The sequence below is a fragment of the Lolium perenne genome, chromosome 7, assembly GCF_019359855.2.
Source record: "Lolium perenne isolate Kyuss_39 chromosome 7, Kyuss_2.0, whole genome shotgun sequence".
NCBI classification, from domain to species: Eukaryota; Viridiplantae; Streptophyta; class Magnoliopsida; order Poales; family Poaceae; genus Lolium; species Lolium perenne.
Genome location: NC_067250.2, coordinates 22,034,807 through 22,106,895, shown reverse-complemented (window position 1 = coordinate 22,106,895; position 72,089 = coordinate 22,034,807). Strand labels below are relative to the sequence as shown.

General features: G+C 45.4%; 1 protein-coding gene and 3 long non-coding RNA genes across 4 annotated transcripts; 3 read left to right on the top strand and 1 right to left on the bottom strand.

The window, feature by feature from the left end:
• The first annotated feature begins 12,815 nt into the window (after positions 1–12,815).
• Positions 12,816–15,077, top strand: LOC127318125 (uncharacterized). The gene is made up of 3 exons (XR_007861680.2): positions 12,816–13,116; positions 14,411–14,472; positions 14,574–15,077. It is a non-coding gene; the product is annotated as an uncharacterized lncRNA (long non-coding RNA).
• Positions 15,078–32,101: 17,024 nt separating this feature from the next.
• On the top strand, positions 32,102–34,526 carry LOC139833200 (uncharacterized). Its single transcript, XR_011748529.1, has 3 exons — positions 32,102–32,360; positions 32,467–32,699; positions 33,357–34,526. It is a non-coding gene; the product is annotated as an uncharacterized lncRNA (long non-coding RNA).
• Positions 34,527–36,966: 2,440 nt separating this feature from the next.
• LOC127318126 (uncharacterized) lies at positions 36,967–39,397 on the top strand. Its single transcript, XR_007861681.2, has 3 exons — positions 36,967–37,225; positions 37,332–37,564; positions 38,222–39,397. It is a non-coding gene; the product is annotated as an uncharacterized lncRNA (long non-coding RNA).
• A 583-nt stretch (positions 39,398–39,980) lies between these two features.
• LOC139833529 (uncharacterized) lies at positions 39,981–64,240 on the bottom strand. The gene is made up of 4 exons (XM_071823824.1): positions 64,009–64,240; positions 63,837–63,909; positions 63,473–63,736; positions 39,981–40,000 (listed from the first exon to the last, which is right to left on the bottom strand). The coding sequence occupies exons 2-4, from the start codon at positions 63,904–63,906 to the stop codon at positions 39,981–39,983; spliced, it is 354 nt and encodes a 117-aa protein (XP_071679925.1). The 5' UTR covers positions 63,907–63,909; positions 64,009–64,240.
• Between the last annotated feature and the right edge of the window lie 7,849 nt (positions 64,241–72,089).

The following is a 72,089-nucleotide window of genomic DNA, read 5'->3' as shown; positions in this document are numbered from 1 at the left end:
CCGCCATGAACTTGGTCAGGGCCGGCCTGCCCAGGAGCGCGTGGTAGGGACTCACGAGGTCCACCACCTCGAACTCGATTCTCTCGGTGCGGAAGTGGTCCGGCTTCCCGAACATCACCTCCAGCGTGATCCGGCCGATCGGCTAGCAGCAGTGGCCTGGCACGATGCCATGGAAGACGGTGGGGGTGGGGCGCAACTCGGCCTCCTGGATGCCCAGCTTGCGGGCGGTGTCGCGGTAGAGGATGTTGATGCTGCTGCCGCCGTCGATGAGGACGCGCGAAAAACGCACGCTGCGCCGGGTTGTGCCGATGGTGGGGTCGAGGACCATGGCGTAGCTGCCCGGCTTCGGCAAGACAGCCGGTGTGTCGCGGCGGTCAAAAGTGATGGCCTGCTCTGACCAGTTTAGGTACTGGGGGACCGGCGGTATGACCGCGTTGACCTCGAGGGAACGGCTCTGCTGGCTCGTCTTGTCCTCGGGCTCGGAGGTGAAGATGATGTAGGTAGCATCTTCGGCCAGATATCGGCCGCCATGGTGCACTTGGTTAGCCTCGTGGTGCTCGAGGTTGGCGTTCTCTGCGCCGGCTTGGCCACCCGGCCCGCCGGCTGGTGGAGGCGGGGGTGGAGGCGGGAGAGGTTCACCGCTTGTCAGCCGCTTCATGAAGTGGCAGTCGCGGGTGGTGTGGTTGGAGGGGTTCTTGCCGCTGTGGTACTTGCACGGCGAGTCGAGCATCTGCTCGAAGGTGTACTTCGGCTTCCACTGCCGGTCTTGCTTCTGGCGGCGGCTGCCCCCTGCCGCGTTGTCTGCCACGGCGGCTACGTGGGTGGAGCCGTACCGGCGGTCCGGCTGGTCGCTGTGACGCTTGCCGCGGTAGTTGTCCCGCCGGCTGCCATGAGAGGCGCCGTCTGCCGGCTTGTGCTCAGCCGACTTGTTGTTGTCCCTTCTTGCTGGGGCCGGTGAAATATCAGCCGACGCCTTGCCGGCTTCCTCAGCCAGCGCGTACTTGTCCGCGATGGCCATCAAGGCGGCCATCGACTTGGGCTCGCTGCGGCGCAGCTTGTGCCACAGCATGGTGTTTGGCCGGCAGCCTCCCATGAAGAAGCTGATGGCTGGGATCTCGTGCACACCCTCGCAGGAGTTGCGCATCTCGCACCAGCGCGTCAGGTATGCGCGGTCCGTCTCGTCCGGGCCCTGCTTGCACATCTCAAGCTGTTGGGGGCGACCCGGCCGGCGGTAGCAGCCGGTGAAGTTGCTCATGAAGGCCGCTTCGAAGTCCAGCCAGCCGTTTATGCTGCCGGCTGGTAAGTTATTGAGCCATGTGCGGGCGGAGCCGAGCAGCATGAGGGGGGAGTAGCGCACAGCCCAGCGCTTGTTGCCTTTGGCGATGCCGACTGCGGTGGAGTAGTCCTGCAGCCAGTCCTCCGGCTTGGCAGTGCCGTCGTACTTGGGGGTGTCGCGCGGGAGTTGGAAGCCGTCGATCATGGGCTCGTTGATGATGCGTGGCCCAAAGCACTTTGGGCCGGCTAGCGCTTCTTCTTCCGCAATGCGGGATTCGACCAGCCGATCGAGGCGGTCTCTGACGTCGGCGGGCTCGATGCGGGGGCCCAGCCGGGAACGTGCCGGCTGGCGTGTGCCGGCTGCTTCTGGAGCCGGCCGGTGCTGGCGGCGGGGCTCGGAGTCTTGCTCCTGCTTCCGGCTTGGGGGAGGCCGGCTGCGGCTGCTGCCGCTCGGCTGGTGGCTCGGCCGGCCCGAGCTTGCGTGCGTGGCCCGGGAGTCACGGTGCCGGCTTGGCCGGGGAGGCGGACTCGGCCGTGTCCACGGCGCCTTCCCCGTCGTTACTGCGCAGCGCCACGAGCGTGAGAAGCTGCGGGGGCATTGACATACACAGGGTCGGCCGCCTGCTTGTTGGCTGCGTTGAGCAACTCAGTCACCCGCATGGTTTGGCGGCGTAACTCTTCGCCTTCAAGGCGGTTCAGCTCTTCTGCGGCGGCTTGTGCCGCGCGCATGTTCTTGTCGGGGGTGTTGTAGACGGGTAGCTCCGCGGACGGAGCCGGCGAAGGAGCGCCGTCGCGGGCGATCTCGGCGCCAAGGTCGCGGCCCCTGCGGCGGATCTGGCCGGTTCGGCTGGGACCGTCGCCGCCTGGAGTGAGGCCGTGGGCGCGGTTGTACTCGCGCTGGGTGATCTCCATCTGGCGCTTAGCGGCAGCCAGTTCTTCGGTTTGCTTGAGGAGGAGCTGGCGGTGCGCCTCCAAATCCGCCTCGATGGTGGTGGGGTCGGCGCCAGGCGTGAGCGGGGTGCTCAGCTTCGCCCGGACTTCGTCCAGCCGGGACGGTGGTGGTGGCGCCTTTGGGCCCGAGCCGGAGGCGTTGGGGTCGACATTGCGCTCCAGGTTGGGGCCACGTGGGCGCGGGTTCTTGGTGGGGAGCTCGTCGCCAGCCATCATGACTTGCACGACGGCGGGGCTGGCGTGAGCGCTGCTGCCGGCTCGCGGAGGAGGGCTAGCGCAGCGCAGCACCTGCCGCGGGTAGCACGGCGGTGCGACGGTGGCGACGTAGACGTCGTGGCTGCCGAAGGAGATGACGCTGCCGCCGGCTGGGAAGGGCCGGTCGGCGAAGCAGCCAGCGTTGTCGCTGACGCAGTCGAGGGAGCCGAATCTCCGGATCAAGCCTGAAGCGACTCGCTCGCCGGTGGTGATGGTGAGGCCCGTCCGGATGAAGACACCGGCCGAGGATGCTGAAGGCCCCACGGTGGGCGCCAAATGTCGTGGTATCGTCACGGCATATGCCATAGGGTGGCTAATCGAAGTGGTTCCTGAGAGATCTCACGGCGGTATCCGGATGCGGGTATGGGGACGAGCAACACGGCGACGTACCCAGGTTCGAGGCCCTCCGATGGAGGTAACACCTCTACTCATGCTATGAATGTATATGATGATCACACAATACAATGGCGCTCCTAGAGCTGTGTCCGGCTGCTCCTGGGAGGCTAAGGGAGACGATGGTCTCTCTCTCTGGGCAGCGCTAAGGGTGGAGTAAGAATGATTGATCGATCGATCCCCTGCACGAGAGGGGGTAGTGCGGCTTATATAGGCGCCGGCACTTTACATATAAGACCCTATAGTCTACTGGCCGGCTTGGCCGGCTTCGGCTTCCGCTCCTTCCCGAGGCGGTGACGTCAGGAGCCGTTGAGGCATCGTGGCCTGTCCCATCCGGCTGCCAAGGTCAGCGGTATGGAGAGGAGGTGTCCCTGTCGCCGTCAGCCACTGTAGCCAGTACGGCTCGACGTAGACCATGATGGCCTGTCCGGCGCGTGGCACTATTGCTCCACAGTGCCCCGCGCTTTACGGAAGATGCAGTCAGCGTGGACTTTGGGAACCCGGATCACCAACCCGGTTCCTTCCAGTGCAAGACTCGCCAGCCTCGAGTCGGTCTGAGGTACAAACCCCCAGTCGGATATGGCTTGTAGAAGCCGGCCCAGCTACAGCATTAGTGGCCGTAGCCAGGCCGACTAGGACCTAGAGCCAGCCAGCTTCCGGACCAGCCGGCCACGGCGCCAGCCGGCTGCTCCTCAGCCGGCCTTTGCCGCGAGCCGGCCAGTGGCCAGCCGGCTGCTCCGCGTCCATTGCCCTACCCGGGGTCTTCCCCCCGACAATGTTGACCACTTTTCCATCCTAGTTCATCTTGACCGTCTCATTAAGGTCGCAATAAAATATATCAATTCTGACATTTTCGTCTCTTCTCCAATTTGGCTCGCGCCTTACCCTAGAGGCCTCTATGGTCGGGCGCCCTACCTCGGGTAATTCGAGTTCCAGCAGTATTTTAGCTCCAAAAATTGCATACTAACTCGGATCGCGTTGACTTAAAAATCAAAGTTGCTTGTTTCGATGAGACGCACAACTTTCGTTTATATCACTTCTTCATTTGAGGTCATCTTAAAGGAGCTCTAGTGGAAGACTTCATATATCGATCCTCGAGATCACCTCTGACTGCTAGCATAATCGGCTATCAAGCCGGATCATGGCACAACTTGAAATGGTGGACATGGTGTCTTCTAATTGAGCAATATATCTGTCACACCGAACACCGAATTATGTTCTTGATTAGCCATCGGCCCAAAACGAGTATCAACAGGAGGGGGCTGCCCACTCTTGGCCACACCACCTAGGGCTGCCCATGGCCGGCGCCCTAGCCACCCCCTCTCCCCAAACCCTAGCCTCTCCTCCTCCACATAATACTCTCGCAGCGCATAGGCGAAGCCCTGCCGGAGTTCTCCACCACCACCGCCACCACGCCGTCGTGCTGCCGGGATTCCGAGGAGGATCTACTACTTCCGCTGCCCGCTGGAACGGGGAGAAGGATGTCGTCATCAACACCGTACGTGTGACCGAGTACGGAGGTGCTGCCCGATTGTGGCACCGTCAAGATCTTCTACGCGCTTTTGAAAGCGGCAAGTGATCGTCTACAGCAGCAACGAGAGCCTCCTCTCCTAGGCTTTGGAAATCTTCAAGGGTTAGTCTCGTTCATCCCCTTGTTGCCCCCATCTTCTAGATTGCATCTTGGCTTGGATTGCGTTTTTGCGGTAGGAATTTTTTTGTTTTCTATGCAACGAATCCCTACACAGTAAGAATATCCCTGTGTGCTTTAGAAGAACCAAGGATACATATATAGTTTTATATGGGGTAATGACAAACAAATCGCTATAAGGTGTTGCACCGATATTTGTTTGGTCACATATAAAAATGAATTTCAAATCTCAATTAGGCTAAGTGTTGTTTAAAAGGTAGCACAATGCTAGATTTAGAAGAGTTCTAAATATTGTGACGGATTCTACAAAAGAAGGCAGAGTATGTCATTGTTTTGACAATGATTGAGGATGTTAAGTCAAGAAGTTCTTTGAGAATTTGGTGTAGTTCCGATAGTGTCAGAACTTTGAAGCTATATTGTGTGTGACAATATTAGTGACATATTTCAGACCGCGGAATTAAGGTTCCACCAGAAGACCAAACATATTTAATGCCGACTCATTTGGAAAATGAGTGATGCGTGAAGACGCAAATGAATTTCAAAATACATATGTTTTTGAGTGTGTCAGAACCGTTGACTAAAACCTCTCCCGTGAGCAAAACATGATAAAGCACCAGAAGGCCAAGGTGTTATATCTTTACAAATGTAAACTAGATTATTGACTCTAGTGCAAGTGGGAGACTGTTGGAGATATGCCCAAGAGGCAATAATAAAATGGTTATTATAATATATCTTTGTGTTTATGATAATGTTTGCATACCATGCTATAATTGTATTAACCGAAACATTGATACATGTGCGTTATGTAAACAACAAGGAGTCCCTAGTAAGCCTCTTGTATAACTAGCTTGTTGATTAATAGATGATCATGGTTTCGTGATCATGAACATTGGATGTTATTAATAACAAGGTTATGTCATTAAGTGAATGATGTAATGGACACACCCAATTAAGCGTAGCATAATATCACGTCATTAAGTTCATTTGCTATAAGCTTTCGATACATAGTTACCTAGTCCTTTCGACCATGAGATCATATAAATCACTTATGCCAGAAGGGTACTTTGATTACATCAAACGCCACTGCGTAAATGGGTGGTTATAAAGGTGGGATTAGGTATTCGAAAAGTATGAGTTGAGGCATATGGATCAACAGTGGGATTTGTCCATATAGTCTGGACCCTCTCGGTGGAATGTCGTCTAATTAGCTTGGAAGCATATGAATGGTTCATAAGAGAAGACATATCACGGTACGAGTAAAGAGTACTTGTCGGAGACGAGGTTGAACGAGGTATAGAGATACCGATGATCAAACCTCGGACAAGTAAAATATCGCGTGACAAAGGGAATCGGTATCATATGTGAATGGTTCAATCGATCACTAAGTCATCGTTGAATATGTGGGAGCCATTATGGATCTCCAGGTCCCTCTATTGGTTCTTGGTCGGAGAGAAGTCTCAACCATGTCTGCATAGTTCGCGAACCGTAGGGTGACACACTTAAGGTTTGATGTCGTTTAAGTAGATATGGAATATGGAATGGAGTTCGAAGTTTTGTTCGGAGTCTCGGATGGGATCCAGGATATCACGAGGAGGTCCGAAATGGTCTGGAGAATAAGATTCATATATAGGAAGTCATATTCCAAGTTTGGAAATGATCCGGTGCATTTATGGAAGGTTCTAGAAGGTTCTAGAAAAGTCCGGAAGAAATCACCATGGAAAGTGGAGTCCCGGAGGGAATCCACCTTGCATGGCTGGCCAACCCTAAGGGGGAGGAGTCCCAGGTGGGCTCCACCTTGCTGGCCGGCCAACCCCCCCAAGGAAGGGGTGGGAGTCCCACCTTCAGTAGGATTCCCCCCTTGGGTAGGTTTTGTCCCTATGGAAGGTTTTGGTTTCGGGTCTTATTCGAAGACTTGGATACCAACACTTGGGGATTTCCACCTATATAATGAGGAGCAAGGGGAGGGGGGCGGCCACAACCTAGCCCTAGTTGGCCGCACCCCTTGATGGTGGCGCCCAAGTCCCCCCTCTCCCCAAACCCTAGCCTCTCCTCCTCCACATAATACTCCCGCAGCGCATAGGCGAAGCCCTGCCGAAGTTCTCCACCACCACCGCCGCCACGCCGTCATGCTGCCGGGATTCCGAGGAGGATCTACTACTTCCGCTGCCCGCTGGAACGGGGTGGAGGACGTCGTCTTCATCAACACCGAACGTGTGACCGAGTACGGAGGTGCTGCCCGTTTGTGGCACCGTCAAGATCTTCTACGCGCATTTGCAAGCGGCAAGTGATCGACTACATCCACCACGAGATATAATCTCGTTAGGCTTTGGAAATCTTTGAGGGTTAGTCTCATGATCTTCTCGTTGCTACCGTCTACTAGATTAGATCTTGGCTTGGTTTTCGTTCTTGCGGTAGGAAATTTTTTGTTTTCTATGCTACGAATCCCTTCAGAAAGAGGGGTTAGAATGGAAGAAGATGAAGAAGGGGATGATATCGATGACAACTATCCTGATCATTTCGGTGATACTTTCATGGAGGATGCTAAAGGTGGGGAAGGTGAAGGGGAAGGTGAAGAAGAGGCACGTGATGAGCCCGCTGATGATCTTGGTCGGACCATTGCTGATGCACGGAGATGCTACGAAACTGAAAAGGAGAGGGAGAATTTGGATCGCATGTTAGAGGATCACAAAAAGTCGATGTACCCAGGATGCGATAATGGTCTGAAAAAGCTGGGCTGCACATTGGATTTGCTGAAATGGATGGCACATGAAGGTGTAGCTGACTCAGGATTTGAAAATTTGATGAAAATGTTGAAGAATATGTTTCCAAAGAATAACGAGTTGCTCGTCAGTACGTACGAAGCAAAAAAGGTTGTCTGCCCTCTAGGTTTAGAGGTTCAGAAGATACATGCATGCATTAACGACTGCATCCTCTACCGCGGTGAATACGAGAATTTGAATGAATGCCCGGTATGCACTGCATTGCGTTATAAGATCAGAGGCGATGACCCTGGTGACGATGTGGGCGAGAAACCCAGGAAGAGGGTTCCCGCCAAGGTGATGTGGTGTGCTCCTATAATATCACGGTTGAAACGTCTGTTCAAGAACAAAGAGCATGCCAAGTTGTTGCGATGGGAAAAAGATGACCGTAAGTCGGACGGGGAGTTGAGACACCCCGCTGATGGAACGCAATGGAGAAAGATCGACAGAGAGTTCAAAGATTTTGCAACTGACGCAAGGAACATAAGATTTGGTCTAAGTACAGATGGCATGAATCCTTTTGGCGAGCAGAGCTCCAGCCATAGCACCTGGCCCGTGACTCTATGCATCTACAACCTTTCTCCTTGGTTGTGCATGAAGCGGAAGTTCATTATGATGACAGTGCTCATCCAAGCCCCGAAGCAACCCGGCAACGACATCAACGATTCAATAATGGGGATTGAAACATTGATTCAATTCTCTATGAAAGTTTTTATCAAACTTGTGAGGTTGACCAAGTGTTAGAATGTGAGATTCAATAAATCAATTACGGAGTAATGATTTGGGTGCATGATGGATTGATCACCATTCCTACTACTCTTATTATTCGCTTTCGTAATGTTGACTTGCGAATCTAGAGAGACATACCTACAAAAGAGATGTCGGCGAATAAGCCTAAACCCTCGGGCGGATAAATATTATACCCTTATAGTAGGAAAGTGCTGCCAATCGTAGGACTACATTTAGTTTTAAGATCTAGGCACTAGATGATGAGTGGTGGAAAGCTGTCGAAGACACCAAGAAGTAAAAGATGGAGGATGTCATGAAGTTTACACATGTTGGTTTTCCGTTTGACCCCAAGAGTGACCCTCATTGTCAAAATTAATTCAACTGCCATCCCATATGGTTTAGAAACCCAACCATGAGAAAAAGCCTACTCAAGTCATTTTCACGAGATGAGTTGTTCACTATATGTGAATAATCAGTCGCCTATTGGATATCAACTCAAAAGTCATAAGCCATAGGTGTTTTCAAAAGATGACCTGGGGTCAAGTCATATCCTCGGATGTGCCAAGTCATATCCAAGACGAGATTAGACTAAACCCAAGACCTAAGACTACCTACAAAAATTCCTTTTAAGGGTGGTAGAAACCATACCCCTGGATTATATATGTAGTTACACCAGATGCCGCATGAGATGGTATTTGGATAAGGTATCATAAGGAGTTCCCATGATCGAGTATACTCAAGTACATGATAATACCCATGGGATGAGTACCCTCATAAGAATGGATACCTTTGATGGTATAACCACATATGGTCTAGTGTAACGTTTTCAAAGCTCAAGGTTAACTCCAAAATCTCCTCGGAGATGTTCGAAAGAAAAACAATAGTGAGTATGAACCTATTAGAAGACCTGAACCCAAACCTTTTCTTTGTAGCCTCTTCAAATCTCGGGGACGAGATTTATTTTAAGGGTGGTAGTCTGTCACATCCCGGAATTTTTTAAATTCCGGAATGTAAAATAAAAATAAATTAATTGTTTGATTGTTTGATCTTGATTGAAAATTCACAAAGAATTAAAACTTTATGGAGTTATTTAAAAGTATTTTGCAAAATGTTGGTTTCCAAATAAATTTTTTTCAAAGTATTTTCAAAACATAAAATGTTCATTCATTCATATCATCCGTGCATTTAAGTGCATCACATGAAATAACAAACACAAGTGGTCAAACCCCAAAAACCCTAAATCATCTATGTGTTGGCCTATGTGCTATTTTATTTTATTTAACCTTAAAATTTGTTCAAAACATTTCTACTCTAGTACCAAAGCAACCCTCTTATTTTTACAAAATTTTAGAAACAAATTTGAGCAAATTCGGAGCTACTGTTCAAAAATTAGAAATTTTACCAAAAGAGACCACCCTGCCCAATTCATTGACAAAAAGGACCACTTGTGAGTGCAATTGACAAAAGAGACCACCTCGGCTGTGGCGGCAGCGCCCCCAGGCGACACGTGGCACATGCCGCCGGAGGCTGTGGCGGCACGTTAGACGCCACGCCACGCCGTCAACCGCCGTCTACACCTGCGGGCCATGCCGCCGGAGGCTCGGGCGGTAGGCTGCAGTTTCTGCTAGTTAATTTTCGCTAAGAGCATCTCTTGTTCGGAATATTGAGTTATCCGGTAAGAGCATCTCCACCGGTAGCTCCCAAATAGGCGCCGGCAGGGACGCCGGCAGGGGCGCCGGCACCTTCGTTTTTGTCAAGCGCGACCAACAAGCTCAGCCAACGCGCCTACGAGGACTCGGAGGAGAGCTGGCAGTGTCGGGCCGGAGCTCAATCGAGAGCGAGCCATTTTCACGTGCGCCTCAATAGACCTCCTACATCGCAGAAACACCACCGGAAGTCGACCACCACCGGGGACCAAGCCAAGATGCTCACAAATCGAACAGAACCGCCAAGAAAGCTCGACAAGGGAAGAGCACGGAGCAAGCCTTGACGAAGATCGCCGAAGAATCACCTACGTCACGACCATCGGTGAGCCTCCAGCACCAGAGTCATTGGCTCGCCCGTCGACCAACATGACTCCCACCTTCTCTATTTGGGGATGCTGCTCCCACACCGGCGCCCCCAAAACGGCGACCTCGATAGATTTAGAATTTTAAAATGATATTTAAAAACTGAAATTCATAGAAATTCATACGAAGTTCATATAAAGGTAACTCGAATTTAAACGTAAACTAAAACTTAATCCTATCTACTGGCCGCCGTCGGTTGGGCCGCTCGACGGCCCTGCCTAGTCGTCGTTCTTCGCCATTGGCGCCTGTGATCGTGCCCGCTTCTCCTCCCTTGCTTCGCGCATCTGGCGGTGCAGCATGGCGGCCGGCATCGCAGGGGCTTGCCGGCGGCGCTCTCCCGCGCTTCCATCCTTTCCCGAGAGTGGCGATCTCGGTGCGCCTCGCCACCTGGCGGGCGAAGGCCTCGTAGTGCCGATGGGCGTTGAGTTCTGCGAGCCTCTGTCGCTCCGCCTCCATGAGGCGGCGTCCCGCCTCCTCCATCGACACCCCAACACCTCAACGCGATAAGGCGGAGGCAAAAGACCGAAGCCGCCGCTCCGACATCCACGCCGGCCCCGAGGCCGTGCCCCCATGCGAGCCGACGACCAAGTCACCCAAGCAACCAAAGCCGACACCCTGACGCCTCGACGCAACACGGCGGAGGCGATATCCCGGAGCCGCCGCTCCGGCATCCACGCCAGCCCCAGGGCCGCGCACCGCCCAGCCGAAGATGAGAAGCTCGCTGACACCAACCACCAAAGCGCTCCACTAGTCCCTTCGACCGGCGGCACATCCAAAGCGAGGCCCCAACAGGAAAGTGACGCAAGAGCGTCACCCTCGCCCGATCCCATGCTGGACCTAGAGTTTCCTCCGGAGAATCCCGAGTGGAGGAGCAAGAACACTGGCACGATGACGCCTCCAAGAAAGACACGGCACCCAAGGGCGTCGCCGTCATGGGTGGAGCAAGCAAACTTTATGTCAATGCAGTACGGACTCGGGCGAGCAAAATAAATGGCCTCCTCCAATGGTATTCCCCATACAGTATTACAGTATATTGGTTTTCACTTGTAGTCAGCGCTCTGCCAAAACAACCTTCGCTGTCCACGGCCTGGAATCTTGTTTGTGCTGTACAGTCTACCGTGATGCACACATACAGAACAGAATAGAACAAAACGAAACAAAACAGCGACAAGGACCGGCGCGAGGCGGTCGGCTGGTGGAGGCAGGCAGGCCTGCCGCCAGTCCTTGCGGCGGCAGCCACCATGACCCGCAGCTGTAGACGGCGGTTGACGGCGTGGCGTGGCGTAACGTGCCGCCACAGCCTCCGACGGCATGTGCCACGTGTCGCCTGGGGGCGCTGCTGCCACAGCCGAGGTGGTCTCTTTTGTCAATTGCATTCACAGGTGGTCCTTTTTATCAATGAATTGGGCAGGGTGGTCTCTTTTGCCAAAATTTCGAAAAATTATGTGAGAAACAAAACAAGAGAAATAGAATAGGATAAAAAAAAGGGAAAACCGACCGAGTTGGGCCGGCCCGAGCCGCACCAGCCCAACCTGGCCGGGAGACAGCCCGCGTGCGGCAGCAGCCTCACCGCCGCTCGGCCCATTCTGGCCCATTTGGCCGACCGAGACGGCCGCTGCTCGTTCCTCTCCTTCCTCCTGCTCTTTTCACGTACACTGGGAGTCTGGGACGTTACAACCATGTACATGCTACCTTTTCCTCTCCTTTCTATGACATTCAAGATCACCAAATGGCTCTGATATAAATACGAAAGTTACTCCAAATGTTATGAGGCATCCGTTCAGGTAATTAGTTCTTCATTTTACGGTCTTAATCTCCCAATTCAAACCGGCGCTCCCAACGCCAACCGTCGGCATTCATCGCCCGATCTCCCTCCTCAGATCATACCAATGCAAACCGAGATGTCCTTCGTGTGCCCCTTTCTTCCTCCACCACTTCTTTTCAGAAAGTTCGTACTGAGATGCCCTGTACAACACACACCGACCATGCCAACATCAGCCACAAACTCGAGTTCATCACTAGGTTACGTCGCTCTCGGTGATCATCTCGTCAAATCCTTGCACCACAAGCCGTTCGTCGTCGAGGGCTACCTTCAGGACATGGTCATGCATGATCTTGTCGCTGTTGGCTGCGATGTTATCGGAGTTCATCGGACCGGTACGTCGCGTACGTTGATCCCTAGCTCTATTCCATTATTTTCGTGAACTCCTCTCACCGTCACCTACCTCCAGGACATGATTTTCCTCCGTTTCGGTTTTGTTTCTGCATCGCCACGAAGCCATGCCCGTCGTCGTGTTGAGAGACGAACGTCATAGTCTTCTGGAGCGCGCCAAGGACACCCCCGAGATTACCGTCGCCTACCACGCCATCGTCCGCAGCATCTCGTACGCGTCCTTACCGAGCCAGGAGACCACCGGGATGATGCAAAGGACCATGCCCCGATCACGGCCACGGATCTCCTTCGTCGACGTCGACCACGCTGCCACGGTAAAGCCACCACCGCACTTCGTTAGCTGGAACGTTTGTGAGCAGTTTAGATTGGATCAAGACGAATCACCTTAAGACGTTAGACCGTAATTCAAAGGTCCACGTTGATCCAATTAACTGAACCTTTTAGGTAAACACTCCAAATCAGAGTCCGATGGGAAGGAAATCGTCGGACCACTCCAACGTCGTTAATTTTCTTTCCATCCAACGGCTGGCTCTTCTTCAAAAGAAAAAAAAAGAAAGAAACCCCTTAACCCCGCACGTTGACCACCCAAATCCCCAAATTTCCGGCCAGTTATGCCTCCACCAAATTGGGAAATTGATCTGCTGCTCGGCGCCTTCTCTCCGCCGCGATTCTCTGGTATACCATGGCGCCTTGCCTCTCGCCGCCTCACTGCACCCTCACATCCAGGCATAGATCCGCGCCTCCACTTGGATCGACTCTGGCGCCGGCGGGCATGTCGCTCCCCCGTGGGGAATCATGGTGGAGCCTCGCTGACCGCCGTCGGCCGATGCAAAAATTGGAGGCAGCCTTGCCGGGACAACCAAGGTACACTCCAGCAAATCAGAAACTCACGCAACCACTACACCCGTATAATTCATGTTCATTGACATACTTTTATTGTATCTAGTATATCTTGAACGAAGGAATCTGCTACTGGAAATGATCTGTTTAGGCTGCATGTGTTTCCCTATTCTTGTTATGTAAGCTCACATGCTCTCCAATTAGAAAAATGAAACTGGTTATCGATGTATAGTTTTCTCCACTCATTTCTTGCCTACAAGCATGCAAGTATGTGAGATTGCATTGTTAACTTCTTCTTTCTCAAATTCGTACGCTTCTATAGGGTACTAATTACGCTCAGATTCTGTAACGTTGGTGCTTCCAATTGTACATGCTTCATGCATATTATTCAGTGTTTCAACATTAGAGGTTGTTTGCATATATAGAACCATGCTTCATGATTTTGCACTTTATGTCAATACCATGATCTTTTAAACACATCCTCTTTGCTTCCAACAGTTTTAGACTACCACCATGACACAAGGCATCCATTATTGTATATATACTTGTCAGTAGCTTTGTATTTTGAACACTACCACCATGCTTCTTAAATTTTTCATCTATATTTCTTATGACTCAAGTTAACATTTAACAAAATTTCTCTGCTTCTTGATTTAGTTAGTGTATTTGTGCCCATGATAGAACTATTTTTGGTTGAAACATGACCTCATGCCTCCTACATTCATGATGATATATGATGCATAGAGTTAGTGTCTATTTATTGTGTGAGTTCTTATTTCGTCATCCGTACATCTTCTATGACACTGTCCGAATTACTTCTTCACCACTACTCTTTAGATTTTCGATGAAACACCATCTTTTTCCACACATACTCAGCAACATGCGTAGCTTATGTGTTTGCAAAACGATTATTATAGCTTCATTAGCAACCATATCATGTTTCCACATTAAAAGAATATAGCTTCATAAGTAACCTTGCCATGCTCCCACATTAAAAATGGTAAACACTACCTATCGTAGTCCGGACGGAAACAAATCATCGGACTGCTCCGATGCCATCCGTGTAGTCTCCGTTGAACGGCCCAGATTTACTCCTCAATTTGTTTATTAGATCTTCGTGAAGTAGCATCAATATTGGCCACATTGCTTTCTTCATCACATAATTACTAATTATAAATCAACATGTTTCAGCAAGCAACTTTTCCCCCTACCATGTAATACATGCGACAAGTTAATTTTCTTTGCATTATACAGTGATGAATTTATGATGAACTTGGGTACATACTAGTTCACACTCTCCTTCGTGGATTTGAAGCAGGTTGGAGGCTACTTCCACTAGTCTAGGTCACCATCAACGACGACATGAATCGGGGGAAGTAGGTAATTGCATCTGCTCATATATTTTCCAATTTTGAAGTTTAAATTTGTGTAATCCGTTTATAATTCATCTCATGAACATGCCCTACATCATTGTCAACTAGGCCTTCAAGTTGTAGCATCTCTATGTCCATGCCGCTCCAACTGCCACACATAGTCGAGCAGCGGAAGAAAGAACAATCACCATCTAAATGAAGCACCATCACGATCGGAAGGAATCATGGAAGACCGGTGGCGTGTGACGAAGCATGATCACCATCTGAATGAAACATGATCACCATCGAAAAGGAGCATGGCGAAATCAGCCGGTGGAGCGGAACGAAGCATGACCACCATCTGAATGAAGCACGGCCACGATCAAAAGGAAGCATGGAAATCATCGTGCGTTGCCATCTGCATCTTCCTAGACGGCGTAGAGTCTAGTCCCATATGACACATTTTTTGCTTTATGGAAGCAAACCTAAAGCAAGTACTCCTGTTTTAAAAGTTGTGCTTCGTCCAATGCAGAAGCATTTGTAAAGAAAGTAGCACAAGTGATGTAGACATTTAGTTATCACATATCTTGTAAAAATGTTATATAATACTGAAATTATTTTTCCTTGGAGCAATTTTTCCATTCGATGGTAGCAAATATTTATTTCTTTCGAAGCAACACCTTTTGAAGCAGGTCTAATAAATAATTTTAGTACCGATGGAAAGAAATTCTTTGTTGGAAGCAGTAGTCTGATCAACGGAAGCAACACCATGCTACTTTGGAAACATAAAAAAATATTTTTGCATATATCACAAAAAAATCGTTCAGGCTATCTAAATAAAAATAATCAAGATTTTCTCCCTAACAATACCGAAATTAGTTTCCTAAAATAACAAAAATTATTTAAATCGGAGTAGTTAATTACATAACCCACTTAATTAGCGCCAGTTACCCAAAAAGATGCTTGGAATATCTACTCAAAAAGGCCCACGTATCAATCAGAAGGCTAAACAGATCGTACGTCTCTACAGGAGTCCGATGGAAAGCTAGGATCGGGAGCCGATTCCTAGCGCTGCCCAACCTTTTAACCCTACTTTACTGCTTTAGCGCATGGTCTGCGACTGTGACCGATCGATTGATTCGTGTTAGGCAGTTTGTACTAGCTGACTCGAAATTTTGAAATTCCATAACAATGGATCTAGGGCTCCGTTTTAGGTGATTTCTCTGACGTTAAGTTCGTATTTAATTTCTCTACAATTTTCGTGTTGAAAGTTTTTCCATCCGAGAAACTTTTTCTAACAACTTTTCGTACAACATTAAATTTTAACCGCGACATGTTTAATCTTGTAAAAATTATCGAAAAACTATTACAGGCCCAAAATTAGAAAATGATATACCCTGAACTCATAAAAATGTGTAGAACACAAATATGATTTTTAAATCTGAGTTTCGAGAATGTTCAACTATTCAAATTTGAATATGTGAATTTGAGTATTTGACATAACTCAAATTCTATAAACCCAAATCAAGTGATTCTTTTTGCAAATGGATCACGTTGATGCCCTCTGTCTACTTGCACAAACAACAAAAATAGTTCAACCCTTTCGCGACTATTCAAATTTAAACATGAGGATTTCAGTATTTTCACTATAGATGCATTTTCCTTAATTTCATTTCTGCAAAAGTGAAGCCTATAGTCAAACCCATATATCAAAATCACTTTGACACATTCATCATGTTCCATGAACACATCTCTCCACAACATATTATCTTAGTCCATATTATTCGAATAACAATTGAGTTATTTGAGTAAATTTTTAATATCACTAGTTCCTAACTAATCTTTTTCCTTGTGCCATTGGTGAGTGTTGTCACACTCTTATGGTATGTTGCTTTACGCCATCCGATCCTCATTATTTGATTCTATCACATTGATCATTCCAATTATTCGTTCCGATGTAGCAAACAACCCTTGACCATACACCCTTGTTAATCTTTTCCTCCTAAGCATTTGACTTGGATAATCTTTTCCTTTCTAAGTACATGACCCTTCCAATCTATTAAACCATATCTTGCAAGCCAAACCTCATGACCCACCTTAGTACCATTGAGCGATTTCCGATTGTTGTCTTGTTTGATTTTGTTGTTGTTGTTGAATGGTGTGTTTATGTTGTGCTATATTTTATCTTATAGATCGTGTGAAGAGCGACGTGTTATGTTGAGAGAAGTGAACGATCTTCTATTACCAAAAAGGCAAGTGACATTCAAATCCTATCTATTTTATAGTATGCATTAGTGTTTCGAAACCCAGTATGCATGATAGGTTTTGTTTTTCAAAAGTGAAGTGTATATGCTATGCTTAGTAAACCTAGTAGTGTGAAGCCGCTCTCAAGATACTTGCTAGGATGCTATTTCGTTTTGCAATATAAAATGTCAATGTTGTTTCATTACTTGGTTGTGAGTGTTTTAAAAACTAAAAATTAACAACCATAATGAAACACCTGGGTGGAATGGTATTGATTGGTGGGCGGCTACTCAGGACCACGTGCCCTGGTGGATTTAACCAGTGGACTTAAGTGGGGGTTATCACCTTAGAGTTCGCAGATGTAGAGTGGTTGCTCTGGACCGCACACCTGGTGGATTTAACAAGGGGATCGTGTGGGGGTTTATTACCTGGGATGGGTTTTAAGCCTGTGAGTTTCACTCGTGGTTGGCCACCCAGGAACAAAGAGAATACCAAGTCGTCTATGTTTAGATAGCTTCCAGTGCAGCCTTATGGTATTATGGGCTCTGCCAGGATTAATTAAGTTGTGAGGTTCAACTTGTTTGCTAGACATTCAGATGTGGCGACGGCCAAGGGGAACGGGTCTAGCTGGTATGGTTGAATTCTCCTTTTGAAAGATCTTGTCTCATTCTTCTCTCCGGGTAGAATGGGTCGTAAGGTGAAAGTGCACAACCTCTCGAGAGTTAAACCTAAGATCTTAGCCGTGTCCCCGGTTACGGACAATATGAGCTCCTGGACAAGGAATGTACGGAAGAATCTCATCACCTTTTCTGAATGATTGAAACTTGTGTAGAAACAATCTCAGGACTGGATTTTCTCAGGGCTACATACATGGTGGATTTAACCATGGTATGTGGTGGTGACCTGAGGATTTTCCCGGTCGAGTGACCCCAGGGCTATGTACATGGCGGATTTAACCATAGTATGTGGTGGTGACTTGGGAGTCATATCGACTTGGTGTGCATGGTGGATTTAACCATGTGCCCATTTTGGTGTAAAACCTTTTCGAAAATTCAAAATTGTTTTATTTTAAAATAAATATAGGATAAAATTGGCTTTATGAAAATAAACTCCACTAGCCAAATATCATGTAGGTAGTCATGTGTAAAACTGCCACCAAATAAGTGTCATTTGCCAGTACATCATTGTACTGACCTCCATTCGTGGGGCTGCATATTCAAACGTGCAGGTTCTTCGGAAGATGAGTACTATTAGGATCTCGAGTCTACATTCCAACATGTCTGCCTGTGGCACATAAAGATGATGAAGGCTCATTGATGACCTACATTCCGGTGTGTTTGTTCTGAACATTGTTGAGCTAGTCCATGTGACTATGCAATTTGTAAGGTTTTACTTTACCCTCTGGATCAATGATGTAGTAATTTGATACGATTGCAATGATTACTATATTTTTGTTATCACCAGAATTTGACCGAGTCAGAGGTGGGCCGCGATCAAGATGGACTTGAAGAATATACATGGAAGAAATACGTGAATCGGCCTGTTATGCAAAGTTTGGGCTAGTTTGCCCGTGTATCTGTAACATAATAGATTACGTGTCGGTTAGTTAGAGTTTGCCTCGTGCACGGTTGGGATTATTCCCACGTTAGAAAGTCTACGGACTATAAATATGTATCTAGGGTTTATGGAATAAACAACAATCATCGTTCACCACAAATCAATCTAGGCGCATCGCCAACTCCTTCGTCTCGAGGGTTTCTTCCGGGTAAGCATCATGCTGCCTAGATCGCATCTTGCGATCTAGGCAGTACAAGTTTATTCGTTGCCATGCGTTGCTCGTACTGAAGCCTTTTTGATGGCGAGCAACGTAGTTATCTTAGATGTGTTAGGGTTAGCATTGTTCTTCGTATCATATGCTGTCGTAGTGCAACCCTTAGACATCTGGCCGCCCTTACACCTATCTTAGGTGTAGGGGCGGCACCCCGCTTGATCATTATTTAGTAGATCCGATCCGTTACGGTTGCTCCTTGTTCTTCAAGGATTAGTTTAATATCTGCAATAGTTAGGCCTTACAAAGGGTTGGAGGATCCAGTGACGCGTAGGGTGTAGTTTGCTAGCCCTAGACAGGATGTTCCGGGGATCAACCTCGTGTTGGTTTTTAGGCTTTGTCTAGGATCGGCTTACGATCACCGTACGTGACCGCGAGGCCCAATCGTGAGTAGGATGATCCGATTATGCGGTGAAAACCCTAAATCATCGTAGGTCGCTTTAGCTTTATCTTGATCAAGCAGGACCACCATATATTCGTACACCTCGTACGAATCATGGGTGGATCGGCTCTTTGAGCCGATTCACAGGATAACCTGAGAGCCGATCGAGGCTCGTATTTAATGTTTACGTGTATGCCATGCAGGAAACTAAGCGAGGCATCTCCATCACCTTCCTGACCAGGTATAGGTCAGGTGGCACGCCCTTGCACCAGCATCGGACGTGCGTGCCGGAGGCTTTGCGGGCCGTCGCTCGGAGGGACCAGGGCCAGCCGCAGCCCTAAGTTGTTCCCGGCTCTACTATATTGCCCGTCGCTGCTCGCCGGTGGGTTTCTGACCGCAACACATTCTGGCACGCCCGGTGGGACAATCTTCGACATCAACCACATCGCCATCTACATCTGAGATGGCGGACGGCACCCCAGTCACGTACGAGGATCTGACCGACGAGCTCAAGAAGAAGTATGATGAGGTCAAAGCGATCCTCAAAGCCGACCTCATCGGCTCTTTTCACAGAACCCGTTCACATGGCATCAGGTGGAAAGGGTTCTCGCCTGATGGTGCGCTCGATGGAATAGACCTGTCCGCCCCGTCAGAGGAACGCACCAGGTCCCTGCGTCAGGAGATTAACTACATGGTGGCTCACTCGCTGCACCGCCACTCTGAGAACCTGGTGAACACTTTGGAGCGTGTCGCTCTTCGGGTGATCCAGGAGATCATGAGGCACCAGTACTCTCCGTCAGGACCAGCTCTCGGGACATACCAAGGAGAGATGCCACTCCAGTCCCGTCCACCGCCGCCATTTGCGTTGGCAGCACCAGAAGTGCCGAATTCACCGGCATTCGTCGTCTACAAGATCGGTGGTGACCCTAGTGACTGCCAGTTCTTGCATGAGGCGCCTAAGGAGATCCCTCACGGGTACATGTGCACATATGTGCCAGACTACGGTAACTGGGCACTCACAAACCAGGCCGCGATAGCAGGGACTTCTGGAAAGGCAGGAGGAACGTCAGCGACAGATCTTGAGAAGCAGACGTGGCTAGCTAAGTATGCCACTCCGACGAACCTCCAGAGCTCAGCTCCTGCAGTTGGCTCAGAGCTGGAAAAGCAAGCATGGCTGGCTAAGTATGCCACTCCGGCGAATCTTCAGAGTTCGACTCCTACAGCCAGCACCGCGGATCAAATCAGTACTATACTGAGAGACCAGTTCGGCATGGTGCCGAAAAGGAGGACAATCGGCTATTCCAAGCCGTACCCCGACGAGTACGAGTTGGTCCCGCTACCACCCAAATATCGGCTCCCTGATTTCTCCAAATTCAATGGATCAGATGGTTCCAGCTCCATCGAGCATGTGAGCCGATATTTGGCACAGCTAGGAACGGCCTCAGCGTCGGATCCACTACGCGTGAGGTTCTTCGCACAGTCCCTCACGGGATCGGCTTTCGGGTGGTACACTTCGTTGCCGCCAGACTCGATCCGGACTTGGAAGCAGTTGGAAGAACAGTTCCACATGCAGTACCACTTAGAGGCTTCCGAGTCTGGTCTTGCCGATCTGGCACAGATACGTCAGAAGCGTGGAGAAACTGTGGCGAGAATACGTCCAGCGCTTCAGAAATCTGAGGAACCGATGTTATTCGGCTCGTGTGAGCGAAAAAGAAGCGATCGAGTTGGCTGGTGGGCCTTGCATCACAAATCAAGGATATGGCCTCCCAAGCAGACTATCCTTCACTGGCGCACATGGTTCAGAAACTGTCAGCATATGAACAGCGCCATCCGGACTTGTACCAGGATAAATTCAAGCGGGCGGTAGTCCTGGTTGAGGCAGATGAAGACGAAGGCTCTGCGGGAGATCAAGAGGTAGCAGTGGCTGAATGGACTCGGGGGGCAACCCCCGTGTCCTGCAAATGGGTAAAGCCACCAGGTCCGCCCAGAGGGTTCGATTTTGACGTGACTAAAACGGAGCAAATCTTCGACCTCCTACTCAAGGAAAGCGATTGAAGATACCCGAAGGCCTCAAAATCCCCACCAGACAGAGCTGAACGGAAAGCCATACTGCAAATGGCATAACTCGCTCTCCCATGCCACCAACGACTGCAGGGTGTGGCGTCAGCAGATCCAAATGGCGATAGAACAAGGACGTCTGATTTTCAACCAGTACGCCATGAAGGTCGACACCCACCCCTTCCCCGCCGTTAACATGGTGGAGTGCACTTACCTTGAAGGTTGCCAGCTAGGATCCTCATTCAACATCAACATGGTAAGACCTGGACACCACTCTGGCAAGGATGGAGACGAGGGCAGCTGCTCTCGTAGCAAGGACACAGAGGAGGCCGCTCCACGCGATCGGCTCCGTCACGATGGCAAGCGCTACGTCACAGAGGGAGAAGTGAAGAACATAAGATATCAGCGACCTCTCTCTGATCACCTCCTCAACAAGTATGTGAGTCAATATAGCCAACGCCGACGATCCAGCGACGATGATGATAGAGACCGTCTGGCTAGGGACGCCAGGAGACATCGTCGGCATGATCGCGATGAGGAGGAGTACGAGCGCCGTGCCAAGGAAAAAGCGAGGGAGCAAGACGACGAGGATAGGCACTGGGACTGCCCCTTCTTCAAACACTGCTGGGATTCAGGAATGAGCCGATTGCCTACAATCGGCAATTGTCCAGAATGTAACCAGAAGAAGAAGGAGGCAGCTAACGTGTCCGTGTTTCAACGCTTAGGGCCTCTCCCGCCTCGGAACAAGCACGCTGAGTCCCCTCGGGTGGAAGACCTCGAGGATTTGGAAGACGAGGAAGAAGAGGAAGACCGGTACCACCGGCCAAGGTGGTGCCCTGATGGACTCAACCGTTCCCAAAAACGTAGGGTTCAGCGACTGCGCGGCTTGGAGGAAGCCGAAAGGTTATACCTGCACACGCTAAGGAAGGCGTGGCCTGATCTGGCCGCGAAAATTCAGCGAACCCTGGATGAAGAGGGTCGACCACGAAAAATGGTGTGGCGCCCCAAGCAAAGGAAAGCCGATGATGAGACATCGGCTGGCACAAACATGGTATTCATCCTTCCTACGGAGTTCAGTGCTCCAGGATTAGACGAGGCACCTGTGGCACAACTTGACTGCGGCCCACGGCCAGTTATCTTTGAGAAGCCACGAGAAAGATGCTACAGATATCTGAAGGCCCTGTACTTGCGAGGTTATATCGATGGGAGGCCTGTCAACAAGATGCTGGTGGACACCGGAGCGGCAGTCAACATTATGCCATACTCTATGCTACGTCGGTTGGGACGCTCTAGCTCGGATCTGATCAAGACCAACGTGACATTGAGCGATTTCAACGGCCAAGCGTCTGACGCACAAGGTGTTCTGAACGTGGATCTGACCGTAGGAAGGAAAACTATCCCTACGACGTTCTTCATCGTCGATAGCAAGAGCACCTATGCTGTTCTGCTAGGAAGAGATTGGATCCACGCCAATTGTTGCATTCCCTCCACAATGCACCAATGCGTAATACAGTGGGATGGAGATGAGGTAGAGGTCGTCCAGGCCGATGACTCGGCTGAGATTTCAACGGCTGGCATGAACGCTTGGGAAACAGCAGGCCAAGAGCCACTCTCAGGTATCAATTTGGACGACTGCGAGCGCATCGACATGACGAAGGGCAGGGTTAGGCTGGTCTTATCCACTGGCCTGACCGTGTAGCAAGAACAAACCGATGAGCAAACGTGGCGAGGCCGATCCTTGGGATCGGCCCCAAAGATCTATGAAGGAACATTACAAAACCTTCATTGAGCGCTTCGATTAATATGGAGGCCGATTCCAGCAATCAGCCAAAATTTATCCTCACCACATATTCTGCTTGTGTTCGACATTGATCTACTGGGCAGCGGTTTTACGTTGGCTGATGAGTTAGGAAGAATCAACATTGGTCCTACCAGAGCCGACGTGCAAATACATGTGCCTTGGTTAACTACAGAGCCGATATCTGCAGTTCCCTGACAGATTCGGCTCGGGGGGCACCTAATCAGGTGAACATGTGAGGTGAACATGTGCAGATGAGCATGTGTGCAGTGAAATGTTGGGGGCCGATAGAAAAATCGGCCAGTAAAATTTTTTTTTCATGATATACAGCCGATGTAAGGACATCGACTTTAGAACTAAGAAACAAAGCCGATGCACAGCCATCGACTCTAGTTCAAGACGCGGCTACACAGGATCTATTTACTGTGTGTTCAAAGCGCGGATCTTCACCAAGTCCAGTTCAGCTGTGGGACCTGCTGCTTCCTCGAGGGAGTAAACAATGAGAGCTTCCTCAGCTGCATTGGGCCGATTCTGGTGCCTGAACCTTCTCGTCGAGGATTTTCAACCCTTTATGCCAGTTCAGCAGTACTGTCAGAAGAAATATATCGGCTTTCAAGGGAAGAGAGGTGATCGGCTCTGGTGCATCTACTGTCGGCCTGGCTAAGTTGGCCACTGTCTCAGCTACGCTCATTAGGATTTCTGCATAGTGGCTGTCTCAATTGCTTGAGTTCAAGGCCCTTGGTCTGATTTGTGCATCCTCACCGATATTCTCGCCTTGATTAAGGCTCGGGGGGCAGCTCGCCTGGTAGATGCTCTGTTTAGGAGCCGATTGGGGTACCATCGGCTGATCCTTCGTCACAACCTTCTTCACAAAATGATGAATGCTCGCATAAGAGGATCGCTGGAGCTGGTGGGAGAAATTTAAGGGCTTTCTTGAAAACTCTACATTATCCACCAGATTTCAAGGGCATCAGCTGAAGAATCGAAGGATGGTTTTGTGAAGGACCGATGCGTTGCTATCGGCTCATTAAGCATTGGCTAAGTGGACAAATCGGCAAAATCAGTATGAGGGGAAATCGGCTAAATTGGCTCAAGAGAAATCGGCAAAGTCAAATTGGGGAAATTCTTCGTTGATAAGCAAGATTTCTTACATAAAGAGCTGATTGCTCCCAAAAGGAAGTACTAGGGGATACATTGCCCCGTCTACTACTACTGATCCTATGCTAATGGTCCTATCTACGGGCCGTCGCTGCCCTCGTCGTCGCCGGCGTCGCCGCTGTCGGCGCTACTCCCGGCGGGCTCGTCGTCGCTGCTCCAGCGGCCGCCGGCCGGGCCCTCATTGTCCTCATCCTCCTCGTCGGCGTCGTCATCGTCGCCGCTCGAAGTCAGCTGAGAGTTCCCCGGCCAGGCGGGAGAACCGTTTGGCCGGCGGCTCGTCGGAGGAGGTGTCGTCCTCCTCCTCTTCCTCCTCCTTCTCCTCCTCCTCCTCCTCGGGAGAGGTGAAGTCGTCGCAGGAGAAGCGATCGTCATCGCTCTCCTCCTCCGTTTCCCCGTCTGCGAGGAAGCGGAGGTCACTTTCCCCGTCGGTCAAGGACTTGTCGTCCTCTGACCAGACGGAGAAGTCATGGCTGGATTCCTCCCCGGCCTCGATGGCACGGCGGGTGTTGGCCGCATGGACTTCCGCCGGGTTCGGCTCCGGCGTCGGCTCGCGGGAAGAGGAGGACTGGGTGGAAAGATCCGATGAAGCGGAGGAGGAAGAAGACATGGTGGCGTAGGAGGGCTTTTGGAGTGCTAATGCGAAGGGGATGCGGGAGCAAACTGTTTGGAGCGGTTAAATAAAAGGGGATATAGTGGAAATTCAATGCCACAGCAGTTTCCGAGGAAGTGGTGCCTAAAAAAAAAAACTGCCAGGTCACGCGGAGAAGTTGAGAAGGCAAGGCATCATGATGAAGGATACTGCGACGGTTCTGCCACGACATGACCCGACGAAGAAAAAGCAGAGTGATTTTGGAATTATCAATACCAAAACCAGGGGGGCATGTGTTATCACCAGAATTTGACCGAGTCAGAGGTGGGCCGCGATCAAGATGGACTTGAAGAATATACATGGAAGAAATACGTGAATCGGCCTGTTATGCAAAGTTTGGGCTAGTTTGCCCGTGTATCTGTAACATAATAGATTACGTGTCGGTTAGTTAGAGTTTGCCTCGTGCACGGTTGGGATTATTCCCACGTTAGAAAGTCTACGGACTATAAATATGTATCTAGGGTTTATGGAATAAACAACAATCATCGTTCACCACAAATCAATCTAGGCGCATCGCCAACTCCTTCGTCTCGAGGGTTTCTTCCGGGTAAGCATCATGCTGCCTAGATCGCATCTTGCGATCTAGGCAGTACAAGTTTATTCGTTGCCATGCGTTGCTCGTACTGAAGCCTTTTTGAGGGCGAGCAACGTAGTTATCTTAGATGTGTTAGGGTTAGCATTGTTCTTCGTATCATATGCTGTCGTAGTGCAACCCTTAGACATCTGGCCGCCCTTACACCTATCTTAGGTGTAGGGGCGGCACCCCGCTTGATCATTATTTAGTAGATCCGATCCGTTACGGTTGCTCCTTGTTCTTCAAGGATTAGTTTAATATCTGCAATAGTTAGGCCTTACAAAGGGTTGGAGGATCCAGCGACGCGTAGGATGTAGTTTGCTAGCCCTAGACAGGATGTTCCGGGGATCAACCTCGTGTTGGTTTTTAGGCCTTGTCTAGGATCGGCTTACGATCACCGTACGTGACCGCGAGGCCCAATCGTGAGTAGGATGATCCGATTATGCGGTGAAAACCCTAAATCGTCGTAGGTCGCTTTAGCTTTATCTTGATCAAGCAGGACCACCATATATTCGTACACCTCGTACGAATCATGGGTGGATCGGCTCTTTGAGCCGATTCACAGGATAACCTGAGAGCCGATCGAGGCTCGTATTTAATGTTTACGTGTATGCCATGCAGGAAACTAAGCGAGGCATCTCCATCACCTTCCTGACCAGGTATAGGTCAGGTGGCACGCCCTTGCACCAGCATCGGACGTGCGTGCCGGAGGCTTTGCGGGCCGTCGCTCGGAGGGACCAGGGCCAGCCGCAGCCCTAAGTTGTTCCCGGCTCTACTGTGTTGCCCGTCGCTGCTCGCCGGTGGGTTTCTGACCGCAACAATTTTGTAATGTGTGTGCTATCAGTGACCCCGGGAATAGCAAGATACACAGGTATCTTACATTTATTAAAAGGTAGGGTGCTATAGAATGGTATCAGAGCATAGTGTTGCCTGTAGGATCGAGACCCTAGGTTTGGATTAGAAATAGGAAGATCCTAGGATGAAAATTTTCTCTAATCCTATTTCAAATAAAAAGGTGTTTGGATTTTGAACCTCTTGTATTCTCATCTACTTCATCTTCAAAATTGTTTTCCTCTTACCTTAGATGACCTACCTTATGAAACCATCAATGAAGTAGAGAGGATGACATTGTACCTGAAGTGATGGACTAATGCTTCATGTTATATTCTTCAACTCAACAAGAAGGATTTTATGGAAGACCAATGCAGAATTTGAAGAAAGACTTCGATGCAGACTGCACAACACACGAAGATACACCGAAAGAGTAGAATGGAAACTTGAAACATCCAAAACAGAAATAGACTAGACCACTATTAGTTCTCTTTTAGCGAACCAACGATAAATTAACAAAATATTGATCATACCAAATTAAGGTATGACCATACTAGTTTGTTTGTGTTTGATGAAACATATTGCTTGATGCTTGTTAGAAGTTGTTTGTAAGATGTTTTGCCTTGATATAATGTTTTTGGGTAGAAATTAATCCTTTAGACCTTTCTATCTATTCTCATCTATACCCAACCAAGAAAATGTTTTCTCGGCAAACCGCCATGAACACAACACTAGGGAAACCAACCTTGATATTTCCTATCAATATGAAGAAGCATAAGATGTGGGATACGCAAAACCCTAGCGAAGAATCGATAGAAATGTTTTCAAAACGATTCAATAATGGGGATTGAAACATTGATTCAATTCTCTATGAAAGTTTTTATCAAACTTGTGAGGTTGACCAAGTGTTAGAATGTGAGATTCAATAAATCAATTACGGAGTAATGATTTGGGTGCATGATGGATTGATCACCATTCCTACTACTCTTGTTATTCGCTTTCGTAATATTGACTTGCGAATCTAGAGAGACATACCTACAAAAGAGATGTCGGCGAATAAGCCTAAACCCTAGGGCGGATAAATATTATACCCTTATAGTAGGAAAGTGCTGCCAATCTTAGGACTACATTTAGTTTTAAGATCTAGCCACTAGATGATGAGTGGTGGAAAGCTGTCGAAGACACCAAGAAGTAAAAGATGGAGGATGTCATGAAGTTTACACATGTTGGTTTTCCGTTTGACCCCAAGAGTGACCCTCATTGTCAAAATTAATTCAACCGCCATCCCATATGGTTTAGAAACCCAACCATGAGAAAAAGCCTACTCAAGTCATTTCACGAGATGAGTTGTTCACTATATGTGAATAATCAGTCGCCTATTGGATATCAACTCAAAAGCCATAAGCCATAGATGTTTTCAAAAGATGACCTGGGGTCAAGTCATATCCTCGGATGTGCCAAGTCATATCCAAGACGAGATTAGACTAAACCCAAGACCTAAGACTACCTACAAAAGTTCCTTTTAAGGGTGGTAGAAACCATACCCCTGGATTATATATGTAGTTACACCAGATGTCGCATGAGATGGTATTTGGATAAGGTATCATAAGGAGTTCCCATGATCGAGTATACTCAAGTACATGATAATACCCATGGGATGAGTACCCTCGTAAGAATGGATACCTTTGATGGTATAACCACATATGGTCTAGTGTAACGTTTTCAAACCTCAAGGTTAACTCCAAAATCTCCTCGGAGATGTTCGAAAGAAAAACAATAATGAGTATGAACCTATTAGAAGACCTGAACCCAAACCTTTTCTTTGTAGCCTCTTCAAATCTCGGGGACGAGATTTATTTTAAGGGTGGTAGTCTGTCACATCCCGGAATTTTTTAAATTCCGGAATGTAAAATAAAAATAAATTAATTGTTTGATTGTTTGAAATTGATTGAAAATTCACAAAGAATTAAAACTTTTTGGAGTTATTTAAAAGTATTTTGCAAAATGTTGGTTTCCAAATAATTTTTTTTCAAAGTATTTTCAAAACATAAAATTTTCATTCATTCATATCATCCGTGCATTTAAGTGCATCACATGAAATAACAAACACAAGTGGTCAAACCCCAAAAACCCTAAATCATCTATGTGTTATTAAATGGCCTATGTGCTATTTTATTTTATTTAACATTCAAATTTGTTCAAAACATTTCTACTCTAGTGCCAAAGCAACCCTCTTATTTTTACAAAATTTTAGAAACAAATTTGAGCAAATTCGGAGCTACGGTTCTTATGTGAGAAACAAAACAAGAGAAATAGAATAGGATAAAAAAAGGCAAAACCGACCGAGTTGGGCCGGCCCGAGCCGCACCAGCCCAACCCGGCCGGGAGACAGCCCGCGTGCGGCAGCAGCCTCACCGCCGCTTGGCCCATTCTGGCCCATTTGGCCGACCGAGACGGCCGCTGCTCGTGGGGGGTGCTTTACGGGAGTTCCTCGCCACCGACCTGGTCGGTGGGTGGAAGGCACCGCACACCCCCCACGATCCAGTAATTTAGTGGGCCGCGGCACATTGCATCAGGTGAGTTTTTTTTCCTTTTTCTTCCTTCTTTTCTGTTTTTTCTTTTCTGTTTATATTTTCGTTTTTTAAAATCTAACACTTTTAAAAACTTTTTTCGAGAAAAAGTTTTTCATAAAATTTGAACAGTTTTCTAAAAGTAAAACAGTTTTTAAATTTGAACATTTTTTGGATTTGAATATTTTTCAAAATTCGAAATTTGAACAATTTTTTAACTCGAATAATTTTCAAAATTGAACGATTTTTTAATATGAACAAATTTCGAATTTGAACGATTTTTTGATTTGAGCGATTTTCATATTTGAACAATTTTATTTGAACGGATTTCGAATTTGAACGGTTTTCAAATTTAAACAGTTTTCAAATTTGAACATTTTTTAATTTAAATATTTTCTCAATTTGAATAATTTTTAAAAATCAAAATTTTTGAATTAAAAAAAATATAAACAAAACCGAAAACAGAAAAAAGAAAAGAAGACAGAAAACAGAAAAAAGAAACCAGAAAAGATAAAAAAGAAAAAAAAAACGAGGCTAAACAGCCATAAATGGGCCTGGCCCATACCCGACCAGGGGGTGTGCGGTGGCCGGTAGCCACCGACCTGGTCGGTGTATAGGTTTTGCCGTGCTTTACACCGACCTGGTCGGTGGCGAGCGACGAGCCGCACACCTGGTCGTTGTTGGGCCCGGCCCACGATTCCGTCCGGCTTTTTTCAGTTCGCTGCTTCTGAATCTACGAAGCAGTCACGAGTTCGATCTCCCACCAGCAATGTTTCAGTTCGGAGCACTTTTCTGAATATATGAAGCAGTCACAGAAACTATTACAAAAATTTGTATTATTTCGGTACTGAATAGATTCTTTCTAAGCACGAAGCAGTTCAGCTTCCCGCTACAAAAATTCGACTTGCTCACTGAAACATAGTCCATCTTGTCCCTTCCGGCTAAAATTAAGCATTCTTTCATTCTATTTTTGCTGGGTATGATGCATGCCTTTTATTTTCAGATATTGTTTCTTAAAAAAGGGATGCATGCGTATATTCAAAGAAAAGGACAGGTTGTGCACAGAGAAAATAATCATTGGTAGGAACAGGGGAAAGACAGTAAGAAGTAGAAAAGTAATTCAAGTTCAAGTAACTTGTAAATTCAGCTATCACAACATCAAAAGTATAGGGAATCGAAAAATGCCCCATCAGGAAACATAAAACATAAGGTCAAAAAGCCAGAGAAAGTGCTCCTTCCGGCTAAAAAAATATGGTATATACTTATGTAGGTCACCCACAATTCATTTAAAAGAAAATAATCCCACTTAAAAAGGAACTCGACAAAAGACTTTGTTCAACACAGTATAAGATCTCATTTGTCAATCATATGTTTCTCTTCTTCCTTGATCCTGAAATCTCTGAAAAAAATGCAATAGAGAAAATGCATAAACATTTTGAAAAAATCATATATTTGTAATGACCGAATAAAATTCAATTGGAAAATAGTAACTTGAAGAGACTTACAAATTTAATACATCATCTGTCTCCTTGAATAAAATGGTAACTTAATCAATGGAGAAGATGCGGAGCCTATGAAAGAATAAATACAATTTACAGAAATGAATTCTTGTGTTGTGGGTATGTTTTTATATGGTCAGTGCATAGAAAGGATAGCTAACTAAGAATTAACTATACTTACATGCTTCGAAATGAAATCTCGTGCTATTGGCACCTGTTGCTCATTAAATTTGTTTATCACTAGCTTGCATGAGACTTTTTCGCGCATTGCTTGCAAGTCAACCTTTATTGAAACATATATGCAGATTAGAAATTATAAAAAAGATTGCGATTAAGAATTCCAGATTTTCTATTGTATTTTAGAAACATCAAATATGTATTTTAAAAACATACCAAAAATGGAACATGAAGTAGAAATTTCTAATGGAAGAATAACTTACATTTGAGATTTTTTTTTACTTCAACTCCATTGTAGCATCTCATGTATTAGATACAAAAATTCCAGAGTCATATCTGCGCTCAAGGAAAAAATGGCAATGCCCTGATAAGCTTATGTATAGGAAAAATATAAGCAATAGTGTTTAAGATAAGATAGCATGAATGGTAATCACCTAAAGTTTTGTTTACGCACATGAACATACTTAACACTAAAGTCATGTATGTTGAACTTGAAGCAACCAGGGTAAGATTTCACAAATAGTTGTTTGAAATTGAATATCAGAGTGTTAACTACTGTAGAGAACTTTTCTACTGCATAATCAGGATTTAGTTCATCAAATGATTTAAAGTTTACGACAATAAGTATCCACTGTTTTCCAATTGGACACAGAATGTGTACCTGCATATAGTAGAGTTGAAGAACATTAAAATGATACATTATGAGAAAATTGAAGGAGGCTTTTCTGTACGAGTCCTGCATTTTCCAATCTGTAGCCAACATAATCTAGGGAGAAAATCCTTTATATTCTGGATCAAAACAATCCAGGTTGGGATCCATCAGTAACTTCTGTATGAAGGTACATGGAATAAAGAAGAAAAAATAAATTGGAATTCATCCAATAAGAGAGGGAAAAATGTTATGTGGCATATGATTAGGTCAGATGAAACAAACCGTGACTTCTTTTATAACAACATGCATGAGAATGTTTTTCTCACCAAATTTTCCTTCTTTTCTATGATGATTCTTCTTAGTTGTAGTTAACATTCCATAACAATCTATTACACAGGGGTCAATCCAACCAACTTGGTTCATAGATAGTGACAACGTTGTCCGATCTACCCATACTCTTTTAATTTAAAAATCTGTGGCCTGTGAAAATAAAAAGAAGATGATTGTAAAACAACTATATTTTATACGAAAATTACATGTAACTCATGTGAATAATTAGATTACATATGTAGACGTTCGAACAATACCTGCTTTCTGGTTTGGAGCTTGTAAGGTTGGTGTAAAATTCATACTCATATGCAGTGGAGAAAATAACTTGTTGCGGAGGTTGTACATGTTGCATTTTCATTTTGCTGCTAGGAATGAAAGGAGTTTTTAACGGTTTCTTGGCATGAAATATTTCTTACCTTGAACATAACGAAAAAACATGAATGGTTTCTTACCTTTAACTTAAAAGAAAAACATGTAACATCCCAGGTTTTAGATTTAGATTTTGCATCATGCATTCATGCATAATTTGAAGAAAAAAAATCATTCTTGCCAATTGAAATCTTTCAAATAGCTATTAAGGCAATAGCTTACAAAAAAATATTTCTGAGTATTTACTTTCGACAGAGAAATAGTCTCACAACATTCTAAAATAATATTTGGGATTTTACAAATATGTATGTTTTTGTTTAAATCAAATCGGATTAGTAAATTAAATTTTATAAGAGAAAGTAGAATATGAAAAAAAAGAGGAATAGAAAAAAAAGAGGAATACGACCGGCCGGCCGACCGGCCGACCGCCGCACACACGCGCGTATGCGCCAGGCCAGCAAGGCAGCTAGCTGCGTAGCAGCAGCACGTGAATCCCACGCTGCTCCTTTCCCTTTCTCTTTCCTTTTCTTAATTTTTCTCTCTCTGACCGGTGGGGCCCTTACGTCAGCACGTACCTCAGCCAGAAATCAGATGAACACGAGTTCGTTCACAGTTCGTTTCAAGCCCGATTTTGCCCAGGAAAATCTCTCCGATTCGTTCTGTTTCTTGACCCCTCCGTCACGAAAATCCCCCTATAAATACCCCACGACCTCCTCCTCCGAAACCCTCAAAACAATCTAGCAAAATCGCTCCAGGCTACCGGATTGCGATCTCAGTTCCGCCGCCATTGGAGCTTGGTGCGAGCTCGGTTCTGTCGATTTCGACCACCTCTGCCCCTAATTCTTGTCCCAAGCTCTTGCTATTGCAGTACACCGTCGCCCTGACCTTTTTCCCCATCTGTAGAGCACCGGAGTCGCTGGGATTTCTCGCCGGAGTTCCACCAAAGACCGACGTCTCCATCCATACCTCACCGATGTTCCGGAAAGCGGAAGACGACGACCAGGACGCTGACGTGATCGCCAAGAGGAGCTGAACACCGTCATCTACTTCGCCGCCTCGGGAGTTCGCCGGAACCACCGTCACCATCGACTTCCGATCGCCACAGCCACCGTCGCCGGACATCCCTGTCTTTTCCGGTGAGCCTCTCAGATTAGATCTCGTCCATCCGTTCTTTATTAGATCCAACGGTCTGTTTTTGCTGATCCGTGTGAAGGGGTACCGTCCAATAGCATTGCGCCACGTCGCTGTCTGGTTTTCAGTTAAAAACTCGAATTTTCGCATACACTAATCTGCTAGCTATCCAGTATTCAAAAATTCATAGAAAAAGATCTATAGCTCCGTTTTTTGCAAATAAAATATCCACGGATTCAGAAAAACATGTAGAATTTTATTATGCAATAAAATTAGAAGTTTACTGTATATTTTATTTCGTGAATTTAAAACACTCCAATAGAGTATTTTTGACATAACTATAGTTTTATAAATCCGATTTAGTTGATTCTTTCTGCATTAGCTTCTAAATTTCGTTAGCTGTGCAGGGAACACAATTGTGAAATTGTTTAAGTTAATTTCAAAACCAATCTATGTAATTCGAATTTAACCCTTAGCACTCTATAAATTGCAATCTAATAATAATCCTTGCATTTAAATATTTTCCCATGCATCATATATATTTTAATAATCAGGAGACTATACTGATACCCTTTTGGTTTTTATCAAATAATCATGCATCATGTTGTTTGCATATGTTATGGTTGTTTTGTTATTGATTGCAATATGATTACTACGTGTAGACTGCGAGGAGTGCAACGTCTGCGATTGCAACGAGTGCGTGAACAACTTCAACAACTAAGGCAAGTGGTGTTCATAAAAGTCCTATTGTTTTCCTATGCATTGTAGATTGTTTTATGTAGTTTGCATGTGTAGGAAAATTGTTTTTCCGCTTTGCTTTGCTCCTATGTTGTGTCCCCTTGTGTCACTCCTTTGTCGCCATCGTTGTAGAATTGCTTAGCTAGCTCAGTAAACGGGGTGGGAATTCATCTTTAAAATTTATTGAGTAGTAGCTATATTTTGTTATAATTGAAAACAACTTTAATTAATGAACTACCTAGGCGGATTGGCATTGATTGGGTCATCGAGTCTTCGTCATGGTGGGGATTGCCGCCTAGGGTATAAGAGAAATAGATTGGTGACTTGTTTGAATGCTTACGTGTGTTACCGTATGTCTGTTGATATGGGCTATGACTGAGCTTAGTAGGTTGTGGTAGTTCAAATCCATCGTGGCCAGAGATGTAGAATAGTGTAGGTTGGTACGGCACGTGGGCGGTTTGTTCTACTACTTCTCCAAAGGCTTCGGCTTGGACTTCTTCCAACCTTTACACAAAATGCGTGTACTGGTAAACGTGGGCTGTCTGGGTCATACGGGTAAAGAACACAAACCTCTCGAGAGTGTAAAATCTGAGTACTTAGCCGTGTCCCCGGTTACGGACAATTTGAGCAATTAGACTAGGAGCTATGACAATTTCTCACTCATCCCTATTTCATAATTACTAAAATTTGTGGTTGAACAATTGGGTAGGAGCACCTGATGTCTATCAGCGTGTCCATGTTCTAGTTTTGAAAATAAAATTGTTTTATAAAATGATAGGATAAAACTATCGCTTTATGCAAATTTGCCTTGAACTCTACCTTGCCAAATAAGCACCCTTGCCAATACAATTCCAAAATGTATTGACCACTCGTGGCTGTAACCTTTTATGTTGCAGGTTATTATTCTGAGTGATCGACTAGGTCGCGAGTCTCCACTCAACTCTGTTCGCCTGTGGCGCATTGAAGGATGGAGCCTCATTTTACCGTTATTTGCTTCCGTTGTTTTGATACTCTATTTGAGCTAGCTTTGTGCTATGCAAAGTTGTAATAAATGAATATTCTGGATCATTTGTTAATTAATGATGCACTTGTTACTTTGATACCTATGGAAACTGTGTGTGCTGGTGAACCGATCCAGGGATTAGCACTATACACAGAGACACTCAACCTTATCGGGTCGTGTCGCTTCAGATGGTATCAGAGCAGTGTGTTGACTGTAGGATCGCGACCTTAGAAAAATGGAGTAGACATTAGGAATTGAAAAAAAATTCTATCTTCTCCACTTTCTTTTTCTTGTATGTAGTGTTCTCTATATCATTTTTCTCACACTCTCGTCTATTCAAATTAGTAGATGGTTATCCCCCATTCCAACTATGAAGTCTCAACCATGACGTATCAAACCATTTTGGACTACTTGCACCTTCGACTACTTCTTTCGGGAAAGACGAAGCATATATGAAGACATTGAAGATTGATGATGACCCTTAGAACCAAGATTCTAATACGCTTAGTGATAGATGCGTTGAATTGTTTGATTTGTGAGTTGTCTTCTTCCTCTTGTTTTCACGACAACTACAAATAAAACTTACTTCAAAATACAAATGTCTTGAACAAATTTTCGAAATTATTTGTACTCAATTTTCAAAGGGTATTTTAAGATGATTGGATTGCTTGTGTGATGATTTCTAAGTGTTCCTTTGATAGTGCTATGCATGGGTAGTATTTCCCTTAGTCCTTTTCCATCTATTCTCATCTATGCTAGCCAAACAGATGCCTCCTCGACGTGACCCGGAGATGCAACAGATGATGACCGCTCAAGCGCAGCTGATGCAAATGATGACACAGTTTATGGCCAACAACAACAACAACAATAATCCACCGCAGCAAGACCGTTTGACTCGCTTTTTGAGGTTGAACCCCCCAACCTTTTCAAGCACTTCTGAGCCTATCGCGGCTGATGATTGGCTCCGTACTACCAACAAGAAGTTGGATACTGTCCAAGCCCAGGGAGCTGAGAGAGTGCGATTGGCTGCACATCAACTAGAAGGTTCTGCTGCTGAATGGTGGGACAACTATCAGGTTTCTTATCCTGATATAGATGCTATTACTTGGGATCAATTCCAAGGAGCCTTCCGTACTGCCCATGTTGCAGCTGGAGCCATGACACTGAAGAGACGTGAGTTTCGTGACTTGCGCCAAGGAGCACACACTGTGAGTGAGTATGGTGATCTCTTCAACAAGTTGGCTCGTTACGCTCCTGATGATGTGGCTACTGATGCTAAGAGGCAGGATGAGTTCATGAGAGGGCTCAATGATGAAATATCCATTCAGCTTGTGGCCATAAGGTTCAACAGCTATCAGGAATTGCTTGATAGGGCCGTTGTTGTAGAAGCCAAGCATATGAGCATGGAGAACCGCAAGAGGAAACACGACCACAATGGCTACAACCGGGGACCACATCAAAGGACCCGCACTACTAATGATGGCAATGGAGATTCAGAATACAACAATAATGGAGGCAATGGACACAACAACCACAATGGACACAACCATAATGGCCACAAAAGTGACAACCATCAAAAATCAGAGAGAGGTAAAGGCCATAACCATGGAGATACCAATGGGAGGAACAATAAGGAGTATATCAAAAGGGATCTTAGTCTCGTGGAGTGCTTCAAGTGCCACAAGAATGGACACTATGCCAACGATTGCCCTGAGAGGAAGAAGGATGAAGGGAACGAGACCACTCAGCTCCAGGAAGGACATGTGAACCACATCAACATGAGGGTGGCTAGTAAGTTTTGATCAACTCTTCACAACACAGTTACCTTCCAATACTAGTGCATTTTAGTCATTCATATCAAGATTAGTCCTGGATATAAGTAATATATATCGCATCAAAAGTGAGCCCCCTTGGAAGGTGTGATGAATAAACAAAAAACTGATGCAAGGCAGGAGACCCATGAAAAATGGAAATTGAAGAAGAGACCTAGCCAAAATCCTTTTAAGGGTGGTAGCACCGTAGTCATACCGAACCTAAACCCTTTCTTTCTAGCCTTCTCGAATCTCGAGGACGAGATTCCTTTTAAGGGTGGTAGTCTGTAACATCCCAGGTTTTAGATTTAGATTTTGCATCATGCATTCATGCATAATTTGAAGAAAAAAAATCATTCTTGCCAATTGAAATCTTTCAAATAGCTATTAAGGCAATAGCTTACAAAAAAATATTTCTGAGTATTTACTTTCGACAGAGAAATAGTCTCACAACATTCTAAAATAATATTTGGGATTTTACAAATATGTATGTTTTTGTTTAAATCAAATCGGATTAGTAAATTAAATTTTATAAGAGAAAGTAGAATATGAAAAAAAAGAGGAATAGAAAAAAAAGAGGAATACGACCGGCCGGCCGACCGGCCGACCGCCGCACACACGCGCGTATGCGCCAGGCCAGCAAGGCAGCTAGCTGCGTAGCAGCAGCACGTGAATCCCACGCTGCTCCTTTCCCTTTCTCTTTCCTTTTCTTAATTTTTCTCTCTCTGACCGGTGGGGCCCTTACGTCAGCACGTACCTCAGCCAGAAATCAGATGAACACGAGTTCGTTCACAGTTCGTTTCAAGCCCGATTTTGCCCAGGAAAATCTCTCCGATTCGTTCTGTTTCTTGACCCCTCCGTCACGAAAATCCCCCTATAAATACCCCACGACCTCCTCCTCCGAAACCCTCAAAACAATCTAGCAAAATCGCTCCAGGCTACCGGATTGCGATCTCAGTTCCGCCGCCATTGGAGCTTGGTGCGAGCTCGGTTCTGTCGATTTCGACCACCTCTGCCCCTAATTCTTGTCCCAAGCTCTTGCTATTGCAGTACACCGTCGCCCTGACCTTTTTCCCCATCTGTAGAGCACCGGAGTCGCTGGGATTTCTCGCCGGAGTTCCACCAAAGACCGACGTCTCCATCCATACCTCACCGATGTTCCGGAAAGCGGAAGACGACGACCAGGACGCTGACGTGATCGCCAAGAGGAGCTGAACACCGTCATCTACTTCGCCGCCTCGGGAGTTCGCCGGAACCACCGTCACCATCGACTTCCGATCGCCACAGCCACCGTCGCCGGACATCCCTGTCTTTTCCGGTGAGCCTCTCAGATTAGATCTCGTCCATCCGTTCTTTATTAGATCCAACGGTCTGTTTTTGCTGATCCGTGTGAAGGGGTACCGTCCAATAGCATTGCGCCACGTCGCTGTCTGGTTTTCAGTTAAAAACTCGAATTTTCGCATACACTAATCTGCTAGCTATCCAGTATTCAAAAATTCATAGAAAAAGATCTATAGCTCCGTTTTTTGCAAATAAAATATCCACGGATTCAGAAAAACATGTAGAATTTTATTATGCAATAAAATTAGAAGTTTACTGTATATTTTATTTCGTGAATTTAAAACACTCCAATAGAGTATTTTTGACATAACTATAGTTTTATAAATCCGATTTAGTTGATTCTTTCTGCATTAGCTTCTAAATTTCGTTAGCTGTGCAGGGAACACAATTGTGAAATTGTTTAAGTTAATTTCAAAACCAATCTATGTAATTCGAATTTAACCCTTAGCACTCTATAAATTGCAATCTAATAATAATCCTTGCATTTAAATATTTTCCCATGCATCATATATATTTTAATAATCAGGAGACTATACTGATACCCTTTTGGTTTTTATCAAATAATCATGCATCATGTTGTTTGCATATGTTATGGTTGTTTTGTTATTGATTGCAATATGATTACTACGTGTAGACTGCGAGGAGTGCAACGTCTGCGATTGCAACGAGTGCGTGAACAACTTCAACAACTAAGGCAAGTGGTGTTCATAAAAGTCCTATTGTTTTCCTATGCATTGTAGATTGTTTTATGTAGTTTGCATGTGTAGGAAAATTGTTTTTCCGCTTTGCTTTGCTCCTATGTTGTGTCCCCTTGTGTCACTCCTTTGTCGCCATCGTTGTAGAATTGCTTAGCTAGCTCAGTAAACGGGGTGGGAATTCATCTTTAAAATTTATTGAGTAGTAGCTATATTTTGTTATAATTGAAAACAACTTTAATTAATGAACTACCTAGGCGGATTGGCATTGATTGGGTCATCGAGTCTTCGTCATGGTGGGGATTGCCGCCTAGGGTATAAGAGAAATAGATTGGTGACTTGTTTGAATGCTTACGTGTGTTACCGTATGTCTGTTGATATGGGCTATGACTGAGCTTAGTAGGTTGTGGTAGTTCAAATCCATCGTGGCCAGAGATGTAGAATAGTGTAGGTTGGTACGGCACGTGGGCGGTTTGTTCTACTACTTCTCCAAAGGCTTCGGCTTGGACTTCTTCCAACCTTTACACAAAATGCGTGTACTGGTAAACGTGGGCTGTCTGGGTCATACGGGTAAAGAACACAAACCTCTCGAGAGTGTAAAATCTGAGTACTTAGCCGTGTCCCCGGTTACGGACAATTTGAGCAATTAGACTAGGAGCTATGACAATTTCTCACTCATCCCTATTTCATAATTACTAAAATTTGTGGTTGAACAATTGGGTAGGAGCACCTGATGTCTATCAGCGTGTCCATGTTCTAGTTTTGAAAATAAAATTGTTTTATAAAATGATAGGATAAAACTATCGCTTTATGCAAATTTGCCTTGAACTCTACCTTGCCAAATAAGCACCCTTGCCAATACAATTCCAAAATGTATTGACCACTCGTGGCTGTAACCTTTTATGTTGCAGGTTATTATTCTGAGTGATCGACTAGGTCGCGAGTCTCCACTCAACTCTGTTCGCCTGTGGCGCATTGAAGGATGGAGCCTCATTTTACCGTTATTTGCTTCCGTTGTTTTGATACTCTATTTGAGCTAGCTTTGTGCTATGCAAAGTTGTAATAAATGAATATTCTGGATCATTTGTTAATTAATGATGCACTTGTTACTTTGATACCTATGGAAACTGTGTGTGCTGGTGAACCGATCCAGGGATTAGCACTATACACAGAGACACTCAACCTTATCGGGTCGTGTCGCTTCAGATGGTATCAGAGCAGTGTGTTGACTGTAGGATCGCGACCTTAGAAAAATGGAGTAGACATTAGGATGTGATGTGAGAATCATAGTTGGGAGTAGCAGGAGTATGCGACAAGGAGTTGCATGCTTGATGTGGGAGATTTTCTTTTTTGTAACCAGATGAATAGGAATACTTGTAGATGATAGACAAAAATAAAATTTGTGAAAAATCCTATAAAAAAATCCTATCAACCCATTCCTGTTGATTTTGCTAGCCTACTGCCTGAGAGGGATGCTAACTGACCCCATTTGTCCTATCAAAAATCCTATCAACCCATTCCTGTTGATTTTGCTAGCCTACTGACGCTAACTGACCTCATTTATCCTATCAAAAAATCCTATCAACCCATTCCTGTTGATTTTGCTAGCCTAGGGATGTTAACTGATCCCATTTCTCTAATCAAGAACATGAGTTTTGAATTGCAAACAAATGAGCAGCACTAAAAAAATTCAGATGCTCACGCGTACGTGAATCTAGCTTCCAAAGGCGAAAGATGTTGCGCAGCACTGAGTGTACATGGAACAAAAGGCTAGAAGAATCTCTTAAACAGTACGAATCGAAGCAAAATCAACGGGAGAAACCCTAACTAGAGCGAATCAGTCCCCGTACGAGCATACGAAGGAAACGATACTGACCTTCCGCCGCTGTCAATGGAGAGGAACATATCCAGTAACTTGAGCGAAGAAGTGGCGGAGGCGGAAGACGGGACTCGAGCGAAGAAGTGGCGGAGGCGGAGTCGCAAGACGGGACTCGGGGGAGGAATCGTCGGCGTAGCGTCAAGGTTCATGGCGCCGTCTTCATGGTTGTTCACCTCATGTAGCAACTATTACAACTACTTTGAAATACTACTCAACATGAAATTTAAAGACAACCATAAGGCTCCTGCCGGTTGCCACAATACAATAATGATCATCTCATACATATTCATCATCACATTATGGCCATATCACATCACCAAACCCTGCAAAAACAAGTTAGACGTCTCTAATTTGGTTTGCATATTTTACGTGGTTTAGGGTTTTCGAGAGAGATCTAATCTACCTACGAACAAGAACCACAACGGTGATACTAGTGTTGTCGATAGAAGAGTAAATTGAATCTTTACTATAGTAGGGGAGATAGACACCCGCAAAGCCACTTATGCAATACAAGTTGCATGTCGAGCGTGGAGCAAATCTCATGAACGCGGTCATGTAAAGTTAGCCCGAGCCGCTTCATCCCACTATGCCACAAAGATGCAAAGTACTCAAACTAAAGATAACATAAGCATCAACGCCCACAAACCATTGTGTTCTACTTGTGCAACCATCTATGCATAGACACGGCTCTGATACCACTGTAGGATAACGTTGCATAGAAAACAAAAAATTTTCTACCGCGAACACGCAATCCAAGCCAAGATGCAATCTAGAAGACGGTAGCAACGAGGGGGTATCGAGTCTCACCCTTGAAGAGATTCCAAAGCCTACAAGATGAGGCTCTTGTTGCTGCGGTAGACGTTCACTTGCCGCTTGCAAAAGCGCGTAGAAGATCTTGATCACGATCGGTTCCGGCGCCACGAACGGGCAGCACCTCCGTACTCGGTCACACGTTCGGTTGTTGATGAAGACGACGTCCACCTCCCCGTTCCAACGGGCAGCGGAAGTAGTAGCTCCTCTTGAATCCGACAGCACGACGGCGTGGTGTCGGTGGTGGTGGAGAAATCCGGCGGAGCTTCGCTTAAGCGTGCGGGATGTGGTGGAGGAGAGAGACCGCTAGGGTTTGGGGAGAGAGGGGGGTTGGGCGCCGGCCCTCTAAGGGGTGCGGCCAAGGCTGAGGCTTGAAGTGATCAGCCCCCCTCTCCTATGCCCCTCATTATATAGGTGGAAGCACCAAGAGTTCTAGTCCAAGTCTTCGAATAAGACCCCAACACTAAAACCTCCCATATGTGGGAAACCTACTCAAGGAGGGAGTCCCACCCAAGGTGGGATTCCCACCTTTCCTTGAGGTGGGTTGGCCGGCCACCCTAGGGGAGTCCACCTTGGACTCCTCCCCTTTAGGGTTGGCTGGTCATGCAAGGTGGAGTCCCTCCGGGACTCTACTTTCCATGGTGATTTCTTCCGGACTTTTCTAGAACCTTCTAGAACCTGCCATAAATGCACCGGATCATTTTCAAACTTGGAATATGACTTCCTATATATGAATCTTATTCTCCGGACCATTCCGGAACTCCTCGTGATGTCCGGGATCTCATCCGGGACTCCGAACAAATATTCGAACTCCATTCCATATTCAAGTTCTACCATTTCAACATCCAACTTTAAGTGTGTCACCCTACGGTTCGTGAACTATGCGGACATGGTTGAGTACTCACTCCGACCAATAACCACTAGCGGGATCTGGAGATCCATAATGGCTCCCACATATTCAACGATGACTTCAGTGATCGAATGAACCATTCACATACGATACCAATTCCCTTTGTCACGCGATATTTTACTTGTCCGAGGTTTGATCATCGGTATCACTCTATACCTTGTTCAACCTCGTCTCATGACAAGTACTCTTTACTCGTACCGTGGTATGTGGTCTCTTATGAACTTATTCATATGCTTGCAAGACATTAGACGACATTCCACCGAGAGGGCCCAGAGTATATCTATCCGTCATCGGGATGGACAAATCCTTTGTTGATCCATATGCCTCAACTCATACTTTCCGGATACTTAATCCCACCTTTATAACCACCCATTTACGTAGTGGCGTTTGGTGTAATCAAAGTACCTTTCCGGTATAAGTGATTTACATGATCTCATGGTCATAAGGACTAGGTAACTATGTATCGAAAGCTTATAGCAAATAACTTAATGACGAGATCTTATGCTACGCTTAATTGGGTGTGTCCATTACATCATTCATATAATGATATAACCTTGTTATTAATAACATCCAATGTTCATGATTATGAAACTAATCATCCATTAATCAACAAGCTAGTTTAAGAGGCATACTAGGGACTTCTTTGTTGTCTACATATCACACATGTACTAATTTTTCGGTTAATACAATTATAGCATGGTATGTAAACATTATCATAAACTCAAAGATATATTATAATAACCATTTTATTATTGCCTCTTGGGCATATCTCCAACAGTCTCCCACTTGCACTAGAGTCAATAATCTAGTTTACATTTGTAAAGATATAACACCTTGGCCTTCCGGTGCTTTATCATGTTTTGCTCATGAGAGAGGTTTTAGTCAACGGACCTGACATGCTCAGAACCGTATGTATTTTGCAATTCATTTGCGTCTCAACGCATCACTCATTTCCAAATGAGTCGGCATTAAATATGTTTGGTCTTCTGGTGGAACCTTAATTCCGCGGTCTAAAATATGTCACTAATATTGTCACACACAATATAGCTTCAAAGTTCTGACTCTGTCGGAACTACACCAAGTTAAAGAACCTCTTGACTTAACATCCTTTGTCATTGTCAAAACAATGACATACTCTGCCTTCTTTTGTAGAATCCATCACAATATTTAGAATTCTTCTAAATCTAGCATAGACAACTTCTAGCTCATTGTGCTTCTTTTTTAAACAACATTTAGTCTAATTTGAGATTGAAATTATATTTTATATGTGACAAAACCAATATCGGTGTAACACCTTACAGTGATTTGTTTGTCATTTCTTCATACAAAAAAAAAAATATATATCCTTAGTTCTTCTAAAGTACTCAAGGATATTCTTACTGTCGTCCAATGATCATCATATGAATCATTCTGGTATATGCTCATAACACTTTATAGCACATGATATCTGATTGTGTACATATTATTCGTGATCTATAATCACTCATGTGTTTTTACTCATTGAGTGTCAGATACACTCAAGTCTTGTTAAAACTTTAACATGACAAGAACATTTTCTTAATATTTCTATATTGAACTATTTCAATATCCATTCTATGTACTTTGACTTAAACTTATTTTGTGTTTCAATCTATCTTCATAGATCTTGACACTAGATATGTTTCAGTCCATATCCTTTCATTGAAATTAATTTCTCAGTGAAACCTTTTAATCAAGTATATAATTACATCATTTGTAACCAACTATATGTCACCTACATAAAGTGTAATAAATGTGTCTTAGCGCTCCCACTTAATTTCTTGCAAATGAAAGTCTCTTCATCGTTTCTGATGAAATCAAAAACTCTTTGACTATTTCATCTGGTGAAGATTCCAACTCCGTGATACTCACTTCATCCAATTGAAGTTCGTATACCTATCTAGTATTTTACGGACTAGCAAATCAATTGGTTGTATCTTGTATACACCTTTAATACACACTTCTGTTAAGTAGTGTATTATGCCATCCTACTAGCATATCTCATAAAAGAAATATATAGTGATTACTAGAATAATCCACATAGACTATAAGCATTGCTACGGAAGATATAATCTTATCGTAGTCAACTCTTTGAACTTTGTTGTAAACAACTTTTCAACAAGTCGAGCTTCTTCAAGGATATTTCATCCAAGTCCATCAATTTTATAGATCTATTTAAAAAAAAGTATTCATCTATCTTGGATTTCATGGCGTATAGCCATTTTAACGGAGTCAGGGCCCATCATAACTTCTTTGTTTGTAGTTGGTTTATCATTGTTCAAAATCAATCCTTTGTCCACAAATCATTTATTTGATCACAAAGTAAACCATACCTACAAGGTTTAATATGTACTTCGATCTTCATGGCTAAAACACTTTGTAGTCATGGGAGCCATGATCGTTGCGATCGCTTCCGGAACCAATTTCCGATGCTGCGCTACTCTGATCATTATGCTCAGGTTCATAAACCTTATCAAGTTCTATTGTCCTCCCACTCAAATACTTCACTAGAAACAATTTCTCGGAAATAAGAAACATTGACAAACACTTTTGTCTTTGTCTCGTGGGAAGAATTCCCAATCAAATCTCTGGGATAACCAACAAAGACATTCATCCGATTTTGGTTGTAAACTTATTTACTTATGCTATGCATACCAAAATTTAAGAAAAGACTATCAGGTTTCTTACCTATGCCATAACTCGTATGGTGTCATTTCAACGGATCATGATGATGCTCTATTTAGTGTAAAAGCGGTAGTCACTAAAGCATAATCCACAAAAATATAATAGCATCAATATTTTATCTCATCATTGACCCAACAAGGTTTGGATACATCTCTCGGATACTCCATCATCACTATGATACTCCAAGAAACGTGAGTTGTAGAACAATTTCATAACTCTCTTAGATGTTCGCTAAAACTCGTAATTCAAATATTTCTACCATGATCCAATCATAGATATTTGACTTTTCTATTACGATGATTTCCACCTCATGCTGAAATTTATTTGAATCCATTCAAATGTTTCAAACTTCTTCCTTATCGAATATATCCACATATATACTCAATTCATTGTTGAAAGTTTTCATGAAGTAGAAGAATCTCCCGCACACAACTATGCCCAGTGAACCGCATACATCATCATGTATTTTTCCACTAAGTTAGTTGCCCGTTCAACTTTTGGCCTATGAACGGTATTTTAATCATTCTCTTTAGAAAAGATTTGCAAGTGCCAAATGATTCAAAAATCAAATGACTCCAAAAATCCATTTGCATGGAGTTCCTTTATGCGTTCCTTTCTAACATGACCTAAATGGCGGTTCCACAAATAAGTGGAATTCAAATCATTTGCCTTATGGCATTTTAGCGTCAGTTTTATGTATGTGTGTTTCACCATTAAGATTTATAATAACTTATCCATCGTACATGGAGTAATGTCATAATTTGAACAACTCATTGTTTTCATTTGACCAGAGCAAAATAACAATTATTAAGTTCTTTATTATAAATTCTAAGGGCTAGATAGAATGCCAACGACGAACACAATAACACTTTATTTTTGTTCCAGACGTGCATTCCTATCATATTCCTTGTCAGTCACTTAGGCCATTGTATTCTTGTATTGCGTTGTTTTGTATGACACTTCATACCAACCAATATTGTACTAATACCCAAGAATTTCATTGTGTGACCAAACAAAGAATACATTCATAATATGTATATCATATTAATACACCTGAGCTAGACTTTCTAGTCTTTTCTTTCTTTCTGCCAATAATCTTTTTGTAGTTTCTCTTTTAGTTTTCCTCATTATTCAGAAAAACACTTCAACATCAATAACTTCTAGGTTTGTTGGTCTAATACCAATAACCTTGAGGTTCTTATTTTGAAGTTGATCATCATATGACAAGTGTTCTAGATTTCACTATTAGTAACTTTGTAGTACGATGAACAATTTCACTCATAATTTTATCCATCAATTCATGACAACTTTCTGAGACCATGTCTGTACATGCTAGGCTCATAAAGTTTAACCTTAGTATTCGCATGTGCAAATCTGGCTTGCACCCGTTTTATGCACACGTAGAATCTATAACACCCGATCATCACGTGATGCTTCGAAACGACGAGTCTTAGCAACGGTGCATACTAAGGATGATAACTTCATGGATATGCGAATATTATTAGTGCCCCAATAGTTGGAGGATTGTGACGCCTGGCGTCTTCAACCTTCATACATTCCCATAAAACTTATGAGTTTATGTAGTCTCACCAAATTTATATTCTATCATCTTGCAATAAGGTCTTAGATATCACATATATCTCATACCTTGATTATTTCTGAAAACTAAATTTTCAGCTCCATACTTTTCAAACAGATTTGAACTTCAAGTTTCACGGAGACAAGATAACTTTGGGTACTAATTGAAACCATAGTTCTTTGAATCAACAATGTGAGGTTTACTAAAAGTTTGCAATAGGACTTAATCAATTCTTGATTCTTTAACAATACGGTACTAATCCGTAAAGTTTCTTATCAGATTTAACAGTATTTCTATCTCAATAACAAGACTAGCGCATAGTAGTAAACGGATGCCAATACTACAAAATTAATACAAAATACTACTCAGACTATGTTTATGATAATTAGTTCATGTTTTAATCTAATTATTAATGAACTCCCACTTAATACAACATCCCTCATAGTTGTTAAGTGGTACACGATCCACATCCACTACACCAAAACCGATCATCACTTGAGATGATGTAGCTTCAATGGTGAACATCAACATGTTGATCATATCATCCATATGACTCGTGTTCAACCTTTCGGTTTCCATTGTCCCGAGGCCATGTCTGTACATGCTAGGCTCGTCAAGTAAACCCAAGTATTCCGCGTGTGCAACATTGCTTACACCCGTTGTATGTGAACGTTGAGTCTATCACATCCGATCATCACGAGATGCTTCGAAACGACGAACTGTACAACGGTGCATACGAGGGGAGAACACTTTATTATCTTGATATTAATGTGAGGGATCATCTTATAATGCTACCGCCGCGATCTAAGCAAAATAAGATGCATAAAGGATTAACATCACATGCAATTCATATGTGATATGATATGGCCCTTTAGTCTTTGTGCCTTCGATCTTCATCTTCAAAGCACGGACATGATCTCCATCATCAACGGGCATGATCTCCATCATCGTCGGCGTAGCGTCAAGGTTCATGGCGCCGTCTTCATGGTTGTTCACCTCATGTAGCAACTATTACAACTACTTTGAAATACTACTCAACATGAAATTTAAAGACAACCATAAGGCTCCTGCCGGTTGCCACAATACAATAATGATCATCTCATACATATTCATCATCACATTATGTCCATATCACATCACCAAACCCTGCAAAAACAAGTTAGACGTCTCTAATTTGGTTTGCATATTTTACGTGGTTTAGGGTTTTCGAGAGAGATCTAATCTACCTACGAACAAGAACCACAACGGTGATACTAGTGTTGTCGATAGAAGAGTAAATTGAATCTTTACTATAGTAGGAGAGACAGACACCCGCAAAGCCACTTATGCAATACAAGTTGCATGTCGAGCGTGGAGCAAATCTCATGAACGCGGTCATGTAAAGTTAGCCCGAGCCGCTTCATCCCACTATGCCACAAAGATGCAAAGTACTCAAACTAAAGATAACATAAGCATCAACGCCCACAAACCATTGTGTTCTACTCGTGCAACCATCTATGCATAGACACGGCTCTGATACCACTGTAGGATAACGTTGCATAGAAAACAAAAATTTTCCTACCGCGAACACGCAATCCAAGCCAAGATGCAATCTAGAAGACGGTAGCAACGAGGGGGTATCGAGTCTCACCCTTGAAGAGATTCCAAAGCCTACAAGATGAGGCTCTTGTTGCTGCGGTAGACGTTCACTTGCCGCTTGCAAAAGCGCGTAGAAGATCTTGATCACGATCGGTTCCGGCGCCACGAACGGGCAGCACCTCCGTACTCGGTCACACGTTCGGTTGTTGATGAAGATGACGTCCACCTCCCCGTTCCAGCGGGCAGCGGAAGTAGTAGCTCCTCTTGAATCTGACAGCACGACGGCGTGGTGTCGGTAGTGGTGGAGAAATCCGGCGGAGCTTCGCTTAAGCGTGCGGGATGTGGTGGAGGAGAGAGACCGCTAGGGTTTGGGGAGAGAGGGGGGTTGGGCGCCGGCCCTCTAAGGGGTGCGGCCAAGGCTGAGGCTTGAAGTGATCAGCCCCCCTCTCCTATGCCCCTCATTATATAGGTGGAAGCACCAAGAGTTCTAGTCCAAGTCTTCGAATAAGACCCCAACACTAAAACCTCCCATATGTGGGAAACCTACTCAAGGAGGGAGTCCCACCCAAGGTGGGATTCCCACCTTTCCTTGAGGTGGGTTGGCCGGCCACCCTAGGGGAGTCCACCTTGGACTCCTCCCCTTTAGGGTTGGCTGGTCATGCAAGGTGGAGTCCCTCCGGGACTCTACTTTCCATGGTGATTTCTTCCGGACTTTTCTAGAACCTTCTAGAACCTGCCATAAATGCACCGGATCATTTTCAAACTTGGAATATGACTTCCTATATATGAATCTTATTCTCCGGACCATTCCGGAACTCCTCGTGATGTCCGGGATCTCATCCGGGACTCCGAACAAATATTCGAACTCCATTCCATATTCAAGTTCTACCATTTCAACATCCAACTTTAAGTGTGTCACCCTACGGTTCGTGAACTATGCGGACATGGTTGAGTACTCACTCCGACCAATAACCACTAGCGGGATCTGGAGATCCATAATGGCTCCCACATATTCAACGATGACTTCAGTGATCGAATGAACCATTCACATACGATACCAATTCCCTTTGTCACGCGATATTTTACTTGTCCGAGGTTTGATCATCGGTATCACTCTATACCTTGTTCAACCTCATCTCATGACAAGTACTCTTTACTCGTACCGTGGTATGTGGTCTCTTATGAACTTATTCATATGCTTGCAAGACATTAGACGACATTCCACCGAGAGGGCCCAGAGTATATCTATCCGTCATCGGGATGGACAAATCCCACTGTTGATCCATATGCCTCAACTCATACTTTCCGTATACTTAATCCCACCTTTATAACCACCCATTTACGCAGTGGCGTTTGGTGTAATCAAAGTACCTTTCCGGTATAAGTGATTTACATGATCTCATGGTCATAAGGACTAGGTAACTATGTATCGAAAGCTTATAGCAAATAACTTAATGACGAGATCTTATGCTACGCTTAATTGGGTGTGTCCATTACATCATTCATATAATGATATAACCTTGTTATTAATAACATCCAATGTTCATGATTATGAAACTAATCATCCATTAATCAACAAGCTAGTTTAAGAGGCATACTAGGGACTTCTTTGTTGTCTACATATCACACATGTACTAATGTTTCGGTTAATACAATTATAGCATGGTATGTAAACATTATCATAAACTCAAAGATATATTATAATAACCATTTTATTATTGCCTCTTGGGCATATCTCCAACAGCCTTATGGTATTATGGGCTCTGCCAGGATTAATTAAGTTGTGAGGTTCAACTTGTTTGCTAGACATTCAGATGTGGCGACGACCAAGGGGACCAGGTCTAGCTGGTATGGTTGAATTCTCCTTCTGAAAGATCTTGTCTCCTTCTTCTCTCTGGGTAGAATGGGTCCTAAGGTGAAAGTGCACAACCTCTCGAGAGTTAAACCTAAGATCTTAGCCGTGTCCCCGGTTACGGACAGTATGAGCTCCTGGACAAGGAATGTGCGGAAGAATTTCATCACCTTTTCTGAATGATTAAAACTTGTGTAGAAACAATCTCAGGACTGGATTTTCTCAGGGCTACATACATGGTGGATTTAACCATAGTACGTGGTGGTGACCTGAGGATTTTCCCGGTCGAGTGACCCCAGGGCTATGTACATGGTGGATTTAACCATAGTATGTGGTGGTGACTTGGGAGTCATATCGACTTGGTGTGCATGGTGGATTTAACCATGTGCCCATTTTGGTGTAAAACCTTTTCGAAAATTCAAAATTGTTTTGTTTTAAATTAAATATAGGATAAAATTGGCTTTATGCAAATAAACTTCACTAGCCAAATATCATGACCTCCATTCGTGGGGCTGCATATTCAAACGTGCAGGTTCTTCGGAAGATGAGTACTATTAGGATCTCGAGTCTACATTCCAACATGTCTGCCTGTGGCACATGAAGATGATGAAAGCTCATTGATGACCTACATTCCGCTGTGTTTGTTCTGAATATTGTTGAGCTAGTCCATGTGACTATGCAATTTGTAAGGTTTTACTTTACCCTCTGGATCAATGATGTAGTAATTTGATACTATTGCAATGATTACTATATTTTGTAATGTGTGTGCTATCAGTGATCCCGGGAAAAGCATGATACACAGGTATCTTACCTTTATTAAAAGGTAGGGTTCTACAGGTAATCAATCCAGAAGATCTACTACGGTTACAGAATGATGTGCTCCAATGTCTTGTCAGTTTCGAGTTAGTGTTCCCACCATCCTTCGTCAATATTATGACGCACCTCCTCGTTCACCTAGTCGAAGAGATTTCCATTCTCGGTCCTGTATTTCTACACAATATGTTCCCCTTTAAGAGGTTCATGGGAGTATTAAAGAAATAAGTTCGTAACCGTGCTAGGCCAGAAGGAAGCATCACCAAGGGCTATGGAAATGAGGAGGTAATTGAGTTTTGTGTTGACTATGTTCCTGACCTTAAGCCGATTGATCTTCCTCAATCGCGGCACGAGGGAAGACTAAGTGGAAAAGGCATGATCAGAAGGAAATCAATGATATGTATGGACGGCCATTCTATGACTGAAGCACACCACACAGTTCTGCAAAATTCCAGGTTGGTGGTTCCGTACTTCGAGGAACACAAGAATATTTTACGCTCGGACAACCCGGGGAAGCCTGAATCCTGGATTAGAAAGGCCCACATGGAGACTTTCGGCGGTTGGTTGCGAAAACATTTAATGAATGACAATGATGTTGGAGATCAGCTGTACATATTGGCCAAGACACCATCTTCGACTATAACGACTTTCCACGGGTACAAGATAAATAGAAATACATTTTACACGATCGCCCAAGATAAAAAAAAGCACCAACCAAAACAGTGGTGTTCGTTTTGATGCAGCAACTGAGAATGGGCAAAAGGTCACATATTATGGTTACATAGAGGAGATATGTGTCAACACCCGGATTTTTAAGTCCAGATGCCTATTATGTCGTACATCGCAATCCCAGGAATATTGTTTTTGCGAGACATAATAGATTGATATCACAACACATCATTCATTACATACCATAATCGTCTTACAAATAAAGGATCACATGATCCAGTCTTACAACATAGTGGATCTAGAGATCCAAATACAAAACACATAGCGGAAGCGAAGTAGCGGTCGTGGTCCATCTGTTCCACAGGCAACTGTTGACGTCAGGAGTAGTCCTAGTTATCATAGACGTCCTGCTGTCCATCATCCTGGTACTGCTGCTCTCCTTCATAGTCTGGCCATTTGAATAGCCAGGGACAAAGCCATGAGTACTGTAAAGTACTCGCAAACTAATACTAATGTAAGTACTATCAACTATGGTAAGGGGGTGCTAAGCTCTAGGTTTATTTGCATAAAGCCAGTTTTATTTCATAAGCACTTTAGTAATAAAAGACTCTTCATTTGCCTAACTTACTCAAGTGGGAACATTAGTGTCATTCTCACAACTCTGTTGTGATTCAAGTCAAATTCATATTTCAAGTTCAAGTCACAAGTCACCCTTCACATGTCACATTTTTGAAAATGGTCTGATGACGGAACAGTATGGCCTTTCCAACCGTCCATAACCGTGGACACGGCTATTCGAATAGGTTTACACTCTGCAGAGGTTGTACACTTGTGCCACAACATTTGATTACATCCGTCAGGGATAGCCCTGAATAATCATACTCAGTATGCGGATCATCAACCATAACCTTTCAATTACATATCCTAGTATAGGCACCTCTCCCCATGAGCTTGGCCTCCCAGTGAAGACAAACCGTCAGCCTGGGAACTACACAGGGCTTGGGCCGGACATTCACCTCATTTCACCTCATTTCACGTCATTTCACATCATTTCACTTTCAACGGAGGCAGCCTCAACATAACCCCTATGACGCTTGTTTAGAGGGAACCCATACTAAGACACATAAACTTCCAGTTAAGCCCTACCCATAATCAGGTATTATGGGGGTACTCAAAAATTGGAATGGTATCGCATCCGAACCCAACCATCAGTTTTTGTAAACTTCACCATGTCATTCATAAGTCACATTCACCTTCAAAATCTTTCAATAGAATGACTCATCATTCCAAGGTTTTCAAAGTCATTTCATTTCACATGTTCCCATCTAGAGTAGTCAATTTTATTTGTTAGCACTAGCAACTAGTCATGAGGGGTGCTAACTAGCCTTGATTGCTCTAGGCTAAATTTGATACTCTTGTACTACTCCATATCTAGACCAAGTGAATCATGAATCAAAAAGGAAACTTTGATAAACCAAAGTCAAAAACTTGTAAGGTAAAAACTTGGGATAGGATCATTAAGCATAAGAGAATATGTAATGGTGCCTTGCTCTTGTAGAGCTTTGCACTTGGGTAACTTGCAATAATATTAGCTTGCCTTCAGTGGTGTATTGATCAAAGTGGTCTTCTTCTTCCTGGAAGTAGACCTCCTCCTCCTGGTACTCTTCGGTACTAGCGTCTAAAAACGGATACGAGGTAACAATCACCAATCAAAGCTTAAGAGCTTGTTATCACCAGATTTTGGCCAAATCAGGAGATGGGTCGTAATCGAGATGGGCTTGAAGAAGATGCACATGGAGAATATCTGAAGCGGCCTCGCACGAGAGTTTGGGCTAAATTGCCCGTGTATCTGTATATTATTAGATCGTATTTAGAATTGGAAGACAGAGTCTAGCTCGTACACGGTTGGGTTTATGCCCACGTTAGACAGTCTACGGACTATAAATATGTATCTAGGGTTATTGAGAAAGGAGGACAATCACGTTCACAACAAACACAAACCAGGTGCATCGCCACCCCTTATTTCGAGGGTTTCTTCCGGGTAAGCATCATGCTGCCTAGATCGCATCTTGCGATCTAGGCAGTACACGTTTATTCGATTACCTTGTGTTACTCGTCCTGAAGCGTTGTTGATGGCGAGTAGCACTATTTATCGTAGATGTCTTGGGGCTTGCATTGATGCTTTTCTTATGCATATTTGCTTAGCGATGCCGTCCCTCGATATCTAGCTGTCCTTACACCTAAATAGGTGTAAGGGCAGCACCTTGCTTGTTCGTTACTTAGTAGATCCAATCTGTTATAGTTGCTCCTTGTTCCAAGGATTAGTTTAATATCTGCATGATTAGGCCTTATGCTGGGGTTGGATGATCCGGTAGTGCGTGAGGTGTTGTTTCACCGTTCCTATAAGGGATGTTCCGGGAATTGACTTAACGTTGGTTTTTAGGCCTCTTTTAGGGATAGTTTCCATCATCTTTCGTATCTGCTAGGCCCAACTACGCGTAGGATGTTCCGATTATGCGGTGAAAACCCTAAACTGTCGTAGATTGGTTTAGCTTTGTTTTGATCAAGCAGGATCCCCATGTCATCGTAAATCCAACGTGAACCATGGGGCGATTGGCTCTTTGAGCCGATCCACAGGGCAACCTGAGAGCCGATCGGGCTCGTATTTAATGTTTACGTGTCTACCATGCAGGAGACTAGTTGAAGCAATCCATCACCTTCTAGACCAGGTATAGGTCAGGTGGCACGCCCTTGCAACCGCCAGGACGTGTGCTGGAACTTTGCGGGACGACGCGAGGCGCCAGGGTCCACTAAGCGGTCTTGGGAGTCTCCCGGCTCTTCGTGTTGCTTAACCACTGCTCGCCGGTGAGTTTTGGCAGGCAACACATTTTGGCACGCCCAGTGGGACACTTTCTACAACAACCACGTCAACATTGGCAGCCAAGATGTCGGACGAACTGATCAAGTACGAGGATCTACCTGCAGAGCATAAGAAGAAATACGATGAGCTCAAGGCCATCTTTGAAGCCGATCTCATCGGCTCTTTTGAGAAGACCCGTTCGCACGGCATCAGGTTCAAAGGATTCTCACCCGAAGGCGCGTTCGAGGGATTAGATCTGTCTCTCCCTTCGGAGGAACGTACCAGAGCCCTGCGCCAAGAAATTAACTATGCTGTGGCTCATTCTCTACATCGGCATTCTGAGAGCCTGGTGAATACACTTGAGCGAGTTGCGCTTCGTGTGGTGCAAGAAATCATGAAACATCAGTATTCTCCGTCAGGACCTGCTTTAGGGACTCATCAGGGAGAGATACCATTCCTCACCAGGCCACCACTGCCATTTGTGATGGCAGCTCCACAGCAACAAGGTTCACCGGCATACGTTGTCTACAAGGTTGGAGGTGATCCTGGTGACATAGGCATCCCAAATGGGCCTGCCGAAGATAGTACCCGGGGTTTACTGAAGGCCCAATACCCGAAGAATAAGAAGATTCGGGAGCCCAAGATATATTAAGGAAAGTTAGAGTTGTAATAGGAAGTGTTATTTGTAAGTCTGGCGGGATGAGTTAGAAACCGTCCCGGACTCTGTAACTTGTACAAAACGAAACCCTCGGCTCCGCCTCCTATATAAAGGAGGAGTCGAGGGACGAAGAGGGGATCGAATCATTGTTACAAACCCTAGTTTTCATAATCGTCGAGTACTTTTCGGCTGAAACCTTCGAGATCTACTTGCCCTCTACTTCTAACTAAACCCTAGCCTACAATCCATAGGCATTGATAAGTTGATACCTTGTCAATTGGCGCCGTCTGTGGGAACTAGAGGCGTAAGGATCTGATCTCGATGGCACGTTCAAGATCTTCGACATCGTCAACCGCAAGCAACGCTATGGATCGAGGTAAACAGATCGCTGCTGGTCCTGTCGATTTTGTTCCTCACCCACCCTCCCGTTTGGATGCATATGCGTATCTGGCGGAGCCCATGGAGATGACGTTCGGAAGTTTTCACTTTCGCGTCGAGAAGGAAGGATCGTATCGTGTCGAAATTGCGATTTCGTCGGGATCGTCGGCGGTCGATTCCGATTTTTCAAGCTATACATCGTCAACCGAGTCAGGCGAAGAAGAAACTTCGTCGACACGCTACGTCAGCACCAGAGCAAGAGAGAAACTCGCCAAGATCTTCAACGACATGTCGTTTGAGTCATCTGCGGACTCATATATAAGCGATGGCTCAAGCGATGTCGACAGTTACGACTTCATCGACAAATCTATCACAGTGGGCAAGGTCTTCATCAATCTCAACGATGATGTCACCAAACCCAACATAGATCTGAGTACAAAGTATCATCAGATTTATGCCATTGAAGATCAAGAGGAAACATCTGAGGCTTTCGACGATCTGGGAAATCCATACGTCGATCCCTCCAATCTGCGACAAGGCCTGGGCAATAAATACATCGGGCCGCAGCCGCGAGACAGAGTTCAGCTTTCGCAAGCAGCGTGGGATAGAGCCACGAGAGCCATGAACGGTTCAGAACCAATGGCCACCACAGCCACACCAGAGGAATTGCAAGCATATCAATATAGACTTGCACGAGCTGCAAGAGAATTGGAAAAACAGACAGCTGAGTTAAACAGAAGAAAGGAAGCAGCTTCTGCATCTAGCAGGAGGAGGGCAGATCTAAGTCGACAATCTAGAACTTCGGGTGATAGCCACAGAGAGGCGCGGAACAGAGCAAGATCAAGGTTGCAACATATACCCGAAGCAGAAAGAGAGCACTTGGTCCAAAACCTCGACATGTCCTTCATGTCGATAGACACAAGAGGAAACATCATCCCTAAGACACCAGAGGCTGGGTATATGGCGACACATGCTTTTATCCTCGCATCTAAACCACCTCCAGGTGATCCAAGGGAGACACTATACAATATGGCGGTAGCAGGAGTTGGAGCTATGGGGACAGCATTTGTATCAACGCCTCCTGAAGGAGCGGCAAGGCAAAATAGTCCACGACCTGCAGCAGCAACAGCGGCAGTACCTGAAGGACCAAGTGGAGCAAGAGACACAGCAGCACAAGCAAGGGTCGACAGAGCGCGGCAAAGCAGACGGGATCATCGGCAATCTCCGGAGCTTAATGACGAAGATATGTGCGGCTTGCCATGCTTCACGAGGAGAGTCCGAAAAACTCGAGTCCCCTCAGGATTCAAGTTACCCGACAACTTCAAGAAGTTCGACGGCCTTCAAGATCCAGAGGATTGGCTAGTTGATTATCTCGAGAACGGTGAAGCTCACAGGAGGAACCAGGGCAACAGCTATGCAAAGCATCCAGGTGCATTTGAGTGGAGCCGCACGATCTTGGATAAAGAAACTCACTCCAGGATCTATCGACAGCTGGGAAAGTTTCGAGGATGTGTTCGTCAAGAACTTCAGATCCACGTGCAAAAAACCTGCGTCGTTAGAGGAGTTGAGAGCGTATCGACAAAAGCCAGATGAGCCAATGAGAAAGTACATCCAAAGGTGGAATATCATCAAAAACTCGGCAGAAAATATATCTGACGAGAGAGCAATAGATGCGTTTGTCGCAGGAATCAGGCGTGGAGATTTTGTCGAGGACTCAGGAAGGACCAATCCAAAGACAGTATCTGCGTTAATGGAGATAGCAAACAGATGGGAAGATGGAGAAGACGCTGTCCACAATAAACGGCACAGGTCGCCAGAGGAGGACCGTGGTCGAAATTATCAACCAAGGCGACGATTTCCTCGGCAGTACCCGAACTATGACGCTCCAGGGCAAATTTCGGCAGGTTTTCGGGCAAACATAGGAGGAAGCAACAGAGATGATTATCAGAGAAGCAGTGAACAGCGAGGCGATAACAGGGATGATTCTCGCAACAACAGGCAAAATAGCGGGCCTAGGTTCCCAAGGCCTTTCGTGTCCCCTGAAGAGATGATGAATGGGCCGTGTCAAATGCACTTTTTCCTCGACAGCAACGGTAAAAGACAGTCAGGGCACCTGCAGAAAGACTGTCGAAATTTTCAGGCAATGCTAAGATATGCAGAGAACGCTAACGCGCGGGCAACACAGAGAAATCCTCGAGAACCCAGAAGCGAGATTCACTTGCTGCCTCCTCCCGCGATTACAGACGACAATCGGCATCAGCTTAGAATAGCGGCAGCACCTCCACCACCACCTTATGTTGATCCTAACTCCAACGGAGCGGTATCAATGATTCAGAAGGGAAGGCCGTCCAATAGAGCTCAGAAAGTAATCTCACGACAGGTGTTTATGGCAGAAAAAATGCCTCCACCAACAGTTGAGTATCTTAATTGGTCAGGACAAGATATTGGCTTCACAATAGCAGATCACCCGCAGCAAGTCCCTCGACCAGAAGATCCAGCACTTATTACGCGGCGATTATCGCAGGATTTGATGTCTCCCGAGTGTTCATAGATGGCGGCAGCAGCCTAAACCTTATGTATGCAGATACATTGAGGAAGATGAACATATCCTTAACAAACTTGAAGCCAACAGACACAAGGTTCCATGGCATCACACCGGAGAAACCAAGTTATCCATTGGGGAAGATCAATCTCGACGTTCAGTTTGGGACCCGAGAAAATTATAGAATCGAGAGGCTGGAATTCGAAGTCATAGATTTTCCGTCGCAATACCACGCTCTGTTGGGACGACCAGCATATGCTAGATTTATGGCGGTGCCACACTATACATACCTATTGTGGAGGTTGCCTGGACCAAAGGGACCAATCACAGTCAAAGGAAGCTTTGCCTTAGCCGATAAGTGTGATAAGGATTTTCATCGGCTATCAGAAACTTTCGGGATGCAAGCTGAGTATTAGGCGTCAAAAAGCATGACCGATTACGACGTACTGCCAGACGTTGGAAGGCCAAATAAAGAATCAACTTTCAATACCAGGAAAAATTCTAAGGAGGTGCAGATTCACCCGACAGACCCGAAAAAGACGACATCTATCGCAAACGACATGGATATCGCATAGGAAAGCACGCTCGTCGAGTTCCTCTGTGAGCACTGGAAAATCTTCGCATGGTGTCCAGCTGACATGCCAGGAGTACCCAGGGAACTTGCCGAGCACCACCTAAACTTGGATCCACTAGCGAGACCAATCAAACAACCTCTGCGGCGTTTTTCGGAACCAAACCGCAAAGCTATGCTATCAGAAGTAAATCGACTTGAGGAAGCTGGTTTTATCAAAGAGATATCTACAGAAGCCACATGGGTAGCTAACCCAGTGATGGTGCCGAAGAAACACACGACAGTCCTTCGCATATGCGTCGACTTTACGTGTCTCAATAAACATTGTCCAAAGGATCACTTTCCCCTCCCGAGAATCGATCAAATTATCGACTCCACGGCTGGATGTGAACGTCTTTCCTTCCTGGACGCATACTCTGGTTATAACCAGATCAGATTGAAAGAAGAAGACGAGGCCAAAACAGCTTTCATAACACCTTACGGCGTGTTCTGTTACAGAACAATGCCTTTCGGTTTAAAAAACGCGGGAGCAACATATCAGAGGATGATGCAGAAGTGTTTGGCGACACAGATCGGGAAAAACGTGCAAGTATACATCGACGATGTCGTCATAACATCAAAAGAGGGGGCAACACTGATTGAGGATCTCAAGGAAACCTTCGACAACCTCAACAAATTTTGCCTCAAGCTGAACCCGACGAAGTGTTCCTTTGGCGTCCCAGCAGGAGAACTTCTGGGATTTCTAGTCTCAGCAAGAGGGATTGATGAAAATCCCGATAAGATACAAGCTATCATAACAATGAGAAAGCCAACAAAGTTGAAAGAAATACAACAGCTAACTGGGCGAGTCGCAGCTTTGAGTAGATTTGTCGCCAGGCTGGGAGAAAAAAGTTACCATTCTACGCTCTGATAAAGCAAGGAGATAAATTCCAGTGGAACGAAGAGGCCGACCGAGCTTTCGAGGATTTGAAGCGCACAATCTCGACACCACCAATTTTGGTGGCGCCGAAGGAAAAGGAACCTCTCCTGCTGTATATCGCAGCCACGCCCCAAGTGGTGAGCACGGTGCTAGTTGTCGAAAGGGAGGAAGAAGGAAAACTTCACGGCGTGCAGAGGCCAGTATACTTCGTCAGCAAAGTTTTATCACCCTCAAAACAAAGGTACCCTCAGTACCAAAAGCTAGCATATGGAGTGTTCACAACAGCACGAAAATTGCGCCACTATTTTTCGGCACACCCGATCATAGTGGTCAATGAAGCCCCCTTGTCAAATATACTAAACAATCCAGAAGCTACGGGTCGTGTCTCCCTTTGGGGAATAGAACTTTCCCCTCGGGACATCACGTATGAAAAAAGAAAAGCAATTAAGTCGCAAGTTCTGCCGGATTTCATCGCAGAGTGGATGGAGTTGCAAAACACAGGACCTCCAGACTTGTCGAGAACCTGGACCATGAACTTTGATGGGTCCAAAAGACTAGAAGGAGCTGGCGCAGGAGTAGTACTCATATCACCTGAAGGCGACAAGTTGAAGTACATCCTTCGGATGACGTTCCCTAACGCATCTAACAATGAAGCAGAATATGAAGCTCTCATACACGGGATGAAGATGGCGAAAGCTTGCGGTGCAACTCGATTAAAAATCTTTGGCGACTCACAATTGGTGGCTCAGCAAGTCATGAACCAATGTGACGCAGTCAATGATAGCATGATGGCATACAAGGAAGTGTACAACGAGCTCGAAAAGTTGTTTGATGGATGCGAAGTAAATCATATTAGCAGATTGAGCAACGACGAAGCCGACGTTCTTGCAAACATCGGGTCGCAATGCCTTGCAGTTCCGCCAGGTGTATTTTGGGAAGAGATAACAGAGAGATCTACAAAATTGACAAAATCAAAAAAGAAGGAGAAGAAACCCTCGGGGGCTACCAAGGAAGAGCAAGAGGAAGAAGAAGATCAGGACCTGGTCATGGTGATACAGATACCATGGATGCAGACGTACATATCGTACATCCTCAGGAAAGAAATACCCGATGATCCAGTTGAGGCAAGGCGAGTAATTCGACGCTCCAAAGCTTTCACGGTGATCAAAGGAGAATTGTACAAGCGAAGTATTTCAGGCGTCCTGCAAAGGTGTGTCACACCCGAAGAAGGAAGAATAATTCTGAAGGATGTACACGAAGGAGTATGTGGCCACCATGCAAGTAGTCGAGCTATTGCAGCCAAGGTTTTTCGGGCAGGATTCTACTGGTTGACAGCAATCGAGGACGCCAAGGAAATAGTAAGAACTTGTGACGCGTGTCAAAGGTTTGCCGCAAAACCTCACTCTCCAGCAGCAGAATTAACACCAATACCATTGTCATGGCCCTTTGCCCAATGGGGACTTGATATGGTGGGCAAGTTACACAAATCCTGGCCAGGAGGAAAAGAGTACATGCTAGTAGCTGTCGACAAATTTACAAAGTGGATAGAAGCGAAGCCGATAAATTCACCAGACGGAGCATCTGCAGTAAAATTCATAAAAGGCCTCGTCTTCAGATTTGGAGTGCCCCATAGCATCGTCACAGACAATGGCAGCAACTTCACATCCCACGAATTCAAAGATTATTGCAAAGAAGTGGGTATCAAGTTACAATTTGCGTCAGTTGCGCACCCGTAGACCAACGGCCAAGTCGAGAAAGCTAATGGAATCATCTGCAACGGCATTAAGAAACGCTTATTAGCGCCATTGGAGAAAGCTCGACACACCTGGCCAGAGGAGCTGCCTAGTGTATTATGGAGCGTACGAACAACACCAAACACAGCAACACAGGAAACTCCGTTCTTCTTGGTTCATGGAGCAGAAGCAGTATTGCCAATCGAGATAGAGCATGACTCTCCACGAGTCGTAGAATATGATGAAGAGGTGTCGAGAAAAGCGCTAGAAGATGACGTCGATGCACTTGATGAAGCTAGAGATGAAGTACTGTCTCGGGTAACCAAATACCAACAGGACTTGAAGAATTACCACAGTCGACGTTTGCGGCCAAGATCCTTTCAGGTGGGAGACCTAGTTCTTCGGCTTACGCAAAAAAGTCATGAAAAACTCGAGTCACCATGGCTAGGCCCTTACATTGTCACGGAAGTAATCGGAGGAGGAGCATACAGGATAAAGGACAAGAAGACAGGGGTGGAGGAGCAAAACCCTTGGAACGTGGCGCAACTCAGGCGGTTCTATGCCTAGAGTTGAAATATAGTCCTTGTAAAACTTCAATGTACTGAAACGCCCGCGAGTTTTCAGACGCACTCTTTTCCTTTTTCGGGGCACCGAGTGGGGCCGGGAAAGGTTTTTAATGAGGCGGGCTCGCGGTGCTACAATATAATAAAGATAGTGTCAATATAACTTTTCTTTATCGACATGCTCAAAGTCTCTGACCCGACGAATTTCAATATAGTTCATCGAAACAGAAAAGCCTTGCCTTGGTATTAAAATACCTCGTGAGTCAATAAAAATACAAAATAGTACTCAATAAAGAAGCTCGGGGGCTGATATTCGCCATAAATACATATTAAATAAATGCCTTGGTTCAAAACCTCGCAATATACAAATACAGTAAATAGCCACCGAAACACTCGGGGGCTAGACAAATATAGAAATATAATGATTGCTTCACAATATAATCACAGTCATGGGTTACAAAGAAGAGTTATCTACAAAAGGAAAATAATTAGTCATGATTCAGTATGTCATCAAGGGTAATTCTGTTTTCTTCAGGAGCAGCGCCAAGAAAATCAGCATAATGACCATCGGCAAAAAAGTCGGCATCCATCCGAAGAAGGTCTTCAATCATTTCTTCGGCTACAGGCGAAACCTTCGTGTTAATTCGGTCGACACCAACTCTCCGGTGCTTTACCTTCTGATGAACTTTCGCAAAAACTTGGGTCAGGTCAAGATTTGAGTGGCAGATCTGAAGCATGATAAGAACAAATCTGGCGCCAGCTACCAGTTAAGCTTTGACAAAATCATGGATCCTGTGGGCATCCTTGAATTTCTCCATTAACTCGGGAAGAGTTTTTGGTTGAACGTTCCGAGGAAACATGGAGTTATAAACCATGGATAGGGTCTTGGTACAGAAGTCAAGGAAGTCGCGAGTTTGAGAGGCGCGATCCTGAAATCTGACAATCTGGCGGGTCCTCTCTGGGGTAGCCCAAAACAGAGAACCATGATCAAGGGAAAGGTTAACAAGAAGGTTCGTCCTAGTATTTACCCTCTCTTCTTCGGCAACAGCATCAGTAAAGGAACCTATTAAAACAACGGAGCAGAAAACTTTAAGAGACGTAGCATGAAGACGGAAGATATTGAGGATGAAACAAGCATACCCGACATATCCGCACTGGCTTCATTCATTAACTCGAGCATGAAATTTTCTCGAGTAGTCGCCTTTTCAGCCTCGGAAGCAGCGATTTCCTTAGCAGCCACGGCCTCGCGAGCTTGCTGAAGTGCAATTTTTCGGCTTGGACGACTTACGAGATTTTTCCATCATCACAAGTGTTTGCTTCTTCGCATACTGAAGTTGCTGCCGAAGTTCATCCAATTCTCGCGGCAAGGAATCTTCGACAGGTGCAGCATCAGCAAGAGGTCTCTTTGAGTGAGAAGAAGAAGGCGAAACATTGGAAGGAGCGGAAGATGGAGTATAGTTATCAAATACCAACAGAAATTTAACAAAACAAGACAACATCAAACAACAAGCAAAGATAGAGTTTTCATTAATCTTTCGGAATAATTACAAAGGCCTTACAGTGGAGCTAATGAAGTACGTGTCGCCAAATAACTACTTTGGCGACAAGAGCAAAAGAAACAGAGAAAGAAAAACAAAGAGGCATGCAACTAGACCTCCGGCCTTGATGAGCTAGGAGTCGAAGCTGGTTTGATCCCGAGATATGCCAAGATTTTCTTCGTGTTGGGCTTGGCTGCCTTAATCAGCGACCTCCATTTCGATTGCTCTATTTGATCGGTGTCGCCAACTTTCGTCCAATCAACAGTCTGTTGGCTGTTAGCAACCAGGGCAACAGTGCTTTCGACAGCAATCTTCATGTTTTCTTGACGCATCTTCAGTCCAAGGTCTTCCGATGAATTGAAGCTTTTGGCAAGGGTAAGGAAAGTCGGGGGCTCCTCTTTCTTCGGGAAGAAGTAGGGGAACAGCGCCGACAATCCTGCATTAGCATTTGCCACACCTTCACGAATTTCGGACCCATGAAGCTCCAGATAAGAAAGTGCATCAAGGAGAGGGTCATTGACAGGATTCTCCAGATCAAAATCTTGGTTTGTTTGGTCTGCCACATGAAACAAAACATTGGTCAAACAACAAGAAACAGCGGTTCTCATAAAAATAGAAGGGATTAATGGTATTACTGTGAGTGCGTCGACTTTGTGATTTCAGGCACTTGAGGATCCCTTGTTCACGAGCAGCTTGTGCAGCTATATGCTCGGTTAAAGCAGATTCAGCATCCTCAAGTTTTTTCTGCAGTTCCTCGACACTAGCAGCTTTTGCTTTAGCTTCATCAGCCTCGGCTTTAGCTTCGCTAGCAACAAGTTCGGCTTTCTTGCGAGCCGCCTCACTTTGCTCCAGTTTTTGAGCAAGTGCGTCGGCACATTTGTTGGCCTCTGCAAGTTTCTCTGTCGAGATATAAAAAAAAAGGGGGGAAGAAAGATCAAAAATCGCGACAAACAACAGGAGCAAAAAGTCAGAAAAAATGGCAAGTATAAAAGTTGTTACCTTCAGTTCTGCTCGCATACTCACGGTACCCAATGAATTGGGATCCGATGCGGAGAAGCTCTTTGATCATGGGCTGTCAAAGAAGAACACAGCAAGAGAAACATCGGCATGAAAAAAAGAGTGAAAGCGTGAAAAAGCAAAATAGAGGAAATATAGATATCGACAAACTTACATCGTCTAAGAGCAGAGTCGAAGAGCTGCCCAATTGAGGGGCAGGTTCAACAATCGTTTCAATCCTTGTCCTTTTTGGTGAAGGAGCAAGGGGGCTTGCTGGCGGAGTTGTGGTGACGACGTTTTGTTGAGGAGGCGAGGATTCTTCTCCTTCAACTAGCGTGTCTGAGGCAAGTACAGTATGTGACGTGCTTGTCCGAGGAGCCACGTCAACAGTTGGTACTTCTTCCTCGTCATCACTGTTGATTAAACATCGACAGTATAAAAGCAAGACAAGATAAACATTTCGAGTACAGAAGTAAGGAGAAATAAAAATGACTTACGAGCTGACGAGGGATTCAATATAAGGATCATAAGCTGCCTTCGGATGAGAAGGAACAACTTTTTCGGCTTTAGAAGTGCCAGAACCCTCGGCATCATTCCTTTTCCTTTTGTTCCTTGGGGAAACAGCAGGAGGAAGGGATTGCGTCGACTCGCTGGCGTCAGATTCAACTTCTTTTTCATGGGAAGCCGCAGATTTGTGAGAACCTGCGACTTCACTTTCAGGAAGAGAAGAACCTTGGTTGTCTTCGGCAACGATAGCCTGTTCTTCGACTTCTCCATCCTCAGGAAGAGGAGGAAGGGAAGCCATGGTAGGATGGTTCTGCAGGAAAATAGCGACAACAGAAAAATTAATGAGATGCAGGGAAAGTTCGGAACAAGACAAAAATTCGAGAAGACAAAATACCTCAGGGAGAGGATTGGCGGAGCTGTATGGCTCCACGCGGCAGGAGGAGGGAATAGGATCCTTCTTGGCCAAGCGGGAAATTCTTCAAATCAACTTCTCCAAGTCCTTTGCAGAAAGATCACTGGAGAGTCTATTGGCGTCGTTTTCACCAGAATACGTCCAAAGGGGATTTTTGCGAGCCTGAAGAGGCTGCACTCTAATCCTAAGGAAGTAGGCAGTGATTTGAACACCAGACAGTTCTTTGCCTCGAGTATTTTGAAGCTGATGAATACGAGACATAAGTGCTTCTGTTGCCTTTTTCTCTTCTTCGGAAGCTTCAGCATCCCAGGAGCGGCGGCGCTGAATTTTGGCACTTCCGTCGAAAGGGACTATGTTGTGTTCCACAGAGTTGGCATTTTCTTCATGTATGTAGAGCCACCTTTTGTGCCACCCTTGGACAGAATCAGGAAATTTGACGTCGAAGTAATCAACATCAGTTCGGACGCAGATAACAACGCCGCCTATGTTATAAGTGGCGTTGTGGGAGCCATTGCGGCGGAGGCAGAAAATGCGTTTCCACAGAGCCCAGTTAGGAGGGATTCCGAGGAAGCATTCGCACAGCGTGATAAAAATGGAAATATGGAGGATGGAATTGGGGGTCAACTGGTGCAGCTGAATCCCATAAACAAAAAGAAGGCCGCAGAGGAAATCGTGAATTGGGACAGAAAGGCCGCGGATGAGGTGATCAACGAAACTAACCCGGTACTCCATTGGAGGGTTTGGGTAGCTTTCTTCGCTGGGAAAGCGGATGGCGTCCTCTTTCTTCATCAGGCCAAGCCTCTTCAGCGTGTTGACGTCTTGGTTGGAGATTTTAGATCTCTCCCACTCAAGGTCTTCAGCGGCCATCTTGGACTCTGGAGTGCTGTGGCGAGTGAGTCGCGTGCGCGGTGGCATCAATGGCACTGGAAAAGCAATGTTCGTGCGGAAGATCAAAGAGAGTTGGGCGCAGGGGAAGTTTTTGGAAAGAGGAACAGATGTGCGGCGCAAGCGAAGGAGTGAACGGAGGTTGAAGAAAGGTTTATATAAGAATCGGGCGAAGCAATGCACCGTTGGATGAAGAAATCGTGTGGTGAAAAAAGATCTTCTAGATAAAAGGGTAAAAAGGTATTTTTACTGAGATAGGCGTTACCGTACGTGCGCCAGGAAAAGCGGAGGACGTGTGTCCCCCACTTGCACGACGTGTCAACGTGGTGGAAACAATGGATCCACAAGGCAGAAAAATTACGACTATTAATAGAGATGAAGTAAATTTGACTAAGGGAAGCATGCCGACAAGAAAAATAAAAAGAAGATTGGCGACAGGAGAAGTCATTGAATACTTCGGGAGCCTTTGATCAAATACAAGTTTTTGCCCAAATGCTCGGGGGCTACTTCGACAAAAGTAAAATTTCGAGTATGGCAATATAGAAATTGTGGGAGCCTACAACCAAGCACAAGTCCTTGGCTGTAGCTCGGGGGCTACTCCCATCAGGAGCGCTGTTCGCGCACCCGAGAGATGAAAAGAAGATCATGTCGAGAAATAATGACAATATAGCGACAAGGTGGACTAAAATGTTGAGCCTACAACCAAGCACAAGTCCTTGGCTGTAGCCTCGGGGGCTACTCCCATCGGGAACGCTGTTCGCGTGCCCGATGAAATTAAAAAAGAAAGATAGAAGAGCAAAAGAGTATATTTCGAGTTATAATTAACTCTACATATACTCCCATCGGGAGAGCAATATAAGTCATATTTGACTCGATAAAATGTGCCATTCCAACAGCCGGAAAAGCACTCGACAATATATTCTCAGAACGCCAAAGTTGCGATCAAATTCTGAATGCCGCAAATTTGCGAAGGTAAGACCCCAGATCCGTTCTGCTGGGCGTGGCATCGCCGAAGACTGCGCTCTGCTACTTTTATCCGTGTCAACAGATACGAAGAAAAATCCTAACGGACGCGTTAGGTACTCGATAAATTTGACTGGGACTCGACAGAATGGTAAGACCTTAAGCGGCACCTGTCGAAGTTTACACCAGTATCCCGAGATCATGTCCAGGGACGTGATCTTGAAGTAGGTTTTTGCGGATTGCCACTAGAGCAGTTAACTAGTACCTGATCCGTCAGATGAACTAGCCCCAACTACCATTATCCCTGTACAATATAGAATTTTATGTGAAGAAATATAAAAAAGTTAAAGCTCTCGAATAAAAATAAACAGTGGAGATTTTCCCTGACTCTACGATTCAAGCAAAATCTCGGGGGCTACTGACATAGGCATCCCAAATGGGCCTGCCGAAGATAGTACCCGGGGTTTACTGAAGGCCCAATACCCGAAGAATAAGAAGATTCGGGAGCCCAAGATATATTAAGGAAAGTTAGAGTTGTAATAGGAAGTGTTATTTGTAAGTCTGGCGGGATGAGTTAGAAACCGTCCCGGACTCTGTAACTTGTACAAAACGAAACCCTCGGCTCCGCCTCCTATATAAAGGAGGAGTCGAGGGACGAAGAGGGGATCGAATCATTGTTACAAACCCTAGTTTTCATAATCGTCGAGTACTTTTCGGCTGAAACCTTCGAGATCTACTTGCCCTCTACTTCTAACTAAACCCTAGCCTACAATCCATAGGCATTGACAAGTTGATACCTTGTCACCTGGCGACTACCAATTCTTGTATGAGCCGCCTAAGGAGATCCCACATGGATACGTGTGCACATACGTGCCGGACTGCAACAACTGGACGCACGCGATCCAAACTTCAGCAGGAGGAATTGCCGGAGCAGGAGCTATTGTTACGACAGGAGGGATTGCTGGAGCAGCGGGGAGTTCTGGAACAGATGCTGAGAAACAAGCGTGGCTAACTAAATATGCCACTGCAACGAGTCATGAAAGCTCAACCCCTACAGCCCCTACTGTGGATCAGATCAGCGCAATCTTGAGAGATCAGTTCGGCATCCTGCCAAAGAAGAGAACAATCGGCTATTCCAAGCCGTACCCCAATGAGTATGACCTAATCCCGCTGCCACCTAAGTATCGGCTCCCTGACTTCACAAAACTCAGTGGATCAGAAGGATCTAGCTCCATCGAGCACGTGAGCCGATACTTGGCACAGCTGGGCATGGTTTCAGCATCAGAACCGCTACGTGTGAGGTTCTTTGCCCAATCTCTCACGGGTCCAGCTTTTGGGTGGTACACCTCGCTACCCCCAAATTCAGTTCGGACATGGAAGCAGCTGGAAGAGCAGTTTCACATACAATATCATTCAGAAGCTACCGAAGCGGGCATTGCCGATCTGACGCAGGTTCGGCAAAGGCGAGGACAGACGGTGTCTGAATACATTCAACGTTTCAGAACTATCAAGAACCGATGTTATTCGGTTCATTTATCTGATAAAGAAGCAGTCGAGCTGGCCGTGGCAGGCCTCGCAGCGCCACTCAAGGATCTGACGTTCCAAGTGGAGTACAATTCGTTAGCGCACATGGTCCAGAGACTATCTTCGTATGAACAGCGCCACCCGGAATTATACCAAGACAAGTTCAAGCGCACGATAGGCCTGGTCGACGCTGAGGAGGATGAAGACCCTGCGGAAGATCAGGAAGTCGCTGTGGCTGAATGGACTCGGACGGCAGTTCCCGTGTCCTGCAAATGGGTGAAACAACCAGGGCCTCCAAAAGGGTTTGACTTCGATTTAAGCAAAACTGAGCAAATTTTTGATTTGCTGCTGAAGGAGAAACAGCTGAAGTTACCCGAAGGCCACAAAATTCCTACATCACAAGAGATGAACGGTAGGCCATACTGCAAATGGCATCACACGTTCACCCACGCCACCAACGACTGCAAGGTGTTGCGTGCACAGATTCAAATGGCGATAGAGTCAGGCCGATTAATCTTCGGACAATTTGCCATGAAAGTAGACACACATCCGTTTCCTGGCGTCAACATGGTGGATCTCAGTCACTCCCTAAGATACGAGCCAGATTTCTCTTTTGGTGTCAACATGGCAGGGTTGGGGACCCGCCATGGCAAAGACAAAGCAGAAAGCAGTCACTCCGGCCCGTGGCAAGGAGAAAGAGGAGGCCGATCCACGCGACCGGCCCCAACATGATAACAGACGGTACCTAACAGAAGAAGAAGTGAGAAGCATGCGGTATCAACGACCACTCTCCGCGCACCTCCTTAACAAATATAAGCAGCAGTATGACCAACGTCGGCGCTACGACGTGGATGACGAAAGATATCGTCGGTCTGATGCAGATGACAGGAGGTATCGTCGATATGATAGAGACGATGAAGGGTACGAGCGTCACGCTAGAGGGAAGTCAAGAAAGCAAGAAGACATGGATAGGCATTGGAACTGTCCTTTCTTTAAACACTGCTGGGACTCAGGAATAAGCCGATTGCCTACAATCGAGAACTGCCCAGAATGTAGACAGCAGAGGAAGGGAACAAATGAAGTTTCAGTGTTCAAGCGTCTAGGGCCTCTCCCACCTCAGAACAAACGAGCTGAGTCATCGCAAGATGAAGACTTTGAGGAGTCAGATGAAGAAGAAGATAGGTACCACTGGCCAAGGTGGTGCCCTGATGGACTCAGCCATTCTCAGAAGCGTAGGGTGCAACGGCTACGAAACCTGGAGGAAGCCGAGGCTCAGTACCTGTACACATTGAGGAAGGCACGGCCCGACCTGGCCGTGAAAATTCAGCAAACGCTGGAGACGGAGACGCGCCCGCCAAAGAAAGTGTGGCGCCCCAAACAGACAAAAGCCGATGCAGAGGCATCGGCTGATACAAACATGGTGTTCATACTCCCGTCAGAGTTTTGTGCTCCAAAGGACGAGGAAGTATCGGTGGCTCAATTCGACTGTGGTCCACGGCCAGTGATCTTTGAGAAGCCACGAGAGAGGAGCTACAGGCATTTGAAAGCTCTATACCTAAAAGGTTATATCGATGGGCAGCCTGTCAGCAAGATGTTGGTTGACACGGGGGCGGCAGTCAACATAATGTCGTATTCCAGGCTACGACGTTTGGGACACTCCAATGACGATCTGATCAAGACCAACGTCACGTTAAGCGATTTCAACGGCCAAGAATCAGAAGCAAAAGGTGTTCTGAATGTGGATCTGACCGTAGGCCGAAAAACCATACCTACCTCGTTCTTCATCGTCGACAGCAAAAGCAATTACGCTGTCCTGCTAGGAAGGGATTGGATTCACGCTAACTGTTGCATCCCATCAACAATGCACCAATGCATCATACAGTGGGATGGAGATGAAGTGGAGGTTGTTCAGGCAGATGACTCAATCGAGATCTCACTAGCTGCCATGAATATTTGGGATGCAGACGACCAAGAGCCGCTCTCTGGAATCAGTTTGGACGGCTGTGAGCGCATCGAAACTTCAAAAAACGGGGTGAGGCTGGTCTTATCCACCGGCCTGACAGAGTAGCAAGATCCAAGGCACTAGACGTACATGGCAAGGCCGATCCACGCGATCGGCCCCAAAAAATAAAAGTAGTAATCTTATCTCAAGCGCGTCACGTAGCCATACTGAAGCACCAAGAAGTTGTAGACCCTCATTGAGCATTGCGATGAAAAAGGAGGCCGATTCTGGCAATCGGCCAAAATTATCCTCAACATACACTTTGCCTGTGTTCAGCATTGATCTAGCAGGCGATGGAAAGCTGGGGTATGGGTTTACATCAGCTGATGAGCTGGAAGAGGTTGACATTGGTCCTGGGGATAAGCCACGACCAACATTTATCAGCAAAAAGTTAGACCCACATCTCAGGGGCCTGATGATAGCCTTGTTAAAAGAGTACCCAGATTGTTTTGCATGGGATTATACGGAGATGCCTGGGTTAGACAGGAGCATCATTGAGCATCGGCTCCCCCTGAAGAAAGGATTTCGGCCGTTCCAGCAGCGAGCACGACAGATGAAGGCCGAAATCTTGGTGGAAGTCAAGAAGGAGATCCAGAAGATATACACAAGACTGCATTCAGAGTGCCAGGCTCGGTGGGCTTGTTTGAATATGTAGTCATGACTTTTGGACTGAAGAATGCTGGCGCAACATACCAAAGAGCCATGAATTACATCTTTCATGATTTAATCGGCAAATTGGTGGAAATTTACATCGATGACGTGGTGGTCAAGTCTGTTTCGATGGATGGACACTTGGAAAATTTGCGACACGTCCTGGACCGAACTAGGAAGTTCAGACTAAGAATGAATCCAAAGAAGTGTGCCTTTGGTGTGACGGCCGGTCAGTTCTTGGGTTTCTTGGTTCATGAACGTGGAATTGAGATCGGTGATGACCCACAAGTATAGGGGATCGTAACAGTCTTCGAGGGAAGTAAAACCCAATTTATTGATTCGACACAAGGGGAGACAAAGAACACTTGGAAGCCTTAACAGCGGAGTTGTCAATTCAGCTGCACCTGGAAACAGACTTGCTCGCAAGAGTTTATCAGTAGTAACAGTTTTATAGCAGTAGCAGTAGTGAAATAACAGCAGTGAGTAACGAGACAGCAGTAGTGATTATAGTAAACAGCAGGATTAAAATACTGTAGGCACGGGGACGGATGACGGGCGTTGCATGGATGAGAGAAACTCATGTAACAATCATAGCAGGGCATTTGCAGATAATAATAAAACGGTGTCCAAGCACAAAGCAATCAATAGGCATGTGTTCCATATATAGTCGTGCGTGCTCGCAATGAGAAACTTGCACAACATCTTTTGTCCTACCAGCCGGTGGCAGCCGGGCCTCAAGGGAAACTACTGGATATTAAGGTACTCCTTTTAATAGAGTACCGGAGCAAAGCATTAACACTCCGTGAACACATGTGATCCTCACATCGCTACCATTCCCTCCGGTTATCCCGATTTCTGTCACTTCGGGGCCATTGGTTCCGGATAGCAACATGTGTATACAACTTGCAGGTAAGATCAATAAACAATGAATATCATGATGAAGCAATAACATGTTCAGATCTGAGATCATGGCACTCGGGCCCTAGTGACAAGCATTAAGCATAACAAGTTGCAACAATATCATCAAAGTACCAATTACGGACACTAGGCACTATGCCCTAACAATCTTATGCTATTACATGACCAATCTCATCCAATCCCTACCATCCCCTTCGGCCTACAGCGGGGGAATTACTCACACATGGATGGGGGAAACATGGCTGGTTGATGTAGAGGCGTTGGCGGTGATGGCGGTGATGATCTCCTCCAATTCCCCGTCCCGGCGGAGTGCCAGAACGGAGACTTCTGGCTCCCGCGACGGAGTTTCGCGATGTGGCGGCGTTCTGGAGGGTTTCTGGCGACTTCGACTTCT

Bases quoted from the DNA above. Each gene is read 5' to 3' on its own strand.
- LOC139833529 (XM_071823824.1), bottom strand. From the start codon at position 63,906: ATGATCAAAGAGCTTCTCCGCATCGGATCCCAATTCATTGGGTACCGT. The intron at 63,737-63,836 runs GTAACAACTTTT...ATATCTCGACAG, and splicing joins GTATGCGAGCAGAACTGAAG to AGAAACTTGCAGAGGCCAAC. The intron at 40,001-63,472 runs GTAATACCATTA...CGCCTTTGGAAG, and splicing joins ACAAAGTCGACGCACTCACA to CTAGATTCACGTACGCGTGA.